Source organism: Bufo gargarizans, chromosome 2 (genome assembly GCF_014858855.1).
Source record: "Bufo gargarizans isolate SCDJY-AF-19 chromosome 2, ASM1485885v1, whole genome shotgun sequence".
In the NCBI taxonomy this organism is placed as follows: domain Eukaryota; kingdom Metazoa; phylum Chordata; class Amphibia; order Anura; family Bufonidae; genus Bufo; species Bufo gargarizans.
This window is the reverse complement of record NC_058081.1, coordinates 68,219,405-68,291,493: the sequence shown is the minus strand read 5'-3', so window position 1 is coordinate 68,291,493 and position 72,089 is coordinate 68,219,405. Positions and strand designations below refer to the sequence as shown.

The following is a 72,089-nucleotide window of genomic DNA, read 5'->3' as shown; positions in this document are numbered from 1 at the left end:
TTTAACCCCTAACAGGTATATTAGACGCTGTTTTGATAACAGCGTCTAATATACCTGCTACCTGGTCCTCTGGTGGTCCCTTTTGTTTGGATCGACCACCAGAGGACACAGGCAGCTCAGTAAAGTAGCACCAAACTACACTACACTACACCCCCCTGTCACTTATTAACCCTTTATGAACCACTGATCACCCCATACAGACTCCCTGATCACCCCCCTGTCATTGATCACCACCCTGTAAGGCTCCATTCAGACGTCCGTATGATTTTTACGGATCCACGGATACATGGATCGGATCCGCAAAACGCATACGGACGTCTGAATGGAGCCTTACAGGGGGGTGATCAATAACAAGGGAGTGATCACCCATATAGACTTCCTGATCACTTCCCTGTCATTGATCACCCCCCTGTAAGGCTCCATTCAGACGTCCGTATGATTTTTACGGATCCACGGATACATGGATCGGATCCACAGAACGCATACGGACGTCTGAATGGAGCCTTACAGGGGGGTGATCAATGACAAGGGGGTGATCACCCATATAGACTTCCTGATCACTTCCCTGTTATTGATCACCCCCCTGTAAGGCTCCATTCAGACGTCCGTATGATTTTTACGGATCCATGGATCGGATCCGCAAAACACATACGGACATCTGAATGGAGCCTTACAGGGGGGGTGATCAATGACGGGGGGGGTGATCACCTCATATACACTCCCTGATCACCCCCTGTCATTGATCACCCCCCTGTAAGGCTCCATTCAGACATCCGTATGTGTTTTGCGGATCCGTTCCATGTATCCGTGGATCTGTAAAAATCATACGGACGTCTGAATGGAGCCTTACAGGGGGGTGATCAATGACAGGAGGGTGATCAGGGAGTCTATATGGGTGATCACCCCCCTGTCATTGATCACCCCCCTGTAAGGCTCCATTCAGACATTTTTTTGGCCCAAGTTAGCGGAAATTTTTTTTTTGTTTGTTTTTTCTTACAAAGTCTCATATTCCACTAACTTGTGTCAAAAAAAAAAAAAATCTCACATGAACTCACCATACCCCTCACGGAATCCAAATGCGTAAAATTTTTTAGACATTTATATTCCGGACTTCTTCTCACGCTTTAGGGCCCCTAAAATGCCAGGGCAGTATAAATACCCCACATGTGACCCCATTTCGGAAAGAAGACACCCCAAGGTATTCCGTGAGGGGCATATTGAGTCCAAGAAAGATTGAAATTTTTGTCCCAAGTTAGCGGAAAGTGAGACTTTGTGAGAAAAAACAAACAAAAAAAAAATTCCGCTAACTTATGCAAAAAAAAATAATTTCTATGAACTCGCCATGCCCATCATTGAATACCTTGGGGTATCTTCTTTCCAAAGTGGGGTCACATGTGGGGTATTTATACTGCCCTGGCTTTTTAGGGGCCCTAAAGCGTGAGAAGAAGTCTGGGATCCAAATGTCTAAAAATGCCCTCCTAAAAGGAATTTGGGCCGCTTTGCGCATCTAGTCTGCAAAAAAGTGTCACACATGTGGTATCGCCATACTCCGGAGAAGTTGGGGAATGTGTTTTGGGGTGTCATTTTACATATACCCATGCTGGGTGAGATAAATATCTTGATCAAATGCCAACTTTGTATAAAAAAATGGGAAAAGTTGTCTTTTGCCGAGATATTTTTCTCACCCAGCATGGGTATATGTAAAATGACACCCCAAAACACATTCCCCAACTTCTCCCGAGTACGGCGATACCAGATGTGTGACACTTTTTTGCAGCCTAGGTGGGCAAAGGGGCCCACATTCCAAAGAGCACCTTTCGGATTTCACCGGTCATTTTTTACAGATTTTGATTGCAAACTTCTTCTCACACATCTGGGCCCCTAGAATGCCAGGGCAGTATAACTACCCCACAAGTGACCCCATTTTGGAAAGAAGACACCCCAAGGTATTTTGTGATGGGCATAGTGAGTTCATGGAAGTTTTTATTTTTTGTCACAAGTTAGTGGAATATGTAAGACTTTGTAAGAAAAAAAAATATTAAATCATCATTTTCCGCTAACTTGTGACAAAAAATAAAAAGTTCTATGAACTCACTATGCCCATCAGCGAATACCTTAGGGTGTCTACTTTCAGAAATGGGGTCATTTGTGGGGTGTTTGTACTGTTTGGGCATTGTAGAACCTCAGGAAACATGACAGGTGCTCAGAAAGTCAGAGCTGCTTCAAAAAGCGGAAATTCACATTTTTGTACCATAGTTTGTAAATGCTATAACTTTTACCCAAACCATTTTTTTTTTTACCCAAACATTTTTTTTTTTATTATCAAAGACATGTAGAACAATAAATTTTGCGAAAAATTTATATATGGATGTCGTTTTTTTTGCAAAATTTTACAACTGAAAGTGAAAAATGTCATTTCTTTGCAAAAAAATCGTTAAATTTTGATTAATAACAAAAAAAGTAAAAATGTCAGCAGCAATGAAATACCACCAAATGAAAGCTCTATTAGTGAGAAGAAAAGGAGGTAAAATTCATTTGGGTGGTAAGTTGCATGACCGAGCAATAAACGGTGAAAGTAGTGTAGTGCAGAAGTGTAAAAAGTGGCCTGGTCATGAAGGGGGTTTCAGCTAGCGGGGTTGAAGTGGTTAAGTAATCATTCTGCCCTTGCTGTAATAAAAATCAGCTCTCGTGCACGGACTTCCTAGTGACCATGTGATGGATTTCTTTATACACAGCAGCCAATCGGGAGGCAGAGTTACAAGGGGAGGGAAAGAGCAGGGGGCTGAGCCAATGATGAGACAGGAGGTGTGTCTCAGATTCCCTGTAGACACTGTAGCTAAGCTGTAGTCACAGATCACAGCTCTGCCCTGATGGAGATGACCTCACAGCAGCTAAGCAGGTCTCAGGAAAAAAAAAAAAAGCAGTCCATCACCCCCTGTAGGTATTGACTTGCAGATCATTTTGAGCTCCTCACTGGACAGTCACTTTAAGAGGAGGTATAAGCAACAGTATGTCAGTCTAGTCAGTTGCCTTTACACCAGCTTGAATTAGAGACAGGCAAAATGGTGTAATGTTCTTCTGAATGGCTTGTGCCCTTTTATCACAGAATGATGAAGTAGCTAATCCTGTTTTTGGAGCCCTTCCAGGATGTTCCTCGCCATGAACAGGAAGCATTGTCTGGCTGAGAGAGCTCTTACACAGATGTGCACCCTATGGAGGTGTGCACCAGATGGCAATGTCCATGTGTGCGGTCTCATGAAGACCCATTATATCCGTCCACATCCTGTAACACCCCCCAGTATAAGCCGCACGGCTCACACTCTCCGGGCGAGTCAGTGACCTCTACATGAACCAGCAGAGACTACATGAATTCAGGCAGGAAAATAATGGGTTCTTTCAGGATAGAATTTGGCCAGGGAGATGTTATCCCAGATTGGTGTCATCTCCCGTATTGCAGTCCATGGGTCTGATTTCTGACTTGAGTGACATCTGGCTGTTTGGATGGCCTCGCATACTGTAGGTAAATTTTCCGATTCGCCCACTGGAAATCAAAATCAGTAAATGAAATGCCAGGGTCAGATGCGCTTCCAGTTGTGATGCATGACACAACTTCATTGTACAGGTCCTTCTAAAAAAATTAGCATATTGTGATAAAGTTCACTATTTTCTGTAATGTACTGATAAACATTAGACTTTCATATATTTTAGATTCATTACACACAACTGAAGTAGTTCAAGCCTTTTATTGTTTTATTATTGATGATTTTGGCATACAGCTCATGAAAACCCAAATTTCCTATCTAAAAAAATTAGCATATTTCATCCGACCAATAAAAGAAAAGTGTTTTTAATACAAAAAAAGTCAACCTTCAAATAATTATGTTCAGTTATGCACTCAATACTTGGTCGGGAATCCTTTTGCAGAAATGACTGCTTCAATGCGGCGTGGCATGGAGGCAATCAGCCTGTGGCACTGCTGAGGTGTTATGGAGGCCCAGGATGCTTCGATAGCGGCCATAAGCTCATCCAGATTGTCGGGTCTTGCGTCTCTCAACTTTCTCTTCCCAATATCCCACAGATTCTCTATGGGGTTCAGGTCAGGAGAGTTGGCAGGCCAATTGAGCACAGTAATACCATGGTCAGTAAACCATTTACCAGTGGTTTTGGCACTGTGAGCAGGTGCCAGGTCGTGCTGAAAAATGAAATCTTCATCTCCATAAAGCTTTTCAGCAGAGGGAAGCATGAAGTGCTCCAAAATCTCCTGATAGCTAGCTGCATTGACCCTGCCCTTGATAAAACACAGTGGACCAACACCAGCAGCTGACATGGCACCCCAGACCATCACTGACTGTGGGTACTTGACACTGGACTTCAGGCATTTTGGCATTTCCCTCTCCCCAGTCTTCCTCCAGACTCTGGCACCTTGATTTCCGAATGACATGCAACAGTCCAGTGCTGCTTCTCTGTAGCCCAGGTCAGGCGCTTCTGCCGCTGTTTCTGGTTCAAAAGTGGCTTGACCTGGGGAATGCGGCACCTGTAGCCCATTTCCTGCACACGCCTGTACACGGCGGCTCTGGATGTTTCTACTCCAGACTCAGTCCACTGCTTCTGCAGGTCCCCCAAGGTCTGGAATCGGTCCTTCTCCACAATCTTCCTCAGGGTCCGGTCACCTCTTCTCGTTGTGCAGCGTTTTCTGCCACACTTTTTCCTTCCCACAGACTTCCCACTGAGGTGCCTTGATACAGCACTCTGGGAACAGCCTATTCATTCAGACACTTCTTTCTGTGTCTTACCCTCTTGCTTGAGGGTGTCAATGATGGCCTTCTGGACAGCAGTCAGGTCGGCAGTCTTACCCATGATTGCGGTTTGGAGTAATGAACCAGGCTGGGAGTTTTTAAAAGCCTCAGGAATCTTTTGCAGGTGTTTAGAGTTATTTAGTTGATTCAGATGATTAGGTTAATAGCTCGTTTAGAGAACCTTTTCATGATATGCTAATTTTTTTAGATAGGAATTTTGGGTTTTCATGAGCTGTATGCCAAAATTATCAATATTAAAACAATAAAAGGCTTGAACTACTTCAGTTGTGTGTAATGAATCTAAAATATATGAAAGTCTAATGTTTATCAGTACATTACAGAAAATAATGAACTTTATCACAATATGCAAATTTTTTTTTGAAGGACCTGTATAAGTCAGTGAAGAGGGACATGTACAGAGCTCAGCCGATGCCACAGTAAGCCATATTGCTTTCTTACACTTGGCTGCCACAGTTATGTCTTCTTCTTGGTACAGTGATTTCAGGTGACCATCCATAATTGCGTTGAAAAGTAGTCTTCTAGGGGGTGGCCTTCTTGAAGAAGATGGACAAAATGCTTATAGGGGTGTTTCGGCATTTACATATTCCTAGGATAGGTCTTCAATATTGAATTGATGATGGCTGACTCTCGCAACCCCTGTCAGGTAGCAGGTGCGCGCTGTAGCAGCCTCTTCCTTGGTCTATGACATTATAACATATATTTAGTCCCTTGAAGCCATAGTTCTCATGTTGGTTACAGTCTCAGTGCGGGCACCCAGCTTGGAGGTTACACTACATCGGTAGCCCTGAGGTTCAAGCATAATGGTGTTCAGGCAGAGGCACAGTCCTTTATTTACAGCCCTTATATACAATCTGTAAATATTCGCAGGGGGACCTGCTGTTTACCTGCAAAACCGCATGGCCATTAGCAATCAGTCTGAAAACCCCCCCAAAAACAATGATTTGTTCTAAAACCATATATCGGCATGGGAGACTCAGAGACTTGAGTCCTCCAGGGAAGTTGGATGTACCATCAGAACAATGGAGTAAGCTTGTTGCTACTTAACCCCTTCCCACAAATGAACATAACTGTGCGTCCAGAATGAGCGTAAGTCAGCGCAATCTGGCGTACAGTTACATCCAAACTGTTAACCAATGCTGTGACAAGAGAAAGTGCCACAGCGCCGGAATCTCTGCTGTCAGCACAGCCTCCGGAGCAGCCTGTAAGGGACCAGTCATAGTACAGACTAACCAGAGCTTAAAGGGGTTCTCCGGGAATTAAGAAAATGAAAATACTTAAATATTACTTTATTATAAATATATTCCCAAAAAACTTTCATTATTTATAATGGCTCGTTTTGTCTGGGGAGCAATCATCAGGGGAAACAAAATGGGCGCTGTCCTATTAGCACACACAAAACCTGTCCTAATAATCACACATGAGGACAAGTTACTTTACAACACTGAGGTAAAGAGCTGCCTCCTCCTCCTCCTCTCTACTTTCAAAGGATTATGATACTGAATACAGATGATAAGAACTTTAGCTGCATCTCTGGGGAATTTAGTTAATGAGGAGACATGAAGTACAGAGAGGATGGACAAGTGCTGCTGCTCATTACCCACACCTCACCCTCCTCTCATGTCTCCTCATCTTCACCATTCCCACAGAGATTCACCTGTATTTAGGATCATAACCCCTTTACAAGTAGAGCAGAGGGGAGGATGAGGCAGCTCTTTAGCTCAGTGTTGTGAAGTAACTTGCCCTGCTGTATGATTAGGACAGGTTTTGTGTGTACTAATAGGATGGCGGCCATTTTATTTCTACTAATGATTGCTCCCCGACATAACAAGCCATTCTATGTAATGAAGGGTATTAGTGAATATATTTATTATTATAAAATAATATTTAAGTATTTTCATATATTTTTTTTATTCCTGGAGAACCCCCTTTAATTCAGTGACAAAAAGGTGCTTATAGGCTCTGATCTTGTGTTTGTGAGGCCTGTACAGGTGCCAACATGCCCTAACCCTGGGTTCACACCTGAGCGTTTCTGAGACGCGCGTTTTACGCGCGTATTTGTCGCGCGTTTTTATGCACGTTTTTTGCAATAGTAAACGCACGTTTGACGTGCGTTTGTGTGATTGACTGCAGTGTTGTCTAATGAGTCTATGGGCCAAAACGCGCGACAAACGCCCCCAAAAAAATCTCAAGAGCTTGTTTATGCGTCGGGCGTTTTACAGCGCGTTCAAACGCGCTGTAAAACGCTCAAGTGTGAACCAGGGCCATAGGGAAGCATTGGTTTTCACGTGTTGAGCGTTTTACAGCGCGTCTGAACGCGCTGTAAAACGCTCAGGTGTGAACTTAGGGTAAATACCGCATATGACAAAACTGTGACTGAGTTGCAATTTTTGGCCCATTTTTTACCTCCCAAAAAAATGGTATAAAAAGTGATCAAAAAGTCATTTGTACCACAGAATGGTACAAATAAAAAATACAGCTTGTCCTACAAAAAATGAGCCCTCACACAGCTTAGCCAACAAAAAATTTGAAAAAAAGTTATTGCTCTTAAAACCATTTGAGCAAATTGCTTTTAAAAAATCCAGATGCCGCTCCTTACCTTCTGAATGCTGGTGTGTCCCCAAAAAGCAAAATTTTATTGAGAAAAATTTATTTTTTTATTTTCAAGCCAAGTGAAATTCTATGAAACACTTGTTGGGTCAAAACGCTCAATACACCACTCGATAAATTCCTTGAGGGTTTTACACTTTTTGGGTTTCAGGGTCTCCTCAAATGTAACATGGCACCCGAAAACTATTCCTGCAAAATCTGCCCTCCAAAAACCATATGGTGCTCTTTCCCTTCCTGCATTGTGCCCATACAGCAGGTTACGACTAGAGATGGCCTTGCGGTTCGCCCAGCGGTCATTTTGCGGCGAAGTTTGCGCGTTCGCGATTCGCCGGACATGCAAACATATGGTGATGTCCGCCAACGCCATATTCTTTTGTACTGCGCCGAACTTTGACCCATGACATACATCAGGTGGGACAGGACAGCCAATTGAGACGTTTCAGCACATGGACACACCCCCACCCTATCAAAGAACCCGATCTGGCAGCCATTTTACATTCTGTAAAAAAAAATACTGATTAAGTGGTCTGATAAAACGGCTTCCACCAAATATTGATTGAGGCCTGCGATACACCTGCTTCCACAAAATACTGATTCAGGGGTGCGATATACCTGCTTCCACAAAATATTGATTGAGGCCTGCGATACACCTGCTTCCACAAAATACTGATTAAGGGGATTGATATACCTGCTTCCACCAAATATTGACTGAGGCCTGCGATACACCTGCTTCCACAAAATATTGACTGAGGCCTGCGATACACCTGCTTCCACAAAATACTGATTGAGGCCGGCGATACACTTGCTTACACAAAATACTAATTAAGGGGTTTGATATACCTGCTTCCACAAAATACTGATTGAGGGTTGCGATATACCTGCTTCCACCAAATTTTAATTAAGGGGTTCTATATACCTGTTACTACAAAATACTGATTAAGGGGATTGATATACCTGCATCCACCAAATACTGATTGAGGCCTGCGATACACCTGCTTCCACAAAATACTGATTGAGGGGTGTAATATACCTGCTTCCACCAAATATTGATTGAAGCCTGCGATACACCTGCTTCTACAAAATACTGCTCTTTTCTAGGGACTTTGGCACAGGGTCATTTTGAAAATGACAGGCAGAGGAAGAGGCAGGCCGTTCCACAGGGGTGGTATGGGTCGGGCAGGTGCACCAGGCCGGAGCCTAAGTGGAAAGTTGGAGAAGGTGCGTGCGATTACGTCAAAGGACGCACCAGAGTTGGTTGAGTGGCTCACTCAGCCTTCTGCTTCTGCCCCCTACTCATCCTCTGTATCTGCACTCTCCTTACTCTCTGCTGTGTGCACCCCCAAAGACACCACCACCACCATAGCCCCTCCACTCGAGTCAAAGGAATTCGTTTCCCATCCATTCCCAGACATTACCGATGCGCAGCCATTCTTGGCATCGGATGAGGAAGAGGAGGTAGCAGTGGCCGCCACGCAGCGGTCTGACGACAGTACCCAGATCAGCCTAAGGAGGGTGGTCCCCGCTGTTGCTGCCTACTCCGAGATCTCTATCGTCAGTGGTGGTGAAGGTGACGATGACGCGTCGATGGACGTCACGTGGGTGCCCATAAGAGAGGAAGAGGAGGGGAGTTCAGAGGGAGAGATGGAGCAAGAGATAGGGAGGAGAAGCAGGCAGAACTCGCAGTGCACAGGAGGCAAAAAGCAGACTGAAAATGTATCTGGAGAGAGCCATCCACCATGCACGGTCACATCTTGCGCTTCCAGGACGTCGGCACATGGCTCTGCAGTGTGGGCTTTTTTTATGTGTCAGCTGTTGACAATAGTGTTGCCATCTGCAGCCTGTGCTGTCACCTAGGGACGACCGCCTTAAGAAGGCACCTAGCCTCCCATCACTGAGCCCAGTGGGAGCAACACCGTCAGAACCCACGCTCCACGTCCTGCCTCTTCTTCTTCTCCTCTCTCCTCCCATTTGTCATCCACTCCACCTTCTAACATGCCATCGTCGCGTTCATCTAGCAGAAGGCAGGCTTCCGTGTCTCAAATGTTCGATCTTAAAAAGTTGATGACGCCGGATAACCCTCTTGCCCAATGGCTGACCGCTGGCTTGTCGGAACAGCTAGCCTGCCAACTACTGCCATAGAAACTGGTGGACTCGGAGGCCTTTAGAAAATTTGTGGCCATTGGCCCACCGCAATGGAAGGTCCCCTGGAGGAAATATTTCTCCCAGAAGGGCATCCCAGAGCTATGTGGCCATGTTCAGTGGCAAGTAAATATATCTCTGGCACACAGTGTTGGTGGCAAGATACATCTGACCACAGACACGAGGTCTAGCTAACACGAGCAGGGAAGGTACATAACTTTTACTGCCCACTGGGTGAACCTTCTGAGCCATCAAGCATGTAACCCGTGGCACCCGTGTGGATTTGGTGTTACCGCCACGGATTGCATGCAGGCCTGCCTCTTCTTCTCCTCCTAATCCATCCTCCGTCTCCTCCTCGGCTGACTCCTCCTTTTCCACTGCTACCGCCTCTTTTGCTGCTCCCCCCAAGCTCCCCAGAACCTATTTGACGTGCCAGGTGAGACGTTGCCATGCTGTGCTGCGGCTGTTGTGCCTGGAAGCCAAGAGCCACACTGGGCCTGCACTCCTTTCAGCTCTGCGGTCACAGGCCGATCAGTGGCTAACCCCACTCAATTTTACAGTTGGTAGTGTGCGACAACGGTGCAAATCTGCTGAGCGCGCTGAAACAAGGCAAAATGACACATATGCGGTGCATGGCACACGTCCAGAACTTAGTCGTGCAGTGATGCGTTGCCAAATACCCCGGGGTCCAGGACGTCTTGCGGCAGGCCAGGAAAATCTCTGGCCATTTTAGAAGATCTTACACGGCCATAGCTTGCCTTGCTGACGTTCAGCGGCGACTCCACCTGCCGGTCAGACGTCTGATTTGTGACAGCCCGACACGCTGGAACTCCACCTTGTATATGCTTGATAGGCTGCTCCAGCAGCAACGTGCAGTTAACGACTACCTGTACGACCTCTGCAGCAGGACAGGTTCTGGGGAGCTTGGTTTCTTTTCACCGCACCAGTGGCTGCTCATGCGCGACGCATGCAGACTTTTGCCGCCATTTGATGAGATCACCAAACTGATCAGTCGCAGCCAGAGTGCCATCAGTGACATCGTACCTTACACCTTCTTTCTGGAGCATGCATTGCGTTGTGTCATTGATCAAGCCGTCAAGGAGCAGGAGCAGGAATATGAGGAAGTCGCAATGCTGAATAAATTCCCAGGGGGGGGGGCTACTCCATCTGAGACAAGTCAGCAGGAGTCTGAAATGGAGTCAGAGGAGGATGGTGGCTGGGGGGAAGAGGAGGAGGAGGAGGAGCAAGAAGAGCAGGCTTTGAGGGGGACTTTAAACTTTTCGGGGATCCCTGGTGTTGTCCGTGGCTGGGGGGAGGAGACCGAGGACAACATTCTCCTGGGCAATGAGCAGGAGCCAGGGCGCTCCACTGCTTCCAATTTAGTGCAAATGGGGGCCTTCATGCTCCAGTGTTTAAAGAGGGACCCCCCGTATAAGGGTCCATTCACACGTCCGTAAGTGTTCGGCAGATCCGCAAATTGCGGATCCGCAAAACACGGACACTGGCAATGTGCATTCCGCAATTCGAGGACCGCACTTCGCCGGCACTATAATAGAAAATGCCTAATCTTGTCTGCAATTTGCGGAAACGGAAGCACGGATGCGGAAGTGTGGATCCGCAAATGCAGATGCGGACAGCACATTCCGGCCCTATTGAAAATTAATGGGTCTGCACCCGTTCCGCAAAATTGTGGAATGCATGCGGACCCATTTTGCAGATGTGTGAATGGACCCTAAAAAGCATAAAGGGCAAGGACCAGTACTAGGTGGCAACGTAGTTAGACCCCCGGTACAAACACAAAATGGCGGACATGTTACCAGCATCACAGAGGGCTGGCAGAATGCAGCATTTCCAGGCCTTGCTGTGAGAAATGCTGCATTCTGTTGTTGCAGGCGCTGGCAGAGGAATTTCCACCCACAGCGAAACAGGTGCGGGTACCAATCCTACTGCGCCTGCAAGAAGAGGGAGGTTTGAAGATGTGTTGGTCACTTTGGATATGAGATCATTCTTGCAGCCAATCCATCAACAGCCGCCCTCCGAATCCAGCCTCAGGGAACGGGGTAGGCAACCTCTGGCTCCCAGCTGTTGTGAAACTACAATTCCCAGCATGCTCTATTCATTTCTATGAGAGTTCTTAGAAGAGCAGAGCAAGTATGCATACTAGGAGTTGTAGTTTCACAACAGCTGGGAGCCGGAGGTTGCCTACCCCTGGCCCCTAGACCGACTGGTGTTCGACTACATTGGGTTAACGGCTGATGTGGACGCTCTGAAAAGCGAGGAACCCATGGACTACTGCGTGTGCAGGCTTGACCTGTGGTGAGAGCTGGCACAATTTTCCATGGAACTCTTGGCTTGCCCCTCGTTGAGTGACCTGTCCCAAAGGATGTTCAGCGCAGCAGGGGGGATCGTGACCGATAAGTGCACTCGCCTAGCTCACGACAGTGTGGACTACCTCACATTTCTAAAAATGAATGAGGCATGGATCTCGGAGGAATTCAACACCTGTGATGACCACGTGTAATTTAATTTCTTCATGCCAGCCCACACATATCCGCCACCACCCAGAACAAAGAATAGTCCTTATCTTATGTATATACAGCGGCATAAAAGGCCTTTTCTGTCAGGTGAATGCCTAATTTATGGAGCTTCTACTCCAGTGGCCTACAGTAAAATTGTTATCCAGTGACCGCCTAATGTACATCCAGCCACATAATCACTTTTCTGTCAGGTGAATAACTAATTTTTGGGGCCTGTACTCCCGTGGCCTAAAACAAAAATTTTCTAGGCTCCAGCAGGGCACATTTTTGAGAGTTTCCCTTTAAGACGCATAAAAATGGCCCCTGATTAAAATACATATTTTTTGTGGGAATTTTTTGCCATTGATCCCCCTCTGGTATGTCACTGTTTATGTTGTGGGACTATTTGTGCACTTCTAGTAGATATTTGGTGGCTACAAATATGACCTGAAGGTTTTTCAGGTTCGCCTGCCTATAAAGTGAATGGGGCCCGCCGCGAACGCGCGGTCCGTGACCATTTGATCGCGAACGCGGGTTCGCGTTACCAAAACGTCCCGGCCGATGTTCGTCCATCACTAGTTACGACCACATATGGGATGTTTCTGTAAACTGCAGAATCAGGGTAATAAATATTAAGATTATTTTTTTTGCTGTTAACCATTGCTGTGTTACCGGAATAAAAAGGATTAAAATGGAAAAATCTGCCAAAATTTTTTATTTCCATTTTCCTTTCATTAGGAAAACAAAGCTTCTAAAATCAATTTTTAATAATTTGAGGGGGTGTAATTTCCAAAATGTCATTCATGGGCAGTTACTATTATTCTATAAGATCCTCAAAGTGACTTCATAACTGGAGTGGTCCTTAAAAAATTTGGTTGGTTTTGGAAATTTTCTTGTAAATTTACTTTTAAACCTTTAAAAAACATTAAAAACATTTTCTAACATAAAAAAACAATAAAATGACTTTTACAAAATTCTGCCAACATAGAATATACATGTGGTGAATGGTAATAACTGTGAGGTATCACTATCTGTCTTAGGCTGGGTTCACACGGGCGTGACGGATTGGCTCAGGATGCGTTTAGGGTGCGTTCAGTGAAACTCGCACTATTTTGCAAGCAAGTTCCGTCAGTTTTGTCTGCAATTGCGTTCAGTTGTTCAGTTTTTTCCGCACGGGTTCAATGCATTTTGAAGCGTTTTTCACGCGCGTGATAAAAAACTGAAGGTTTACAAACAACATCTCTTAGGGCTGTTTCACACGAGCGGATGCTCCGTGCCTCTCTGTGATCTCTTTACTACGAAATCACAATGACAACTTTATCTCACTGTGATTTCGTAGTAAAGAGATCACAGAGAGGCACGCAGCGTTATCAGTCATGTTACTGCTCCGTGCCTCTGCAGTCCGCATCGGGTCTTGGCACTCTTTCACGGAGCGGATGTCACGCACGGCATCCGCTCGTGTGAAACAGCCCTTAGCAACCATCAGTGAAAAACGCATCGCACCCGTACTTGCTTGCGGATGCAATGCGTTTTTCACGCAGCCCCATTCACTTCTATGGGGCCTGTCCTGCGTTACAAACGCAGAATATAGAATATAGAGCATGCTGCGATTTTAAAGCATTGCAGAAGCGATGCGTGAAAAAAAACGCTCATGTACACAGCCCCATTGAATTGAATGGTGCCGGATTCAGTGCGGGTGCAATACGTTCACCTACCGCATTGCACCCGCGCAGAAATCTCGCCCGTGTGAACTCAGCCTTAGGGCTCATGTATACAAATGTATTTTTTGTCCATGTCTATTCTGTTGTTTTTTTTTGCGGCCTGTATGTGGAACCATTTACTTCAATGTGACCTCAAAAAAACGGAAATGACAGGGAAGGGGCAGGGAAGGGGGCGTGGTTATCTTGACTTGAAACAAGGAGGCCGCTGCCCCCTTGACTTCAAGCATGACTAGAGAAGCGCGCTGGAAGGGGATAAAAGAAAGTTTTCTGAGCTTTAGGCCTTCAGGAAGAAAATTATCGTCGGAAACACGCTGCTGGCTACTGTCAGGTACTGCTGGCGGCTTGGGATCGTTTTTGACAGGTTCCCTTTAAAGGGAGTATTACTTGCAGTAGTACCGGAGTAGCACTACAGATAAGGTGTCTAGATTGCTATATTTTAACCCCTTGGATATCGTAGTTTTTTTCGTTTTGCGCTTTCATTTTTCTTCCTTGAGACATAACTTTTTTATTTTTCTGTTCAAATATCCATATATTATTTTATTTTTATATTTATATTATTTTTCTGTTCAAATATCCATATAAGGGATTATTTTTTGCGGGACAAGTTGTAGTTTTTAATGCCACCATTTAATATGGCATACAATGTAGAGGGAAGCAGGAAATAAATTCCAAATGAGGTGGAATTGTTTTATGGGGTTTGTCCCTAAGGTGTTCCCTATGCGGAAGAACTGACCTGTGCCCTTCATTCTCTGGGTCAGTACGATTACAACAATACCACATATGTATAGGTTTTTTATGTCACCATAGTCTGACCCCCATAACTTTTTTTATAGTTATATCTACTGAGCTTTGTAGAGGCTCATTTTTTTCGGGACGATCTGTAGGTTTTTATACCATTTTGGAGTGTGTTTGACTTTTTGATCACATTTTATTAATGAAGCGATGAAAAAATGTCGAATCGTCCATTTTGACTCTTTTTTCAGTACGCCATTTGCCATATTGGAAAAATATTTTTATATCTTAATAGTACGGGCTTTTTCGGACACGATGATGCCCATGATGTTTATATATTTTTGTTATTTATGCATTTATTTTTTATTCAAATTTTTTATATTTTAATATATTTTATATATTTTTTTAATTTATATATTTTTTGACATTTCTTTTTACTTTTTTATAGTTTTGTAGTTCGTATTTGAGGCTACAAGACTTTTTTATTCTCTACCATCATGTTTCTTAGGCCTCCTGCATACGAACATGTGCGCCCCATGGTCGTGCTGCGGACCGCAAATTGCGGGCCGTAATGCACGAACAACGTCCCGTAGGGTTCCATTCCGTGCTTCCGTCCCGCACCATTCCGCATCTCTGGATTTGCGGACCCATTGAAGCTCGTTCCGCAATACGGCAACGGGGAGGCCTTATAGATCAATGATGAGAGCAGAATTGACCATTTTTTATGCTGGCCAAAATAAAAATGGCAGCTCCAATACCCTGAGTCTCTATGGAGAGACCCAAAGTATTGAAACCAATTACCAGCATCCTTATTGGCTGCAGAGAATGCCGGTAAAAAGCCAGTGCTTCTGGGTTTTTGAGCTTTTAAATGCCGTGATCACACTTGCGGGCAATATGTGAGCACCGGCAGTGTGCTCATCACATCACGTATGCGGACCCATTCTCTCCGTGCTGCCGCACCACAAAAAAAATTGAACTTGTTGAATGGGTCTGAATCTATCACGGCAGCCACATGGATAGTGCCGGTGCATTGGGGACCCCAATGCACGGACTAGCCGAGCAACGGCCGTGTACATGAGGCCTTAACAGAATGAGGGGCAAGACAAGTAGGTAGGGGCAAAACAAAGTGACCCCAGCAATACCGTAGCGCAGCACAAAATACTGCCCCAGCAAAACCAGTGCGGCATAAAATATTGCCTTATCACCATACTGAGGAATTCAGGAGGGCACCTGTGGCTGCTGGCCAGGGGTATAAGTACCTGATGCTCCTACATTAATTAATGCTGAGAGCATCAGATCGTTATGTACCTGGACTGCAACCATGAGGACGGCGTATCAGAAGGGACGGGGCCACTGAGGCTTGACACATTTATTACAATTTACACCAAAAAAATTGGGTAAATGATAACGGAGATCTATACCAGTTTCCTTCCGTCATTCTCGAGTGGGGAGCCATGTACACCTCCCAAGGCCAAAAAGTTTCTTTTAGGCCCCTTGTGTCTGGATCTGTTCAGAAAATAAATGATCGTTTTGGAAGCAAGTTCAGTCAGTTTTGTCTGTGATTGCGTTCAGTGGTTCCGTTTTTTCCTGCGCGGGTGCTTTCAGTTTTGATGCGTTTTTCATGCGCGAAAAAAACAAAAGAATTACAAAAATCTCCTAGCAACCATCAGCGAAAATGCTGCATCTGGATGCAATGCGTTTTTCACGGAAGCCCTATTAATTTCTAAGGGACCGGAGCTGCGTGAAAAACGCAGATGATAGAACATGCTGCGATTTTCATCTAACGTATAGATGATGCGTAAAAATCAACGCTTATGTACTCAGACCCATAGGAATAAATGGGTCAGGATTCAGTGCGGGTGCAATGCGTTCAATTCACGCACTGCACCCCGTCCCCTACGGAAAACTTGCTCGTGTCAAAAAGGCCTGATCACTCCATTACACCATGAGCTAAGGACACTTCACATCTACCACTTTGACTGGATTATACAAATTCAGAGACAGTGGAAGGATGGGAATGAAGTTCACCATACAAAAAAAAAATTAAAAAATGTTTTAGCAGAATTAGTTTATTAAAGCGTCTTTATCACATAACTAAAAAATATTTATTGCATTATTAATGATATTGTGACTGAAATAAGATTAACTTCCACAAAGATGCCATTTCTCCTTCCTACAACTAACAAAATGGCGGCAGCAGCCTGCCCGTCTCTATCGCCCTCAAAATCACCATGGTAACGAGCTAAACTACCACATTCTAACCAATGCCTTCTAAACAAGCTTTATTGACAGCCGCCTTTACTACACAGAAAGCCTACAGGTTGCCACGCCCACTCTAGCCTGCCTCTCTGATTGGTTACGGCTTGACACAGTTTTTTTTTCCCCCTCCTGTAACCCCGCCCTTTGTGACTAATGTGGGGAGAGTCACCGAAACCGGAAGCGGTACAGGGAAGCGACAGGCACAGGCGGAAGCCCCGGGATACTGACCGGTGACAGGAGGAGCGGGGAACGAGAAAGGTGTGAACATAACCATTCCGCGAGCTCATTCATATACGTCTGCTTTTTATTGTGCGGTTATTATCGCAGTGTGTGTATTAGTAGGTACACACTGACTGCAGTTTACAGTCAGGCTTATTTATTATTCTGTATAATATGTGTGTGCATTTGTTAGACTCCTGCCCAGGGTGACAGGTATTACGGGCGGTCACAGACCTATGTGTGTTGTATGTCTATAGCGTGTGCTGGGTGGCCGCTCTATGATTTAGTGATGAGCGAAGTATTGAAAAATAACTTTGACAAATTTCGCAAAAAAAAAATTTACTTTGTGATGAATTACAATTTTTTTTTTGGTAAGTAGCGGGTGTGTTTGCGCCGCTCCCCTTCATTGTACCCCTCAGATGCCGCGTTCATAGCTGATTTCTGCATCGGAGAGTAAAAACAGTGTCAAACTGGTAAAAAACGAAATAAATGAAATTACTTACCTCCTCCATTTACTCGCGCCACCATCTTGATCGAAGTACTGGAGCGAAATCTCGCTGGCGTGCTGAGACGTTGACCGCGCACGGGATTTTGTGCGAGATCTTCAATCCAGATGTCGCGAGTAAACGGAGGAGGTAAGTATGATTTTATTTGTTTTTGTTTTGTTTGCGGTTTTTACACCATTTCAGGGAAAAATCGATTCACTACCACGAAGCACGAGGAAATTCGGCTTCGCGGCGAATCGAACTTTCCCTGAAATTTAGATCGAAGTCCACACGACTCTCACAGCACTATTTATCATATACATGTCATGTGATATCTGTCTACTGTATCCGAAAATTACCAGCACAGCGCAGGTGGGCACAGCTCAAGTGAATGTATTGAAATTGCGCTGCAATGTCAACAAAAGCGGGTGAAGAGAAGGCAGCGTTGGTACGAGCACCGCCTCTTCTTCATACAGCGGGGGTCCTGGGAGTCGGACCCCCCCCCCCCCCCCACTGATCTGATATTGATGACCTGTCCTGAGGGACAAACCCTGAGACTGAACCTGCTAATGGGGTTCGGTCAGTGATCACACAGGGTGGCGCCCCCTTTAGTTTGGGTCCTGCAGCAGGTATGTGATGAGGCAGGGTGACATTAATACTGGGTGGCACCTCCCCTTGCTGTGGTACAGGAGGTAATGGTCACACAGATGCTGTGGACGTCCCGAGCTCCTTGGAGGCCTGGTTCAGCCTGGTTGATGGCTGCTGTACATAGGAGATCCGTCCCAGACATCCTGGATGGAGGAGAGATCTGTGACGGATCTGACCGGTGGAGCTGCAGGATACCCTGAAGAGCACCCTGTGTAGTGCGGGCAGTGTGTGGGCAGTGTTATCCTGCTGGGACACCACAGGGGAGATTTATCATTTCCTTTACGCCTGAAAAGTGGTGTTAAAGTCACAGGTGCATCTATCTATCATCCATCTATCATATCAGTTTTACGTCACCTTCTCCACTCTTTCTAAGGGCGGCGTGTGAATCGGCGTCAACAGGTTTTTCTTCATTTACATCAGCTCTGAGCTGTTGTAGATTTGGGCAGACGGACTGCAATAGGATGCGTCTGATTTATGACGAGGCCTGCACCGTCGTAAAAATGGCGCTTCCTCGGATAGCGCAGGGGATTTCAAGACCGGAGACGAAAGCTTTGTTTCTTGATAAATCTCCACTCTAATGTTTTAAGAGCTAGCATTTTATTTTTTTCTGCTAGCTTCATTTTCATGCTTCGTTTATAGACATTTATCGATAGTCTTCTAGGAAAAAAAAAAAGTCTGAAAAGTGTAACTAAAAAACACCACCCTGCAAAAATGCTTGTAAGCAACACCAGAATTTTATGTTTTATTTTATTTATTTTTAGTAGACACAGCAGGGTACTTTCACACTAGCGTTAGAGGATTCCGGCAATCTGCATGCAAACGGATAGCATCTATTTCCGGATCCGGGTGCGGATCCGTCTGACAAATGCATTGAAATACCGGATCTGTCTCTCTGGTGTCATAAGGAAAAATTGATCCAGTATTTATTTTTACAGGTCTGCGCATGCGCAGACTGGGAAACTGGATGCGGTTTTCCGGAACACTTGGTACCGTATCTGGCATTAATACATATTAATGGCGGATCTGGCATTCTGGCACGTGTTCCGGAATTTTGGCTGGAGAAGATACTGCAGCATGCTGCACTATTTTCTCCGGCCAAATACCGTAATAGGGACTGAACGGAAGACATCATGATGGATACTGAATGGAATGCACACAAACGTATTTTCTTTCCGTGTCCGCGGAACATATGCGAACCATATACGGAACCATTCATTTCAATGGGTCCACAAAAAAAATGAAGTTACTCCGTGTGCATTCTGTTTTCGTGTGTTCGTATTTCCGTTCCGCAAAGAATATAGAACATGTCCTATTATTGTCCGCATTTTGGACAAGGATAGGACTGTTCTATTAGGGGCCAGCTGTTCCGTTCTGCAAAATACGGAATGCACACGGACGTCATCAGTATTTTTGCAGATCGTTTTTTTGCGAACCGTTAAATACATACGGTTGTATGCATGAGCCCTAAGGGTGCATTCACACGACCGTATTTTTGGGTCTGCATTCATTTCAATGGGGCAGCAAAAGATGCGGACAGCACAGTGTGCGCTGTCCGCATCCGTAGTTCCGATCCGCGGCCCCGCAAAAAAGATGGAGCATCTACTATTCTTGTCCGCTGACAAGAATAGGTATTTCTGTCATAGGGCCGGCTACGTTCACATGACCAGTATATGCAGTCGTGTGAATGCAGCCTAAGTTAGACACACGGACTGGAGGAGGATGCGCCTAAACAGAGATCTACGACTACTCAGAGCTGCTGTAGATTTTTTGGCTTCATTTGCACCAGAAAATTGGTGTAAATGAAGATAAATTTGTTGGAGCCGCTTGCCATGTCCCCTTCCCGCTCTTACCATGCCCCCTTTAAATAAAGTGGCGAGGATGGCATAAAAATGATAGATGCAACAATTATTTTTTAAAGTCACACTTGCGACTTTTTAATGGCACTTTTCAGGCGCAAGGGAGATGATAAATCTCCCCCCCCTTGTCTCTCCAAAAAAGTTAATAGGACTGGTTCCACAATGTCCTGGACATACTAAAGGATGGTCAATGTTCCCTCCATAAATACCAGATGGGAACGGCCATGGTAACTAATTGTGTCCCACACCATGGTCCAGTGTGTCTCCACACTATGCATGATGGCAGTAGGCGCTCTCCAGGCCTCCTGTGAACTTTGAGGTCACCATCATGGCAAACTATAGTGTTCAGTGATGAAAGCAGGTTCTGCCTTGGGGCTAATGATGGCCACATCAGAGTTCAAAGGAGGGCTGAAGAGTGGCTACTACTATCACGCATAGTGTAGAAATACACACAGGACCAACACCAGGTGTCATGGTGTGGTGGTCTGTTACCTACCATGGCTGTTCCCATCTGGTATTGTTGAGGGAACATTGACCAGACTTTGGTATGTCCAGGACATCGTGGAACCAGTCCTACTGCCTAAAAGATATCCAATAGGATAACGCCTGCCACACACTGCCCACGATTCACAACGTGCTCTTCAGGTTCTCCAGCAGCTTCACTGGCCAACTCCATCACCAGATCTCTTCTTCATGGAGAATGTCTGGGACTGGATGGAGTAACGGATCTCCCATACACAACAGCCAACAACCATCTTGGCTCAACTACAAGTCCAAGATGAAGTGGTGTCTTGTAATGACCACAGGAGGAGATCCAGCATCTGTATGACGTCACCATGGCAGAGTGGCCTCCTGTATCACAGTAAGGGGCGATATGACCCTGTCTCGCCAATTGTCAACTCTGTCCGTGTCAGGTCAATTGCATTAAGTTTCCCAGGTGTTGTTTTTTAATTTTCCACTAGTCTATCTATCTATCCTTATACACTGCTGTCTATGCGGAGCCCTCTGGTTTTAGCTGTACACATGCTGGCTGTATATACTTACCTCCTGTACGTTGTATATCTGGGCGGTATTCAATTTGTTCATTATTTTCTGATGACACGCATTGGGCGAGTGTTACCGCCTGCAGTAAATATTTGTGTAATGAACGAGCCGAGTTCTCCAAATTACCGTATCATCTGTCAGGAAATGTTCTGACCTGTAGTAAACTGCAGCAATACTCCATACACCAGTGTAATGAATGTGACGCTGCGTGTACTAGAATATCACCCATCTGTTTATATAGTACTTGTTCTTCTGAGGATTAACAGTATTTTTCGCCCTATAAGACGTACAGAGCCCGGGGTGCGCTGCATTCACCAGTGAAAAACAGGCGGCACAGGGAGCCATACAAGTCAGTGGGGCTAGTCACACACCCATTAATAAATCTGTGTGCTCAATCCAAGAACCCGGAGACCTACAGCCTCCAGTGTCGGCTACTGCTGAGGACAGCTGATTGTGGCGTTGCTGGGCGTTGGACCCCCACCGATCTCATTTTATATGATATTGATGGCCTATCCTCAGGACAGGTTGTCAGTATCTGATTAGTGGGGGTCCGACTCCTGTCAGCCCCGCCGATCAGCTGTTTGAAGAGACTACAGCACTAAGGTGAGTGCTAAATCATCTTCCTAAGGGCTCGTTCACATGACCGTTGGTGTCCCGTTCCCGTATTGCGGAACGCATTTGCGGATCCGCAATACACGGGCACCGTTCCGTTGTCATTCCGCATCACGGATGTGGACCCATTCATTTCAATGGGTCCGCAAATCTGGAGATGTGGAACGGAAGCACGGAACACTACGGAAACACTCCGGAGTGCTTTCTGGGGTTCTGTTCCGTGCCTCCACACCACAAAAAGATAGAACATGCTCTATCTTTTTGATGAACGGGGGGATCGCGGACCCATTCAAGTGAATGCGTTTGCGATCCCCATGCGCCTCCCTCATGGACTGCAATTCGGACTGCAATTCATGGTTCACAGCACGGGCACGGGACACCAACGGTCGTGTGAACGAGCTCTAAGCCAGTGACATCGATCATGTAGCCTAGGAGTAGCCCAGTCCCATTCAAGTGATCCTGGACTGCAATACTAAGCACAGCCACTATACATTGTACGGCGCTGTGCTTGGTACGTTGCGAGGAGGCCTCATCGCTTACCAGGGCACCGCAGCCTCTTCCGACAGCTGATCAGCGTGGGTGCTGGAAGATGGACCTCCCCACCAATCTGATATTTTCTGACCTATGCTATGGATAGGTAGTCAATATTAAATACCGGGTTAACCCTTTTAATGCAGAGAGCACTGCACAGTGAAACTCCGCTTCTTGTGCACTAGAGCAGAATGTGGCCGAATGAACTTTCATAATCAGACTACTCCTGATAATAAAGTTCCACAAAAGGTATGTTTGTCCTGCTCTCCCAGGCCCCTACCTAGCGCTGTCTGCAGTTTAGCATGATCAAAACTGCTGACAGACTCTCTTTAAGGTGGCCATACATATTAGATTAATTTCGATGGACCCTGCGGATTACAGTGGGTCTGGCCAACCATCTAAGGTGAATGGGAGTGTCCCGACTACCCCAGTGGCAGATCTCATGGAAAGGATGAGGCTGGTTTTGTATTTCTCCTTGCCTGATCCTCTTGTTCTCTGGAGATATTGCACAGCCAAAGGTGCCTAGCAGACGCTCCCCCCCCCCCCCCCCCCTCATGCATGCTCGGCCAAGCATTCATGTATGGAGGGCTTGGAAGGAATATGAACAACAGTGGAGGGCCAGCTTTAGTTTCTGCTTCTAGGAAAGCTGGGTAGCCATCAGTATGACCTGCAGACCTGCTCCCACAGTAGTTGTTGCTGAGCTACCTTAGGCTTCTAACTTCTACAACGGCCATTCAGGACTCAGATTGGCCTGTCATTGGCTCTCTAAGTATATATATTGCATCTGCAAAGTTTCCATCTATAGACATAAATGTACTTCGTCTTCCATTGTTCCCCACAGTCCATTGTTACGAATTGTCCACTACAAAGGAGTCCCAATGCCGCTGGGCCTGGGTCGAAGAAAGAAGGCTTCTCCGCTCATGGAGGAAGACGACGTGGGCGAGCGCACTGCTTTGGGAATATCTCATGCTGGTAGTGTATCTGGCGGCACTATCTCACCACAGATACCTGGCCTTCCACCCCCTGCTCCTGCCCTTCGACCTCGCCTGGTTTTCCATGCACAGCTGGCTCACGGGAGCCCTACCGGAAGGATTGAAGGGTTCAGCAATGTGAAGGAGTTATACGCGAAGATAGCAGAGGCATTTAATATACCCACGAGTGAGGTAAGTACGCGTCTAACGAGGTCTCGAAGAGATTTGTCTCCGTCATTATAGAGAAGCTGGTGGTAATTAGTGTTATTGGAAGAAGATATCATATGGCTTTCCTTTCCTACAACATATCGTGTCATCCTGCTTTGTGATTGTCACCACTCTTTGTGCATTAAATAGCTTGTGTTTACAGTGTAAGCCATCATTCTGCTTTCCGCCAGCGTAATCACAGGGCAGGCAGTGTCTCCACTCACTCCATGAGTGTAACGTGTAATTACGACTTTTCTTGGCTTGTTAAATGACCACCTTTCTGGATAGTGCAGAGGAGGCGCAGTCTGTGTCTTCCCTGCATTCCCCTAGGCAGTAATTGCTGATACTTACCATTAGTCTCCCTCTGGGACTTTCAGGTAATGTTCTGCACGTTGAATACTCACCGCCTGGACATGGACAAGCTTCTTGGGGGTCAGATAGGCCTGGAGGATTTCATCTTTGCTCACATACGTGGCCAGAAAAAGGAGCTCGAGGTGTATAAGTCTGAGGAGTCGCTGGGCCTTACCATCACCGATAACGGCGCCGGTTACGCCTTCATCAAGGTAGTATAGTAAGTCCAAGTTATTCAAGTCTATTGTATGATTTACCCCAGACTTTCTAAACTGTGACCTGTGCTGTATCTCCAGCGTATTAAAGAAGGCAGCATCATACACCGGATGCAGCTCATCAACGTCGGGGACATGATCGAATCCATTAACGGGAAGAATCTAGTGGGCAGCCGCCACTTTGAGGTGGCGCGAACTCTTAAGGAACTGCCCAGAGGGAAAGCCTTCACAGTGAAGCTGTGTGAACCCAGAAAAGCCTTTGGTAAGCTAATGCCTTCCACATTTACCTTTAGAGAAAACAGCCATGGCTTCTCTGGGCAGTACTGGTGATATTGAGATCTGATCTGAAAGGTGCAAAAACATCATATCTTCCATAAATCCATCAGGGGGGTGGGGGTGGGGGGTTTGTATCGCAATCGGATGTACACAGTGAGGTGCAATATGGAGAATGGGAGGTATAGGAAGGACCTCCTGTTAGCAATCCTAATGAGGGCATGGTTCAGAGGTAAGGTCATGTTTCTTCCTATGTTGTTTTGGGGATAAAATTTATATAATATCACAAAAAAGTGAGATCTAGTAGACATTTATTTAAGATATTCAAAGGGATCCTTCTATATTGAGAATTCAATGCAGCCTGCAGACAGCAGTTATAGAGCAGGAGGAGCTGAGCAGTCTGATGCCTAGATTATGGGAAAGCAACTTGTAATTTCTTGCTCTCTATCCCTGCTTGTTTTGTGCTTAGGAGTCCAGTGGGCGGTCCTACTCACTGACAGCTATCTCTTCATCTACACTGTCGGTCACTGAATAGGACCGCCCACTGGACTCCTAAGTATGGAAAGATCAGAGATGTAGATCAGTGAATTACAAGTTATACCGAATCCTGCCCCATAAAACTATACATCATTCTGCTCAGCTCCTCCTGCTCTACAACATGCTGCCTGCTGGTAGGATTGAATTGTCCATTTAAAGTGAAGCTCCACATTTCTTTAAATTTACATTTCCACGTTACATTGCAGTCACTTTTCCCTAAGTAAACTCTTGTTGTATGCTCCAGTCACACCCAACGCTGTACTTTGCAGATTTTTCCATTGCATGGCTTTGTGCTGGTTCAGCTTCTGGTCTGATTTGCTGTTTTATGGCTGACGATTATCTATTCTCGCTGCCGTACGTATCTCTCATTGAAGCACTTACAGGGTGTGTCTCCATTCTGATCCAGCTTTCAGCCGGACTATTGCAGGCAGCTCTGGCTACAAGTATTGCGGACGCCGCTCGATTCTTCTTTGATTTGCCTTGAATGTGGCTTTCAAGGGGTTTTCTGGGATTACAATGTTGATGACCTATCCTCAGAGTAGGCAATCGGTATCAGATCGGCAGGGGTCCGACACTCAGCACCCCGATCAGCATTTCTCGGAGCCCCTGTTGCACTCTAAGCTCCACCCCCATGGCATTGCTAACACTGCTAAGTTGCACCCCCATCTGGGCCCTCTGAGCCCCACTTGGGGGCAGTTCTGCTACTGCTCTACAGTTGAAAAGGGCCCCCATAACCCCCGGGGACCTTGTGCAGCGAAACCAGCTGTATAGGCAGTATGTCCGCCTTTTACTTTAACTTTTTTTTTTTAGTTAACCCCTTGTGGCTAGTAGGGGGGGCACCCTGATCTCTGCTTGGTTACTGTGGTGGTAAAGTCAACCCTGGCCTATTATACCAGCCAGCTAATGTACCTGCTCAGTGAACTGAATCTTCAGCAGTAGCTATGGATCTGACAGAGACCTACTTACATTCATATAACTAATTACTGTATATTCATAGAATTTCCCATCTTTAGTGCTGCTTCACTGATTTCTCGGACATTTTAAGATCGGGTCGTTAAGCTAATTATCCCTGTAATTTTGATTTATTGCATTGCTGCTTTTGGTGCTTTGAGCATAACATGGGTGACGAGAATTATTCATGTTTTGTTTCAGTATGTGTATACGTACGTACGTGTGTATGTGTATATTTGTGTGTGTGTGTATGTATGTGTGTGTGTGTGTGTGTGTGTGTATATATATATATAATGTTAAGAAAGGTCCATAAGGACTGAAACATCCCGTTCTTTCAGTGCTATATTCTGCTGTCCGAATAGCAGGTTTTGGCTGACCTTACTCGGACACGTTTTCTATACAATACATTGAAATACTATGATGGTGTTTGGTGTGGAATTTTCTTCTCAGGATTTGTGGCTGTCATGAGCAGTAATCCCCATGTTCAGGTGTCCTATCCATACGTCTTGCAGAAATGCCGGGCAGGTGGCACTGGCAGGTCCAGATGCTGGATGTGATCCATGAACGTGTTGCTGTGTAACTACAACTCCCATCTCTCTGAGTGATCTCGGGAATAATCAGGCCGGGAAGCTGATTTCATGGGCACTGATGTGGATTGTAACATATTTGAAAAAATACATCTGTCCATCCAGATCCAGAGGAAGGCAAAAACCCCTGTGAGGTAGAAGTCAATTTTTCCTCACTTTAGGGAAAAAAATTCCTTCCCGACTCCAATCAGGCAATCAGAATAACTCCCTGCATCAACGACCCCTCTCTAGAAGCTATAGCCTGTAATATTATTACACTCCAGAAATACATCCAGGCCCCTCTTGAATTCCTTTATTGTACTCATCATCACCACCTCCTCAGGCAGAGAGTTCCATAGTCTCACTGCTCTTACCGTAAAGAATCCTCTTCTATGTTTGTGTACAAACCTTCTTTCCTCCAGACGCAGAGGATGTCCCCTCGTCACAGTCACAGTCCTGGGGATAAACAGATGATGGGAGTGATCTCTGTACTGACCCCTGATATATTTCTACATAGTTATTAGATCTCCCCTCAGTCGTCTTTTTTCCAAAATGAATTACCCTAATGTTGATAATCTTTCAGGGTACTGTAGTTGCCCCATTCCAGTTATTACTTTAGTTGCCCTCCTCTGAACTCTCTCCAGCTCTGCTATGTCTGCCTTGTTCACAGGAGCCCAGAACTGTACAACATATGAATATTATATGTCTGATGCTATTAATTAGATACAGTGATGTTTGTAAGGCTGGTACTGATATATAGCTTCCCTGATGTGACTGGCGGCAGGGCTCCAGATGGCGACCAAAACGGTCGCCAATGCGCCTTAAAATTTGCAGATGGCGACAAGACTTTTTAGTCTTGTCGCCATTTGCGACTGTACCGCCGCGATCCTGCGCAGCCTATGTTCTCTTCAGTAGCACAGCACAGTCAGTGGAGAAGGAAGGAGTCCCTCCCTCTCCACTGTGACACGGCCGCCACTACCACCAATGGGGAGAGAGCAGGGAGGAGGAGGGGAGGAGCTGTCGCCACTGCGCCACCAATGAATGTAAAACATAAGTATAGGCAGCGGTATCACAGACCCGGCCTCAATAACAGGGCATGCGATCTGCGGTAATTAACCCCTCAGGTGCCACAGATCGCATGCCCTGTTATTGAGGCCGGGTGCTGGGTCTGTTATACCGCTGCCGACAGGAGTTAAAGAGGACCTTTCCTGGGTCCAAAGAATATTAACTTATTAGTAGCAGGCTGCATAGAGCGGCGCCCAGGGATCTAAGTGCACTTACTATTAGTCCTGGGCGCCGCTCCATTCACCCGCTGTGGCCCCCGGTAATTTCAACATTCAGAGCAAGGAGGAGGAGACGCCAGTGTCTGTCCTTCCCCCTGACAGCAGCGCTGACCAATCACAGCGCAGAGAGAGGGAGTTGTTTTTTTTCTCCCTCTCTCTGCGCTGTGATTGGTCAGCGCTGCTGTCAGGGAAAAGGACAGACACTGGCGTCTCCTCCTCCTTGCTCTGAATGTTGAAATTACCGAGGCCCACAGCGGGTGAACGGAGCGGCGCCCAGGACTAATAGTAAGTGCACTTAGATCCCTGGGCGCCGCTCTATGCAGCCTGCTACTAATAAGTTAATATTCTTTGGACCCACGAAAGGTCCTTGGTGATGCAGTGCGCCCCCCCCCCCCCCCCCCCCCCATTATCACTGGCCACAATTCCCCCCCCCCACCCCCCCCCCATATTGTTATATGGTGGCCACAGGGTCCCATCCCCTCCATTGGTGGCAGTGGCAGATTACACTGCTGGGGCTCAGATCGTTACCATGGCAGCCAGGATGCTACTGGAGCCCTGGCTGCCATGTTCAGCTCCCTGCTGCTGTGTGCACAGAGCCCAGGGCAGCAGGGAGATGTGTGAGATCCTATTCACCCTGATAGAGCTCTATCAGGGTGAATAGCACAAGGGATGAAAAGATCCAGGTTCTAGTCCTAAGGGAAGAAATGGTTATTAAATAAAAAGTTAAACAAAAAAAAACACCAAAATACTAAAAGTTAAAATGGCCCCCTTCCCAGTTTTACATATAAAATTTACAAATAATAAAGAATTAACATTCTCCTATATGTAGTGCTGGCCACTACTGTGACCTGCGTCTCATCTTCTCAAAGTCCTTTTTTTTTTTTATTATATGCATTTTAAATTTGGCGACTAAAAAATGTAATTTGGCTCCTAAATTTTTTAGTTTAGGAGCCAATGGCTCCTGGTAATTTTTTTTTGTCTGGAGCACTGGGCGGTATGGGCATTGCTATAACAGCCGTTGTCCAGTGGATAATATTATGGGAGTAAGGGCTCATTCAGTCGAGAGATGTAAAACTTGTTCATGTTCTGTCCTCTAAAAACCTACAACTTTCCATCAGTTTTGAATCTGTTTCTCCCACAACTATAATCCTCTGGTCCATTTTCTTTTCAAAAGGGCGGGGGAGCCCGTTTCAGTCCTGACACCCCTAGTGTCTGCTCGCGCCTGTACTCGGTGATGTGACTGTATAGCACAGTATTCGCTCATCCGATAAGTGGCAGTAATTATGTGTAAAGTGCACAGATAAGGCGCGTGCGCTCCAACAGCTTCTCTGTGTAATCGACAGCACGTATTTACCGTCTTGTTCCTTCTCAGATATGATTGGTCAGCGCTCCAGCTCATCCACTGCCAGCGCTGGGGTATCCACAGGTAGAGGAACGTTACGCCTCAGAGCCAAGGGCCCACCGACCGTGGAGCAGCTGCTGAGAGAGGTGGGGTCTGTGTACTGAAGTATGTGGTGGAGGGATTGGTGATGAGTGTAGGTAAATGTTATGTGTGTAATATAGGGGGGGATAGACCTCTCTGATACATATCCTTTCCCCGTGTCCAGGTTTCCGTCATTGAGGAGAAAGCCATACAGAAAGTGGACGATCTGCTGGAGAGTTATATGGGGATCAGAGACAGTGATTTGGGTGAGTGTATTAACCGTGTGCTTGTTAAACTGATGATGTAACTGCTGATTGCTAAGAGAAGAAGAGGTGAAGTCCACCTAAAATGCTCAGAAATAAAGGGCTGTTCCATAAATGGTTAGAAACCATTGAGCACAGCGGATCGGCAGGGGTCGTTGGGACTTGGACCTCCACAGATGTGATAATGATGACCTATCCTGAGGATGTCATCATTATCTTTTCCTGGATAACCCCTTTAAAGAGGAGCTGCCACCTCTCCTGACATGTCTGTGTTAGTAACCACTTCTTATGGCTCTATGTTGTGCTATTCCTTTATTAGTCCTGCTAGAAGTTATGAATGAATTACTAGCAGTTTGCAATGAGTGTCCAGGTGAATGTACCAGTTAAGGGTGTGTCCCTGCACCGTCTGACTCTGGCAGTACCGATTGGACAATGTCAGACTGTGCAGGGACACCCCCCAGCTGGTAACACCCATCTGGACTTTTATTGCAGAGGGCTGCTAATTCATTCATAAATTCTAGACGGTATATTAAAGGAATGGCACAACATAGAGTCCAGAATGCTTATTACACGGGAGATGCAAGTAGTTAATAAAACAGACCTGTCAGGAGAGGTGACGGCTCCTCTTCAAATTATAGCCATGGACTAATGTAGCAGAGCTGAGGTGCAGTAATACGAAGCATAAACCATATGTTATAAAATACAAATTTGACTAATTTAATTTCCGATCAAGCTATCCGTGTGTGAGTCGTGCAGCAGTGAACTATGTATGGATGATGAGAGCAGGTATCTGGCAGGGTTGGAGCACGAGTTGGTAGTAAATGGTCCCTGATGGGTAAACCGTCAGCTCTATAGGGCAGCTGTACAGTTCAGCTCCGTATTATTACCACCTCATTTTTTTTGTTTTTTTCCCCCTGATCCAACATTTATCTAATTTAGTGTAATTGGATGAGTGGATATGAAATCTGTGCCAGATATTCTGCAGTAATCTGACCTTTCTTTACCCTCTCCTGCAGCTGGCACCATGGTGGAGCTGGGCATGGATAAACAGAACCCTGACGACTTCTCCCAGGCCTTGGACCGCACGCTAGGGGACTTCGCTTTCCCAGATGAGTTTGTCTTTGATGTCTGGGGTGCTATAGGCGATGCCAAGGCTGGACGCTACTAAGTTACCTGAACCCCTGCACCACCCCTGGGGTGTATCCGCTGCTTCCCATCTACATCTGTGTCTAGTCCCAGGAAGTGCAAGGACACTGGTGAGAGGAATCTTCTAAGGGCTAAACCACTGCTGTCAAGATCCTGGTCATAGTATGTCGCTCTCTCTCCTGCTATTTACATCACCATCCGGAAGTGCTCCTCACGCTTGTCGAGACTGTCCGGAGGAGCCTGGCACTGATTCATCTCCTAGGTGACAAATGGGCATGAACATTAATTCACATTTTTCAGATGCAAACCCATTGCAGGATGTACTGAGCTAGACAGGAGGTGGCGAGGACAATGCTGCACCCCACAACCTCCAGAGTAACACTCCACTACATTCCTTGGATGGATCGGAGAATATCTAGTGAATTGAGATTTAGCTAAGCTAATGGGGTAGTTGGAATCCTTCCCCTCTAAAAGAGGACATCTCACAGGGAGAACGCATACCGATTCCACCCGTACAGGACACTTTTCTAACGTTAAAGTCTATAACTACTAAAAGAGCTGTATGTTACAGACCCTCTGTATTCATAAGAAGCTGGGAGTTATCGCCACCCAGTGGCAGACTGGCAGAATTGCAATAATGGCTGCCATGCTTCTTGATGGATCGGAGGGGTCATTGAGCTAGATAATTTATGTCGTCATCTCACAAGTCTATTTTCTGTGTTCCCTATTATGACTGTAAGAGAAGAGAAAAGCAGAATTTATTAAAGATTTTATACGTAGGAACTTGCGCTTTCTTGTTTAGGTTGGTAAGAATAGTTCCAGTATACAGAAATTAGGATGTTATGTGGTGATCTATCCAACCGATTTACCAAAATTATAAAGGTAAGAACTTGGCGACGCTACCTGCGTATAGAGGAGAACCTCATCCCCCGTGCCGATCTGTATACAGCAGGGTTAGCTCCTTCTTTTCCTGGTCATATACCCTGAGTGCACAAAGCTTCCATCTCGTGCCACATGTTTCCAGTGTATTGATATGGCTTTTACTGGGCGCACGTCCATGCCATCGCGGTATGATGTGTTAGCTAACATATTATTTAGACTATAGGGGGCACCATGCTATAACATGGTATTTTTAAGACTTGCACCGGCAGACAGGGCATGTACCTCCCATGTAACACCATGTCGAGAGCACTGAAGGGTTTAATTACTCCTTGGTGTTCTAACGTTGAAGCAATGGTTACCACTTGGTGGCCTGGGGTAGCAAACATGTTAAAGGGATATTCACACCTCATACATTGGTGGCATATCGCCAAGATATGCCACTAATAGATAGGTGCAGAGCCCACCTCTGGGACACGATCCTATATTCAGAACAGTACCCCAAAGTGAACACAGGGCTACAGCGCATGCGCGGCCACACTTCATTTCTATGGGAGTGCTGAAAATAGCCGAGCGCAATCCCATAGAGGTGAATGGAGCGGTGACTGCTCTTGCGTGGTGCACTTTCCATTCTGTTCTATGGGAGATCCGGAAACAGTCAACATGGCTATTTTTGGAACTCCCATAGAAATGAATGGAGAGCACGCAGTGCGTTCTCCTTTACTTTCGGGGGCGCGTTCTGGAGATAAGTGCAGGTCCCAGAGGTGGGACTAGCACCTACCTGACACTGGTGGAATATCCTAGCAATATGTCACCAATGTTTGAGATAATAAAACCCCTTTAAGGGTACATGCACACAGCAGTGTCGTTTATGTAAAGTTTTTTGTGTGGTTTTTGCTTCATTTCCACACCAATTTCTTAGGGATTTTGGCGTAGATTTCTGCACAAACAGTTGACATGCTGTCGGTCAGATTTCCACATCATGTACATGAGATCTGGAAAATCTCATCTACTTAGCCTTTTTCCGTATTACGCAGTGGATTTTTCATGTGGAAAATCCTTGCGTTATACGCACCGTGTGCACATGCTCTAAAGGTGTTGTATAAGAGTAGAAAATGTCTGCTCTTTGCCCCAAAACAGCACCGTTCCGGTCTATGAGCTGTGTCTGGTATTACTGCTCAGCCTGGCTGAGAGTGGTGCTGTTTTTGATGGTAAACAGCCATCTATTTCTACTATCACTCACCTCTCCAGACTTGCAATGTGCACTTTGCATTCAGCCTCCCTTCCCGCCGTGCACCTTCATGGAACTTTTTCAAGAGGAAGGGATAAAAAGGAAAATTAAATCATGTAAAACGTGTATGATCGTAAAAGAGTAAACGACCATGGAAGATCATCTGCCGTCCGCAGTTATGGAGCAGTCTGGTTCACATGCATCTGCAGTGCAGGATCAGAATACAGTGGCAACTACTGGTGGCATAAGACATGACAGTGGTTTGGGACCCCCATCAATCACTAGAATGGGGTCCCAAGCCCCCTAATTCCAGAACTGAGCGGTAGACACATGTTCAGCCTATTCAGTGTCTATGGGACTGATGGAGACAGCCGTATTTGTGGGATGTCTTCCTTTAAAGAGGACCTTTCCCTACACTTGGCATTTCTAATAAATTATTGTTTTCCCCATGAAATAACAATTCTGGGGTGTCTTAAAGCTCTGTTATGTCATTCCTCTGTTATTCCTTCTAAAAATGTTGTAATAAATTAACAGCTGGTTGTTACCAGTTGGGGGGTGTCCTTAAAGGGGTTTTCTCATCTAAGACAATGGAGGCATACTGTATCTCTTAGATATGCCCCCATTTTCTCATAGGTGGGACCCACACCTATATCGGGAAGGGAGCCCCGCAAAGTGGTGGCTGGAGGACTCTGGTCCAGCCACCACCACGCGCTCTCCCCGTAGAAGTGAATGGGAGCGCACTGCGCATGATCGGCCTCATCTCCCATTCACTTCTATGGGCCCGACTGAAATAGCCGCGACAGCGCTCAGCTATTTTCGGTGGCCCCATAGAAAATGAATGAAGGTCAGCTGCACATGAGCAGTGCGCCCTCCACCACTTTCTGGGCTTCGTTCTCGATATAGGTGGGAACCACACCTATCAGACAATGGGGGCATATCCTAGCACAGTGATGGCTAGCCTCCGGCACTACAGCCGTGGTGAAACTAAGACTCCCAGCATGCACCATTCATTTCTATGTATTTCTGAGAACAGCCAAGCAAGTGTGCAATTTGGGAAATGTAGTTTTACCACAGCCGGAGTGCCGGAGGTTAGCCTTCACAGTCCTAGATGTATCTGAGATGAGACAACCCCTAGTCTGACACTGTCCAATCAGTGCTGCCAGTATTGGGCTGTGCAGGGACACCCCCCATTAACAGATTTAAGAGTGATGCCCAGTTGTCAATTCATTCATACTTTTCTAGAAAGAATAGTGGAGGAACAGCGAAGTCTAGAGTCCTTAGAATAGATGCTCCAGAATGATTACAGGGGGATGACAGTAGTGACTAGAACAGACATGTCAAGAGAGGCGACGGCTCCTTTTTAAGCCGCGTATAGATGTGTGAGTTACGCTCCATGGATTTTTGCTGGGGCTTTTAACACTTTAAATTGGGCTGAATTTCTTCCTGAGGGTTCTCTAGTGAATTATGTATGTTTATAGAACTGTCCAATAATCCAGAATATCTGTTAATCCTTCGCTTAATGCCGGATTGAAAGGAATTTTGCAAAAATTGAACTTTGCATTGTGAAAGGGTAAATGAAAAATGTATCTCGCCCGTCTCTTGACCAGTGATAATTTATTTTTTACTATCTGGTTGTCACTTTGTTTATACATTTCCAGGATGAATAACAGAGGAACAGCACAACGCAGAAATGATGCCCCAAAATGATTGTTATTTCATGCAAGTATTCACTAAAGCAGTCAGGTCTGGAGAGGCGCGACGGCTCCTCTTCAGCTGCAATTATTAAGCCTATTGCCCCCCCTTCCCATTTATATAGGGATCGGGTTTTGTGCACAAATATCTCATCTTCATTATTAATTCATGTCCCTCCGGTGCGAATTTCTAAAGAGTAATCACCACAGAGCTATTAACACCCATATTTACAGGAAGGAGGTGGCTGCGGGATGTATGGATGCTTGCGGTGACGATGATGGTGTGCTCAGGGCTGCGTCCTGGCTGGGGGATATGTATGGAGCCTATGGTGGATGGCCTGGCCCGGGATTGACAGTGACCTCCGCATGGATCGGGCCTGGATTCTGGCTAATGTCTGCGTGTTTCTATATGTATGTAGTGTATGTGATGTGTTTGGAGACGTGTTGTGTGTGGGAATTTGTCAGCTGCCTCTGTGAGAAGATTAGCAGTTCCCTAAACATTCGAGAGCCTTTAAGTCTCCAGAGACCCGCAGAACGTCGCTCTGTTAACCCCACCCTTGCTAGCGACTTGCATTTTGGTTGCCTGCACTATGTCAGAGCTCTTGGGAAGGAGAGTGACTATAAAGACGTGGGTCACCTCTTGTGTCATTGACATACCGCTCCTCTCAGATGCACAGCACATCATGAAGTGAGAGGCCTTGAAGCATCAAAGGCTGTTACTGTAACTCCTAATGCTCCCAGCTGCTTCGGCCGTTCCTGCAGACAGCATGCATCCATCACAGGGTCCTGCCGTTTATCCGCTCTGATGCTATAGAATGTATGTGAAATACGACTTAGTGGCTCATTGAGTCGTTCACTTTTGTCAAGTTAGTCTTAGTACCAGTGAGTCAATATCGAGCACCTCCCAACCAGTAGAAGTCATGGCCGCGTACTCACAGAACAAACTTAAAGGGGTATTCCAATTATAGACGAGGGAAGATTAAGTGGCCCAACGGTGCTGGGCTGTTCCTGAAGCTTGGCCCTCACGATTAAAAAAAGTATACTGAACAGTATACCCCCAGCCCTAGTGCTAAAAACAGATTCAGATTAACATTACAATCAGCACTACCAAACATACAGGAGAATACAGCACTACGTGCCTTCAGGGATGTCTCCTCTGATGTAGACGTTCTCTTTCCTTATCTTCTCCATTGGGAGCAGACTGCCATGATGACATTTAGCCACTACTTGTCCCTGCCACATGGACATCTTAGATTTTTCACTTTCCCATAATTTTACACTTCCTGTATCCCCAATAGTGTTATCCTGCTGCTACCCCCAATACTGTGCCCACTGTGCTCCCCAATATCCCTGAATACTATACTGAAGAAATAATAGTGCCATACAGATAGTCCCCCACGTAGTAACAGTGCTTCCCAAAGTCCACCCTATGGGATCCTGTAGTTTTTATTGATACCATTTTGGAGTGTATGCCTTTTTAATCACTTTTTATTCAACTTTTGTGGAGAAGTGAAGCAATGAAAAAACGTAGAATCGGCCATTTTGAAAACATTTTCTTCATTACGGTGGCACAACATTCCTGGACAAAGTGCCTTCAGATGCCATGATCACAACTGACCATGCATCTGAGGGGTTAAATGTCTGCAATTGGCATTATTGCCAATCGCAGACATTAGCCCCAGGTGTCTACAGCATCCGGTCAGAAAGGGAATAATGCCTGGATGTTCAAGTGAATCGGACTAAGCTGCAACATGAAACACAGCCATAGATGAGAGTGATGCTGCTTCTATTTTCTAGAGTGCTGCAAAACCAAGTTGCAGTCTTACCAAGCAAGATACGATGATGGAGACTCCTTTTGGAGGTGGAAACTGCATGTATTCAGACATTTATGGCATATCCTATGGATATGTCATAAACAATAATGAATTACAATAGGGCAATTTGGGCAGCCACCTGGGGCCTGAGGCCCAAAATGCCCATAAATGTTCTTGGGCATCTCTAGGCTAAAACATCCAGGGCTTGGGCCCAGAATGTTTTACCCTGTGCCCCGCGTTTAAATACTGCAGCTGGGGCTGGGTGTGGGAGACGATGGCTCCCATCCCTGCTGCTCACTCTCATAGGCCACTATGCCTAAAGCCTAGGAGGCAGTAGAATGGCGCCGGTGGTCACATAGTGATTTCGTCATTGCTTCTGCCTGGGCCAGGATGCAGGCAAATAAGAGCTGCATCACATATTTCGGGAGCGAGGAGAGTATTTTGATTATTTTGTCACTACGTCTGAGGGCAATATAGCTACTGGGGCACTACAAGGAGGCATTTTAAATACACAGGGCTTTACAGGGGGCATTATAGCTACTGAGGGCACTATATGGGGGCATTATGAATACTAGGAGCATATTATAACGTCAGGGGCACTATAGGGGGACACTATAGCTACTGGAAGCACTATAGGTGGCTGGGTAACTACTGGAGTTGCTATATGGGGCATTATTACTACTGTGGCCACTATAGAGGTGCTTTATTACTACTGGGGGCTCTATAGAAATGTCTTATAAAGGGGCTTTATTACTATTAGGAGCACTGTAGGGGGAGTTTATTACTACTAGGGGCACTATGGGGACATTATTACTACTGAGGGTACTGTGGAGGGCAATTATTATTGGGCAGAATATGGAGGGCACTACTACTAATGAGGGGACTCTCAGGAGCATTGACTCTGTTAGGGGCATGATTACTAATAAGGGCTCACTGGGAGAGAACTACTATAGGCTGTATATGGAGAGAGTCAGTCCCTAGTTACTATTGCTAGGCTTGGGCTGGCACCACCCCTTCCTCTGCAGGAATCAGTCTTATGTAGACAGTAAGTGTGTAAGCAGCTAGGAGAAGAGCTGATAGGGAAACTTCCTGCCCTGTGGATTACAAAAGCAGCAGAGTGACAGCATATGTTCCAACCTTTGAGGGAAGGGTTACCGAGTTCAGCAGCCATTCAAGGAGGATTGCAGTGTATGGGTCAGAGAAGGTAAATGCCTGCACCGTGGCTATAGACTTCTCTGCATGTGGTGGGAGCAAATAAACTTCAAGTTCCCCATCATACAAAAAAAAAAAACTGACTGGCCATCTGTAGAGACTGTACTATATTAGTGGGACTGAGAGAAACAAGTTGTACCCCTTGGTCGATTTGGGAAGACTATGGCAGAATATAAAAAACAGACTCAGCCCCCACCTCCCATACACAGCCTGAGGAAACGTCATATGCCACCTGTAAAGACTGTGCTTCAGTGCCTGTGTGAGCTATCTATTCAATTGTCTCAGTGACGTACAGTGAACTTGTGATACTAAAACCTGGCCTCATCACCTGCATCCATGGGCAGATCTCATAGGGCCCCATAGCAAAACTTTGTTTGGGCCCCCTGCACCTAGTTTCCCAGTGTATTTGTATCAGTCACTCCCACGCAATGCAAAACATGTGCAACAGCCCACATTTCTCACAAATTTCTGTTTTGTTATTTAAATCAAGTTAAAGAAATTTTAATTAAATAATAAAAGTTGCCTTTGGCCTCACCCAGAACTCCCCTGCATAACGGAAACAGGGCGGATCCGTTTTGCAGCCCATATACTTCTATCATAACGGAATGCCTCTAAAGGCATTCCGTTATAGAATTGCGTTATGGTCCGTGGTAACGGAATCCATAACACAATTCACCTTTAACCAACAAACGAAGTGTGAACGAATTTCAAAATATAAAATCCGCTCATCTCTACTTCAAATATAGGATGATCAGTGTAGTTACACCAGAAAACTGGCAGAAATACAGAAAACTGCAGCCACCACTAGGGGGAGCTTAGTGCATAGGAATTAATACAACTACCATGGAAGCTGTAATAATCTCTTTGATTTGAGCTCCCCCTAGTGGCGGCTGTACTGAAATGCAATGTTTTCACAAGGGGAAGAGAAGTGCAAGTTCTGTGAGGCCCCCATCCTTCCCTGGGCCCCACAGCAGTGGCTGGTCTGCCAGGTATTGCAGGTATGAACTATTGGAATGTTTTGTTGACTCCTGCCTTAAACCAGAAAATGTATCTATACCAAGGGCACCTCAATCAACAACAGACAGGAGGGAACATCAAAGTCAGGGAGGGAAGAAGAGGTGCGTCCTTCGCATCACAGCACAGCTCAAGGAGCAGTGGAGCAAGAGCCTCCACTTTGAGTACCACTACTCTCAACCTCTCCGCCACCCCTGGGGCACCCTGAATTGACACTACATCCCCATATGATAACATGGGGGAAGTATTTACATTATGTAGTATATTTTCTGGTAGATTTTTTTCTACCACAACCATCCCAGAGCTCAGCTTCTCTCCATTGATCATATCTTTCTCTCAGGCAGTACAGAAATCACTCAACAGATTACCTTTAAGGCCATTAATTTGTATTCCCAGACCAGGGGCGGATTGGGAACTAAAAGTGGTACTGGAAAAGAAATGTAAAAGTGTCCCCATGTTGTAGGTAGGTTCAAACTGACAGAAGGCAGGGTAACATTATTAGGCACGGCCAGCAATACCATAGTTCAGAGCAATATACTGCCCCAGCCGAACCAAATACCACAGTGCAGCACAAAATACTGCCCCCTGCTGCACAGAATTCAACTGCATCACCGTCCTGAGGACATAAATACAGTTGAATTCAGGAGGACACCTTCGGCTGTTGGCCAGGTGTGTAGGAGAGAATCAGATCATTACGCACCTGGGCTTTGGTGGCCCACCTAGGGATTGCCACACCGGGAGATTTCCCTATAGAGTCTATGGCCAATCCGTCCCTGTCCCAGACTGTAAAGCTTTCATAATCAGGTACAACATTTGTGCTTTAGTACTACACCACAGTGTCTTACTACAAGGATCTGCAGAAACATCTCCACATGGAATTTTACAGCCATTTGTGTTGCCATAATACCCATTTTCCAGTAGTGGACTTATGATATAAGTACTTAGCCCTTTTCCTGTAAACCCTCCACACATCTATACTCCAGTCATCCTCTACACCATAGACTAATAATTTCCACTACGTCTACACATCCCTTCAGACCTCCAACACAACTCTCTCCTAATCTCCACCATATCCACTATCCCATTGCTGGCCGTATCCTAATGTCCTCTGTATGGGGTTCACACCTCTGGCACTGCTGTCTTAGCACAGCTAGAGCTGCAAAGAATGAAATTTTCCAGGGTCCTGGAATTGGGGAATCTCCAGGGATTTGCTGCCTTATTAGGAGCGGCACCCTCCGTGCAGAACACTGTGTGTGTCTGAGGGGTGGGGGTTATATTTGATATCATGTAAAAGGCCAGAAGTCTTGATAAACAGAAATATCTGCCAGAAGACAGAAGCAAGAACTAGGCAGATAGCGACGGAAACCAAGAGATCAAGACACTGACAGACCTACCTATGTTCTATAATTTTGTGCGGATGTGTATTCCTCCATGTTCACGTGATGACCACTGGTGATGGGCATCAGAGATACCTGCAGTAGGACCTGTTGTAATGGGATCTTTACTAGGGGAACACATAAGATTTTTGTCTCTATAATAATTCACAAGAAGATGACTTTAACTATTTTCTTTCAAGGTCTTTACTCATGGAGCATTGTACACGGTGTTTATCACCACCTTATAAGTTTAAGGTCCCTCATATTTCTTGAATATTCCTCAGGTCAATTCTAATCTCATGACTTTCTCTATTTTGCTACTCGCTGTTTTCTGATTTCTGACCCTTTATTCTCTCACATTCTCTTCTTCTGGTCCCTTCAGAAAGAGGAGGAGGCACCATCCAGGGGAGGATGAGGGAAGCATTAGAGAACACTGCAAGTGAGATAGGGAGGTGGAAGTATAGACGACAGACTGAGCTCTGAGACATCACAGAGATCAAGTTCATGAAGAGAAGAAGACACGAGAAGTAAGGGATGTGTTGACATTAAGAAGACATTGACCAGAACGGGCCACGACTAAAACCCAGGAGGACACTGTATTGTACTATTTGGCAGTGTGAAGTGAGATAATCAGACATCATGGACTGTGGGTAAAGCAGAGACACACCCCGGGATTGTCTCACTCCAAGATACCCCACACCGGGGTGAGTATCAAAGTGTTGGGGGGTGGTTCAAGATGTCATAGGAACTGTATGTGTTTCTATATTATATTCAGATTAGCAGTTTTCTATAATTAATTGTGATTACTTTTAGCCTTTCATATTATTTATCTGCTGTACTGGTACATTGTAGGGGTGGTATTTAACTATTAATACAAATACTAACTTTAATTTCCCTTTTGTTTTTCTCATCCATCCCACCTACCATCCCTCTTGTTGTACTCATATGGCCAACTTGGTCATCTTCTTCGTCAGTCTTTCTATTATTTATAACATTTTCTATCATCATAGAAAAACTAAACCTTCTTCTCCTCTGATGTATCCACCACTACACTCCAATTCCTCCCTTCCCCTTGTGTTCTCCTCCTCTCCTCCAACTTCTTCCTTCTACTCCACTCCACCATCATCTAATCCTTCTGCATCTACCCCACTTCTTCCATCCCTCTCCATGGCTATTGGGGCATTATCGAATGCCCTAGGCCTTTGGATCCTGGCACGAGCCTACTCTCACTCCCGAAGACTACGACGATCAAGGGCACAGTTTCTACTCTTGGCATCAGGGCTCCTTTTGACAGACCTGGCGGGACATCTTATAACTGGATCCTTTGTCCTGTGGCTATATTCTAATGGAGTCTTACCAGTGGTTGGATGTCAGTTTCTTGGGGGTTGCATGGTATTTTTTGGACTTTCACCATTACTTCTTGGGCTTCTTATGGCACTTGAGCGTTGCATTGGCCTTACAAAACCACTGTGGCATTCTGCTGTTGTTACCCAAACCCGAGCTCGGATTGGCCTAGGTGTAGCTTGGGCTGTAGCTCTTCTGATGTCTACTCTACCGCTCCTTGGTTATGGTACATATGGGCTTCAACCTTCAGGAACCTGGTGTTTTCTACAGGGGCCTCCAGGATTTTGCCTGCTGTTCTCTGGGCTTGGTCTTGGATCATTGGTGGCAGCATTGGTGTGTAATTTAATAGTTGGAGTTACGTTACTTCGGGCTCGACTCTTACGAGCCTCAGGGGAGGATCGCAGAAGAAGGCGTCAAGGTGCCCATTCCCATGACCTGGAAATGATGGTTCAACTGTTGGCAATTACCATTGTTTCTTGTGTTTGCTGGAGTCCACTACTGGTAAGGACCTTTATGTATCTTATGTACTCTGCATTCTAATGTATTAGACCTTTATTATCTCATCCCTCCCCCATATAACAACTGCTCTCTTGAATACAACTTATAAGAACAGATAGCTATCACTGTAAAAGTTGGAAAGGCAGGTTCTACCAACGCAAGATATATCTAAATGTAGCAGAGCCGCGTTTGTCACTTAACACAGCTTCTCATGCGATTACGATAGAACTGCAAGTAAATCTACTGAATCATGTTAATTTAGTGAGTTACTTCAATGGCATAAAAAATCAGCTCACTGACAAATTTGGCCCTGCTACATCTGTGCATACAATGACGCTGAAGGAATGCATTGAGAAATATTCTAAATACATGTGCGCCACTGCAGTACAAAGATCCCCCCCCCCACAATAACACTGCAGCACCTCAGAATGAGATATCAAAGGGGTCCGTTGGTCCATATCTTATAAGAAGAAATGGACACAGATGACATTGAAGGACAAAAACTGAGCAAGCGCAGAAATTCATACCATACAACAATAACACATGGCAAGCGTGCCATTCACAAAGAGAACTGAAGGGGTTTTATCCACAGCATGCAACATTGATGGTAGGAAGACAAGGTTGTCCTGATCAAGGTGACTGGCGGCTGCCCACAGGAGGAGACCAAGTGGAGCTCAGCTTTGTATAGTCTGACTGTCCGTCATACTACTTTCCATATGTCTCCAGAACAGAAGTTGCATGCAACCATGGGGACACATAGGTTTGCATAGGAGCTGTATACACAACATTGTAGAATTATTAATCAATTTGCAAACCTATTCAACTATTGTTCACTAAGAGACATGATATATATATATATAGAGAGAGAGAGAGAGAGAGAGACTGGCACTGTTAATGTGGACAATGTTATATATAAATATATATATATATATATAGAGAGAGAGAGAGAGAGACTGGCACTGTTATATCGGCAAGGTGATATATAAGGAGACTGACACTTTTATATGGGCAAGATTATTTATATATACGGAGACTGGCACTTCTTTATTAAAAATGTTATATATATGGAGACTGGTACTGCTAATTAGACAAGGTTATATACAGAGGGACTGGCACTATGGCATGCCTAGGGTTTTATATAAAGAGAATGGCACTGCATGCACAAGGTTTTCTATATACAGAAGGACTGCTACTGCTGCATGGACAAGGTAATACATAAAGGGACGGGCACTGTTGCATATATAGGATACTATGCACAGATACTTGTGTAGGTGGAAAGTGACACCTACGTAGTAGGGACAGAACGTACTGTTATTGGCAAAGTAGGACAAAGACTTGCAGAGCTGTCATGAAAAGTGTAACAAGCAGTGATCCTGGCACCAGTATGTCTGAAGAAGAAGCAGTTTGCAATGCTGAAGACATAAAATATATGTAGATTCTTGTCTGTTCGGTGATCTGGTGCCATCGTTACTAGGTGTTGCTCATTATTTTATCTTTTATGTTGTTTCTTAGCATCATTCATCCGTCTCTCCACCTCACTCTTCTGGTTTCCCTCATCCTCTGTCCTCACCCCATACATGTTCCTTTCCCTGCTGTCTCTGCACTTTGTCCATCTGAGTTTCTCATTCCTGCATGATCACATGGTGGATAGGGGTAAAAAAGACTTAAGTTCAGTCATTTATTCTAATAATTCATGTTCTACATTCTCAGGAATGTGGGAGAAGGAAAATCCAGCGCTATACCATAATAAATTATATTTTCTTGCTGAGGTTTCCCCATTAACTCTATATGTAACTTTTTTCCATGGTGACTGAACATACAGTATGTTTGTCTTGCATAATAGAACTATATTTAGCAGAATTCCCATCTCTCAGGAGGCTGTGACTCAAAGCTCAGGTACATGTCCTTCAACCAAGTCAACCAAGTCCACAAACTAACCCACAGTCCATCTACTTGACCTAACTCCAGCCGTACACAATGGTGTCTAACATACAACGTGATTTAGGGCACTGGTTCCCAACCGCTCTGCCAAATGTTGGAAATTGTAATTTCATCTCAAGGAACTCCTTCTCCTGCCATTATCTCAAAAAGCTCAATGTGTGGTGGATAAAATCATAGAATTCTTAGCCAGATGTATGTTCTGGGGACAGTGGTCAACTACTTTACCTGCCAATATTTCAGAAATCTAATGGGTCCACTTTTCCCTCCCTACAGGACATGTGATGCTCTTGCTAATGTGCCCTTCCATGGAACCCTACAGGTTCTGTGGAGCCTTAGGGTTCCCGGAAACCCTGGTAAAGACACACATATCCACACACATATCCTGTGGAGCCATTAGACCCACTCCATCCAGTATCCACATAATTATTTTGGCCCCAAGTGGTATGCTTGGCGCCCTGCTCTACACTAGTAGAAGGAATCAGGCAGAGTTTTAACTTAAAGTTTGCATAATGGCTGTGCTTGTTTTTACAATTATAGCTGTGAAGGAACAGTTATATTTTGGCTCCCCTACTGTCTCTATTAGCCTAATTATTCCTCCCTTCAGATGCACAGCTAGATGCATTTCTCTAACAAGTAGGGGGCATATCCTACTGTGGAATCTTCCAGCACTGTGCTCCTGTGACGTACTTTTCCTTACTTCCCACTCTGGTTGTTTTCAGCTCCCGAGGTCACAGAACAGATAAAAAGGGGTAAATCACACTTACAGACATGTAGGCTCCTGTTATCTTCAGAAGCTGTGTAGAAGCAGTTCTTTTATCAGGCTCAGGATCTCAGCTAGCTCTGACATGCCCCCATTTCCTTTCAGCCATCTTTTGTGTACTGCAACTTAGGTGGAAGTGAGCCCCCTAGTGGCCATGACCTTACAGCTTTTTTCAGGTGCACGCAGGCAGATTTTTTAAATGAAGTGATTTAGAAAGTTGCTAGTTACACCATTATCTATTAAATGAAATTAAATTGTGTGAAAGCCCAGGGACTCTTTGAACAAGCCATTTTTTACTGGTCTCTTGTGGGAAAACAAGCTTGCTGCTTACAACAGTCTTTTGTCAGTCAGCAGGCTTAGCCCTCATGCACATGGCCATATTTTGCATCTGTTTCTGATCTGCATTTTTTGCAGATTGCACAATGCTGCATTAATTTCTATTATTCAGTCAAAAAAAAAAAAAAAAACAGCACACACATGTCATCCGTGTGCTGTCTGCATCTGTGTGTCCGTTCTGCAAATTATATAACATGTCCCATTCTTGCCTGTATTGTGGACAAGAATAGTCATTTCAAGTAATGGGAGTGAGAAATATGCGTATTGAAAATAGGAGGTGTCCGTATTTTGCGGATCCATGGTTTGCAGACAGCAATATGGGCACAGTCATGTGCATGAGGGCTTATTGGTTACAGTCTTTCAATGAGGGCACAGTCTTAGGCTGGGTTCACACGGGCGTGTCCGGATTAGGTCCGGATGCGTCCCGGTGTATTGCGGCAAACCCGCGCGATTAGGTACGCAATTGCAGTCAGTTTTGACTGCGATTGCGTTCCGATGTTAAGTTTTGCACGCGCGTGATAAAAAACTGACTGTGGTACCCAGACCCGAACCTCTTCACAGAAGTTCAGGTTTGGGTTCGGTGTTGTGTAGATGTTATTATTTTCCCTTATAACATGGTTATAATGGAAAATAATAGCATTCTGAATAAAGAATGCTTAGTAGGTGATCAATTGAGGGTTAAATTTTTTTTAAAAAAATAACTCACCTTCTCCTCTCCACCGTGGTGGTCCATCACCACGGTGATGGACCATGTGATTGGAGCATGTGATCTGACGTCACCACAGGTCCTAGCCGGTAATTCATCATTAAAGAAGTAAAGAAGAGACCGGGAACTACGCGATCAAGAGGAGTAGGTGAGTTAATATTTTTTTTTTTTAACCCTCAATTGATCACCTACTAAGCATTCTGTATTCTGAATGCTATTATTTTCCCTTATAACCATGTTATAAGGGAAAATAATACAGTGAATAGACTGTCACCTAGCAACCATGCGTGAAAATCGCACCGCATCCGCACTTGCTTGCGGATGCTTGCGGTTTTCACTCAGCCCCATTCACTTCTATGGGGCCTGTCCTGCATAAAAAAAACGCAAAATATAGAGCATGCTGTGATTTTCAAGCATTGCAGAATTGATGCGTGAAAAAAAACGGATTCAGTGCGGGTGCAATGCGTTCACCTCTCGCATTGCACCCGCGCGGAAATCTCGCCCGTGTGAACTCAGCCTTAGGGGTAACAGGTTGATTAGGCACACTATCTCTTTAACCCTAAGGCCCCTTTCACACGGGCGAGTATTCCACGCGGATGCGATGCGTGAGTTGAACGCATTGCACCCGCACTGAATACCGACCCATTCATTTCTATGGGGCTGTTCACATGAGCGGTGATTTTCACGCATCACTTATGCGTTGCGTGAAAATCGCAGCATGCTCCATAGAAGGCCCCATAGAACGCAGGCCCCATAGAAGTGAATGGGGTTGCGTGAAAATCGCATGCATCCGCAAGCAAGTGCGGATGCGGTGCGATTTTCACGCACGGTTGCTAGGAGACGATCGGGATGGAGACCCGATCATTATTATTTTCCCTTATAACATGGTTATAAGGGAAAATAATAGCATTCTGAATACATGCATAGTAAAATAACGCTGGAGGGCATCTCCTTCTGTCTTGATCATAGCTTTGTGTAGCAACAAGGACCTGTGGTGACGTCACAGTCATCACATGGTCCATCACATGATCTTTTACCATGGTGATGGATCATGTGATGACTGGAGTGACGTCACCACAGGTCCTTGTTGCTACACAAAGCTAAGATGAAGACAGAAGGAGATGCCGGCTACGCGAGCAAGTGGACTAAGGTGAGTTAAATAATTTGTTATTATTTTTAACCCCTCCAGCGCTATTTTACTATGCATTCTGTATTCAGAATGCTATTATTTTCCCTTACAACCATGTTATAAGGGAAAATAATACAATCTACAGAACACCGATCCCAAGCCCGAACTTCTGTCAAGAAGTTCTGGTTTTGGTACCAAACACGCGCAATTTTTCTCACGCGAGTGCAAAACGCATTACAATATTTTGCACTTGCGCTGAAAAATCGCGGGTGTTCCCGGAATGCACATGTGAAAGGGGACTTAGTCTTTAAACATGGCACCTGCTTGCGCATCCAGCGGGCGCCGTAGCTAGCGGGTCTCTGCTGTTTGAAATAGTAGAGGACTACGGCTCATGTCTGTGACCAGCAACAATGCATTTAAGCCTTTAGATGCCATGATCAAGTGGGTTACGACCAGTTCCCCCATGCAGCGATCGGGAAGCCAGTCATTAATTCTAATACGCTGAGTCTCTCCGAAGAGATCCAGCATATTAGAGCTGCAGTTCCTATGTTGACCAGCAGGTGGCAGGCCAACATAGGGTAACAGCAATTGGAGCTTATACCGTAGTTCTATAGAATCACAGTATAAGCCATAAATGATTAAAATATTTAACCCATACAGTGAATGGCGTAACGGAAAAAAATATCAAAATGGACAATGTGCAATTTTTTTATCGCTTGTCTTACCCCAAAAAATTGAATAAAATGTGATCAAAATGTCACACACACAGTCCAAAATGGTATGGCCCCCACACAGCACGGTAGACATAACTATAAAAAAAAGTTATGGGGGTCAGAAAAGAATATGGCAATGCAAAAAAAAAGTTTTTTTTTTCAGTATTAAAACACAAAAAAAAACTACACATATGTGGTATCGTTGTAATCACACTGACCTAGAGAATAAAGGGCACAGGTCAGTTTTTCTGCATAGAGAATGCCGTAGGGACAGAAGTGTGGCGTAATTGCATTTTTTTTCCAATTCCACCTCATTTTAAAAAAATTTCTTCCACTTCCCACTACATTGTATGTCATATTAAATGGTGGCATTAGAAAGTACAACTTGTCCCGCAAGAAAACAAGCTGTCATAAGGCTATGTGAACGGAAAAATAAAAAAGTTATGACTTCGGGAAGACAAGGAAGAAAAATGAAAATGCAGAAATGAAAAAAAAAAGAGGTTAAATGGCAACAGACAAATATATCTCAGTCCCTCTAAAAGGCAACAACTCACTCTCCTAATGGCTTGCCCTGTACCTGAACCCCCTGGTGATAACCTTCTGGATTTAGGCCTCATGCACACGACCGTTGTGTGCATCCGTGGCCGTTGTGCCGTTTTCCGTTTTTTTTCGTGGACCCATTGACTTTCAATGGGTCCGTGGAAAAATCGGAAAATGCACCGTTTTGCAGCCGAGGCCGTGATCCGTGTATCCTGTCCGTCAAAAAAATATGACCTGTCCTATTTTTTTGACGGACAACGGTTCACGGACCCATTCAAGTCAATGGGTCCGTGAAAGAACACGGATGCACACAAGATTGGCATCCGTGTCCGTGATCCGTGGCCGTAGGTTGCTTTCATACAGACGGATCCGAAGATCCGTCTGCATAAAAGCTTTTTCTGATCTAAGTTTTCACTTCGTGAAAACTCATTTCCGACAGTATATTCTAACACAGAAGCGTTCCCATGGTGATGGGGACGCTTCTAGTTAGAATACACTGCAAACTTTGTACAAGACTGCCCCCTGCTGCCTGGCACCACCCGATCTCTTACAGGGGGATATGATAGCACAATTAACCCCTTCAGGTGCGGCACCTAAAGGGGTTAATTGTACTATCATATTCCCCTGTAAGAGATCAGGGCTGCCAGGCAGCAGGGGGCAGACCCCCCCCTCCCCAGTTTGAATATCGTTGGTGGCACAGCTACTGCAGCCCTGGTTGCCATGGTTACTTAGCAATAGTACAACAGTAGAAGATTCATACTTACCTGCTTGCTGCTGCGATGTCTGTGACCGGCCGGGAGCTCCTCCTACTGGTAAGTGACAGTTCTTTAGCAATGCGCCGCACAGACCTTTCACTTACCAGTAGGTGGAGCTCCCGGACGGTCACAGACATCGCAGCAGCAAGCAGGTAAGTATGAATCTTCTACTGTTGTACTATTGCTAAGTAACCATGGCAACCAGGGCTGCAGTAGCTTCATGGTTGCCATGGTTACCGATCGGAGCCCCAGCGATTAAACTGGGACTCCGATCGGAACTCCGCTGCCACCAATGATGGGGGGGGGGGGGAATGGGAGGCCGCACACTGCCACCAATGGTTGTTACTACTATAGAGAGAGGGGGGCCGATGGTGGGCGCACACTGTGCCACCAACGATTTTTAACAATAGAGGGAGGAAGGGGGGGGCCCGATTGGGCGCACACTGTGCCACCAACGATATTCAAACTGGGGAGGGGGGGGGTCTGCCCCCTGCTGCCTGGCAGCCCTGATCTCTTACAGGGGGATATGATAGTACAATTAACCCCTTCAGGTGCGGCACCTGAGGAGTTAATTGTGCTGATCACAGCCCCCTGTAAGAGATCGGGTGCTGCCAGGCAGCAGGGGGCAGTCATGTACACTGTTTTTCAGTATATTCTAACCTGAAGCGTCCCCATCACCATGGGAACGCCTCTGTGTTAGAATATACTGTCGGAAATGAGTTTCACGATGTAGCTCATATCCGACAGTATATTATAACGTAGAGGCGTTCCCATGGTGATGGGGACGCTTCAAGTTATGTTCGGGTGTCCGCCTGGCCGTGCGGAGGCAAGCGGATCCGTCCAGACTTATAATGTAAGTCAATGGGGACAGATCCGTTTGAAGATGACACACTGTGGCTCAATTTTCAAACGGATCCGTCCCCCATTGACTTTCAATGTAAAGTCTGGACGGATCCGTCTGAGGCTATTTTCACACTTAGAAATGTTTTAACAATATAATGCAGACGGATCCGCTCTGAACGGAGCCACCGTCTGCATTATGAACACAAGTGTGAAAGTAAAGGGACTCCTGACTTTACATTGAAAGTCAATGGGGACGGATCCGTTTGCAATTGCACCATATTGTGTCAACGTCAAATGGATCCGTCCCCATTGACTTGCATTGTAATTCAGGACGGATCCGTTTGGCTCCGCACGGCCAGGCGGACGCCAAAACGACATTTTTTTCATGTCCGTGGATCCTCCAAAAATCAAGGAAGACCCACGGATGAAAAAACGGTCACGGATCACGGACCCACGGACCCCGTTTTTGCGGGCCGTGAAAAAAAACGGTCGTGTGCATGAGGCCTTAGTCTAATCAGAGTGGCAGCAATGTGGAGGGTTGTATCTGCAGTTATCACCACAGCTGTATCTTCACATGGCAAAGTAGTGTACAATCTGCAACAGGCACTCCCAGGTTATGATATGTCCATCCTCACAACCACTGCACAAACTCTCCTTATTAGGCCTCATGCACACAACAGTATTTTTTTGTGGTCCGCAAAAAGGGGTTCCGTTGTTCCGTTATCCGTGTCGTTTTTGTTTCCGTGTGTCAAGTTTTCCATGCAAATGATAGGAAAAAACTGATGCGGACGCGGATGACAATCTTGTGTGCCTCCGCGTTTTTTCACAGATCCATTGACTTGAATGGGTCCGCGAACCGTTTTCCGTGAAAAAAATAGGTTATATTTTTTTGACGGACTGAAACCACGGATCACGGACGCGGATAACAAACGGTGCATTAGCTGAGTTTTCAACTGTCCCATTGAAAGTCAATGGGTCCGCAGAAAATCACGAAAAACGGAACAACGGACACGGAATGAAATAACGGTCGTGTGCATGAGGCCTTAGTGTGATGCCCTTTTTCACAACGCATGGTGTTGCTTAGAGGTGTCAGACTGGCTGGTCTTAATCACAGGCCTATTATACAGGCTGTGGCTTCTTCCAGGATGCTGCTGTGTGGCTCTATCTATGACCTGAAGTGTTGTACCCTCCTTATAACCAATCATGTTAAGAAAAATGGCGGCACTGTTTCAGATAAACACACGGTTTGGGTGCACGTCCCAAGGGGAATAGGCTTCTTACCCCAATGAACATATCCGGAAAAACTAGCGGCACTCCAATAGATAAAAGTAAGTGAACCTTTTATTCACCCAGGTGGTGCAACGTTTCAGCTCTAAACTTGAGCCTTTTTCAAGCAAAAATACAACTCAAACATAAGTTGTTGCTTGAGTTGTATTTTTGCTTGAAAAAGGCTCAAGTTTAGAGCCAAAACGTTGCACCACCTGGGTGAATAAAAGGTTCACTTACTTTTATCTATTGGAGTGCCGCTCGTTTTTCCGGATATATATATATATATATATATATATATATATAAAAAAAGAAAACAATGGCGGCACCGGAATACAAAAAGGGTGCTATGTCCAGGGATGTAGCAGCTTACCCCATCAATAGGAAACGAAAAAAGGACAGCACTCCAAATAAAAGTGATGATGATTTAATCACCCATGTGCAGGCAACGTTTCAGCTCATACAAGAGCCTTTGTCAAGCAATGAACACCTCATCAACCTGCAGCATCATTCTTGCCTGTGAAAAAAAGAAGAAAAAGAATGATGCTGCAGGTTGATGAGGTGAAGCGTACCCGATGTGTTCCACAATTGCCCACATGTCTTGAAACATTGTCCATGTTTTATAGCTTGGATGCATTTTTTCTTATTTAATGCATTATGTTGTTCATTGTGTGTCCTTTATGATTGTGTGTCCATTGGGAACTATGGGCCCTTCTGTGACATACCTGCAGCAATGTTGCGGGTTTTGTTCCAGTTGGTGCCTTCTTGAATTGGGCTGCATCTTTAGTATGCATCCCTTTTCTTGTTCACCATGGGCACACTAACAGGTAAACGGCATTATTTCCGTTTAGCGCTATTCTGTTCAGTATCAGGCTGGCGCACACACATTGGTGAATAACTATATATTGCTTAATAATATTGTTTCTTTATTTCTTTGCGCATATTTTCGCCACACGATTATCATATGTACAATTTGGTTCATTATTTGCGCCTCTTTGTTTACATCTGAGGTTTTGTACCATTTCCAAGATGGCCGACGCAGCTCTTTACCTATATGCGCATGCTCGGGCTGCGTCATCTGCGGAAGTTACATCTTGCTGTTCACATGACTTGGCGCGTGCGCACTGGATCCATCTGAACGCCGTAATGGCGATACATGGCGTGTGTGACATGGTTGGCAACACAGGGTAGGCTATCGCTCCTCCTCTTTTTTGCAGCATCGTTCAGTCTTTCCCACTTAATATATACTATATACACCTGATATGTATTTTCCAATCTATTTATCTTTATACAGTTTTGTGCGATTATGCATTTATTGTATGATGTATTGGACATAATATTGATTGGTCACTGTATCTACCTTGTCTCACAATTTTGTGTATTTTTTCTATATATTATTGATGCACTATTTGCACTTTATTGTTAATTGATTACTTTGTGATGTCATAGGGGTTGGCCTATATATGCCCCTTCTTTTACTGTGTTCATTGCTTGACAAAGGCTCTTGTATGAGCTGAAACGTTGCCTGCACATGGGTGATTAAATCATCATCACTTTTATTTGGAGTGCTGTCCTTTTTTCGTTTCCTATATATATATATATATATATATATACACAGTGAGGAACAGAAGTATTTGAACACCCTGTGATTTTGCAAATTCTCCCACTTAGAAATCATGGAGGGGTCTGAAATTCACATTGTAGGTGCATTCCCACTCTGAGAGACAGAATAAAAATTAAAAAAAATCAGGAAATCACATTGCATTGTATGATTTTTAAAGAATGTATTTGTCTTGCACTGCTGAACATAAGTATTTGAACACCTGAGAAAATCAGTGTTAATATTTGGTACAGAAGCTTTTGTTTGCAATTACAGAGGTCAAACGCTTCCTGTAGTTCTTGACCAGGTTTGCACACACTGCAACAGGGATTTTGGCCCACTCGCTGAGCAACACAGAGTTTCAGCTCCCTCCAAAGATGTTCTATTGGACTTAGGTCTGGAGACGCCAGAACCTTGATATGCTTCTTACGGAGCCACTCCTTGGTTATCCTGGCTGTGTGCTTCGGGTCGTTGTCATGTTGGAAGACTCAGCCACGACCCATCTTCAATGCACTGACTGAGGGAAGGAGGTTGTTGTTCAAAATTTCACAATAAATTGCCCCATTCATCCTCTCCTTAATACAGTGCATTCGTCCTGTCCCCTTCACATAAAAGTACCCCCAAAGCATGATGTTACCACCACCATGCTTCACAGTAGGGATGGTGTTCTTGGGATGCAACTAGTAACATAGTACATAAGCCCGAAAAAAGACATTTGTCCATCCAGTTCGGCCTGTTATCCTGCAAGTTGATCCAGAGGAAGGCAAAAAAAAAACAAACTGTGAGGTAGAAGCCAATTTTTCTCACTTTAGGGGAATAAAAAATTCTGAATAACTCCCTGGATCAATGACCCCTCTCTTGTAGCTATAGCCTGTAATATTATTACTCTCCAGAAATACATCCAGGCCCCTCTTGAATTCCTTTATTGTACTCACCATCACCACCTCCTCAGGCAGAGAGTTCCATAGTCTCACTGCTCTTACCGTAAAGAATCCTCTTCTATGTTTGTGTACAAACCTTCTTTCCTCCAGACGCAGAGGATGTCCCCTCGTCACAGTCACAGTCCTGGGGATAAATAGATGATGGGATAGATGTCTGTACTGACCCCTGATATATTTATACATATTAATTACATCTCCCCTCAGTCGTCTTTTTGATAATCTTTCAGGGTACTGTAGTTGCCCCATTCCAGTTATTACTTTAGTTGCCCTCCTCTGAATCCTCTCCAGCTCTGCTATGTCCGCCTTGTTCACAGGAGCCCAGAACTGTACACAGTACTCCATGTGTGGTCTGACTAGCGATTTGTAAAGTGGTAGGACTATGTTCTTATCACGGGCATCTATGCCCCTTCTGATGCAACCCATTATTTTATTGGCCTTGGCAGCCGCTGCCTGACACTGGTTTTTGCAGCTTAGTTTGCTGTTTATTAAAATTCCTAGATCCTTTTCCATGTCAGTGTTACTGAGTGTTTTCCCATTTAGTATGTACGGGTGACTTGCATTATTCCTTCCCATGTGCATAACTTTACATTTGTCAGTGTTAAACCTCATCTGCCACTTATCTGCCCAAGCCTCCAATCTATCCAGATCCCTCTGTAGTAGTATAGTGTCCTCTTCAGTGTTAATTACTTTACACAGTTTAGTGTCATCTGCGAAAATTGATACTTTACTATGCAAGCCTTCTACAAGACCATTCATAAATATATTGAAGAGAATAGGGCCCAATATTGACCCCTGAGGTACCCCACTAGTGACAGTGACCCAATCTGAGTGTGTACCATTAATACCCACCCTCTGTTTTCTATCACTGAGCCAGTTACTTACCCACTTACAGACGTTTTCTCCCAGTCCGAGCATTCTCATTTTATATACTAACCTTTTATGTGGTACAGTGTCAAATGCTTTGAAGAAGTCCAGATATACGACATCCATTGATTCGCCGCTGTCAAGTCTAGAACTTACCTCCTCATACAAACTGATTAAATTAGTCTGACATGACCGATCCCTCACAAAGCCATGCTGATATGGCGTCATTTGCTTATTTCTGTTGAGATGCTCTAAGATAGCATCTCTCAGAAAACCTTCAAACAGTTTACCCACAACAGATGTTAAACTTACCGGCCTATAGTTTCCGGGGTCTGTGTTTGGACCCTTTTTGAATATTGGCACCACATTTGCCATGAGCCAATCCTGTGGGACATTCCCTGTCAGTATAAAGTCCGCAAATATCAGAAATAAGGGTCTGGCTATGACATTACTTAATTCTCTTAGGATACGGGGTGTATGCCATCCGGTCCTGGCGATTTGTCTATTTTAATATTTTTAAGTCGCTGATGTACTTCTTCCTGGGTCAGACAGGACACTTTTAATGGGGAATTTATTTTTACATTCGGCATGTCATCTGGCAGTTTATTTTCCTCAGTGAATACATTGGAGAAAAAAATATTTAACAGCTTTGCTTTCTCCTCGTCGCTCTCTGCGACTTCCCCCTCATTACTCTTTAAAGGGCCGACACCTTCAGATTTATACTTTTTAACATTTATATAATTGAAGAACATTTTAGGGTTAGTTTTACTCTCTTTGGCAATTAATCTCTCGGTCTCTAGTTTGGCCGCTTTTATTTGTTTTTTACATGTTCTATTTTTTTCCTTATAGTTTTTCAGTGCTTCCGTGCTACCTTCCTGTTTTAGTGTTTTATATGCTTTCTTTTTGTCATTTATTGCTTTCTTTACAGTTCTATTTATCCACATTGGTTTCTTCTTGTTCCTTAACCTTTTATTCCCATAAGGTATGTACCTCTCACAATGAGATTTTAGGATGCTTTTAAAGATATCCCATTTTGTGGCTGTATTTTTTATTTTTGAGGACTTTGTCCCAGTTAGTTAGGCCTATGGCCTCTCTTAGTTGGCTAAATTTAGCTTTTTTGAGGGTATTTTTGTTCCTCCCTGTATAAACGCTATTTTGAATGATAATTGGAAGGTTATTAGTTTATGGTCACTATTTTCCAGGTGTCCCCCAACCTGCACATCTGTTGTTCTGTCAGGCCTATTGGTTAATACTAAGTCCAGTATGGCCGTCCCTCTAGTTGGGTCCTGAACCAGTTGGGAAAGGTAATTGTGTTTGGTTATTGCCAAGAACCTGTTTCCTTTATGAGATGTACAGCTTTCAGTTTCCCAGTCTATATCTGGGTAGTTGAAGTCCCCCATAATAACCACCTCATTATGATTTGCCGCCTCATCTATCTCGTTTAGTAGTTGATTTTCTGTGGACTCTGGTATATTAGGTGGTTTATAGTAAACTCCTGATAGTAATTCATTGTTGTTTTTAGCTCCATATATCTCTACCCACAGTGACTCCACATGTTCATGTCCCTCACTTCTATCTTCACGGAGTGTGGGCTTTAGACAGGACATGTGACAAGCGGTCATAGGACCAAAAAAATCCCTGTCGGGGTCTCTAACTGATATTAAAAATATATCTTTATTAATTATTACTTAAAAATAGTGAAACACAAATTCTAATAAGGGAATATGATTTAAAACTGTCAGATTACGGTAGAGATAGTTTATATGTATTTGTCTCCTGTAATAAACTATCTGCTGCTGCTAGAGTTAGCAACCGCTGTATGATAGTTATATGGAGTATATGCTGATCTGTATTCCTGTGGGGCTATTTTGTACAGGAATATCCTCAATGCAGGGAATTCAATGGAATGTAGTCATATGTGACCAATTGGACCAGGAGTGCATATACCTAACACTATATGTTTAACCCCTCATTGGTGGGCCAGTTGGGATAGATAACTTTTTATTTCATGTAGATTGTGCTGAAACACTCAGTGCACCGTGTTCATACCCAGTAACCACTTATTTAGTGGACTGTTTGTCTCAACCCTTCAGACGCAGCAATGTTGAGCTATCGCTCATTGTCTTAGAGGAGGTTATATATTGTTGCTGAGACTGGCAATATTGTACACCAGTCAGCACGACCTCTCTCTCATATGTGCTGGCAGTTGATTTGTTATCACAGTAGCTGAGTGCTATAAGTCACTGTTTATATACAATTCCCTCTGGAGTACACATGTTGTTGCGATGCAGCCATGCTGAGACTTGCTAAATTATAACATAGCGCCTAGGCAGGCACCCGCTGGCTGGTCTGAAAAATCCTATATTCCCCTGCTATTGCTGTCTCCGTAAACTGTCTAAAACCTATGCGCTAACCTCTGGCACCCCTCCCGACATGTTTCGCCACTGCTGTGGCTTCGTCAGGGAAAGTGGGGTCCTGACAGGACTTTACATAAAGGCAGACCCCTCCCCCTCTCCGGTTTTGACAATCCTTTCTAACAGACTGTAACCTTGTACATTAACTGCCCAGTCATAGCTATCATCCAGCCATGTCTCAGTTATTCCCACTATGTCATAGTCCTCCTCACACATCACTAATTCCAGTTCACCAGTTTTATTAGTCAGGCTTCTGGCATTAGTATACATACATTTAAGATGTTTATGTATACTTTTTACCCTACACCTTTCCTTCTGAACTGTTCTAGTCCCTCCTTCCATTCTTCCCCCAGTTCCATTACCTCGTCCCAGGTCTCTATCTGCATCTTCCCCTCCTATAATGTAATTACCCTCCCCCCCAGTCCCTAGTTTAAACACTCCTCCAACCTTCTAGCCATCTTCTCCCCCAAAACAACTGCCTTTTCCCCATTGAGGTGCAGCCCGTCCCTACGATAGAGCCTGTAGCTGATAGAGAAGTCGGCCCGGTTCTCCAGGAACCCAAACCCATCCATCCTACACCAATTCTTGAGCCACTTGTTAATCTCCCTAATCTCCGGCTGCCTTTCTTGTGTGGCTCGTGGTACAGGTAGTATTTCGGAAAATACTACCTTAGAGGTCCTTGCCCTCAGCTTTTGACCTAAATCCCTGAAATCATTTTTAAGGACTCTCCACCTACCTCTAACTTTGTCATTGGTTCCGATATGGACCATGACCGCTGGATCGTCTCCAGCCCCTCCCAGTAATCTGTCAACCCGATCCGCAATGTGTCGAACTCTAGCGCCAGGAAGACAACACACCGTTCGACGATCACGGTCTTTGTGACAGATTTCCCTATCTGTTCCCCTAATAATGGAGTCTCCCACTACCAGCACCTGTCTGGCCTGCCCTGCTCTCCTGGTCCCCTGCTTACCGGAGCTGGCATTCCCCTGACTGGCAGAGGAAGTGTCCGGCTGCAGCAGTGCCGTCCCTGGACTGACATCCCCCTTATCTGCCAAACGTGCAAACTTGTCGGGGTGTGTCAGATCAGGGCTAGCCTCCCTGGCACTCTTCCCTCTACCCCGCTTTCTAACTGTTACCCAGCTAGCTACCTCACTTTCCTCAGCCTCCTCTCTGTCACCCTCCCCCTCATCTACCCCAAAGACTGCTTGCTCGGTGAGAAGAAAACTCTTTTGCAAATTGTCAATGCCTCTCAGTGTTGCAACTTGCCCGTTTAGAGACTCGATTAGCGATTCCAAACGGGTAATTTGCTCACATCTTGAACAAAGATATACACCCTTGAACTCCTGTTCCAGGACTGCATACATCATGCAAGATGTGCACTGGACTGCGTTGTCAATTGTGCAACACATACTGAATGGGGATTACAACAGTAAAAAAGTAATTAGACCCTGTCTGCTGTAGTTGAAGGACTACCTAGAATTAAGCCAACAACACACAAGGAAATTCTATCCAGCCTTAGTTTCCTGCTCCTTGTCTAGAACGCCTTTTCTTTAACTCCACTTAATAAGAAGCCCACTTAGTAGAGCAAGCCTCAGGAAGAGCAAGCTCTGGAGAGTTCAGTGGTTCAATTTATAGCACCTGGTTGCCCAGGCCACTCCCCTTAATCAAGGGCCAGGCCACTCCCCTTCCTCCAAACACGACGAGTGAAGTTTAGACCAAAAAGTTCTACTTTGGTCTCATCTGACAACATGACTTTCCCCCATGCCTCCTCTGGATCATCCAGATGGTCATTGGCAAACTTCAGATGGGCCTGGACATGTGATGACTTGAGCAGGGGAACCTTCTGTGCAATGCATGATTTGAAACCATGACGGCGTTGTGTGTTCTACCGACAGTGACCTTTGAAACTGTGGTCCCAGCTCTCTTCATGTCATTGACCAGCTCCTCCCTTGTAGTTCTGGGCTGATTTCTCACCTTACTTATCATCAGTGATACCCCACGAGGTGAGATCTTGCATGGAGCCCCAGTCCGAGGGAGACTGACAGTCATCTTTAGCCTCTTCCATTTTCCAGCAATTGCTCCAAAAGTTGATCTATTTTCACCAAGCTGATTGGTAATTGCCCCGTAGCCCTTTCAGCCCTGTGGAGGTCCACAATTTTCTCTCTGGTGTCTTTTGACAGTAGTTGGCGTCTGACTGACTGTGGGGTGGACAGGGGTCTTTAAAGAGCTCAGAGAGGTGCTACTAAGTTAGATTAATGAGTGGAGTAGAGGTGGACTTTTTAAAGGCGCAGTAACAGGTCTTTGAGAGCCAGAATTCTTGCTGTTTCTCAGGTGTTGAAATACTTATGTTCAGCAGTGCAAGACAAATAAATTCTTTCAAAATCATACAATGTGATTTCCTTATTTATTTATTTACTTTTTTATTCTGTCTCAGAGTGGGAATGCACCTACAATGTGAATTTCAGACCCCTCCATGATTTCTAAGTGGGAGAACCTGCAAAATCACAGGGTGTTCAAAAACTTCTGTTCCTCACTGTACAGTATATTTATATATTACTCCTTTATAGAATAAAAAAATCATACCATTTTCTAATATACCCAATTCTGCTAACATACCTTACTTTATCGGTGCAGGTGACCCCTTATCTGCACAGCAATGTTAGAAAATTGTGTCATTTATTTTTCTATAAAAAAATACCCTGATGAAAAAAACATACTTCGGGGAGGAATCACATCGGCGTTTTCAATTCTGTTATAGTTTTCCGTTATAACATGCTTATAATGGAAAATAAGGGAATTGTGAGACAAAATTCAAAATGGAAATCATCGGAATTTAAAACGCCAATTTGAACCGCCCCCCCCCCGCTCACTGCCACTACATTGACCATGTAGTGTTACATGTGACCCTGTCCTTCAGGAATTTTACATGACAGGGACCTAGAATGTTGGCAGGGAGATGATGAGTGTTTTTTTTCTTTTTTTTATAATAGGTACAGCAGGCTGGGCTTGAAATTTAAAAAAAGGTGTCAAGTATGAATTGTAAATGTGTGTGTTGTAGGCAGCACTAAGCTAATGCTGACATCTATGCCTAATTGTATTATTACTGTTGGAAAATATGTGTGGGTACAAAGATCTTTTGGGACGCGTGACTTGATTTGCATAAGGTGCTTAAATATGTAGTGTGAGCTTTTGGAAGTAAAGATAAATAGTGTTCTGCAGACCTCATGGTCAGTAACAGACAGAGGTGGAAGAGTAAGCGGTGATGCTTCTTCTAGAAGCAAAACCAGCATTAATACAGCAAGTAACTAGCTAGATAGTGAAGGTGATTTGTACTAGTAATAAAGGTACTTCAAGGATTTGCTAGTGCATCTGAAGCTGAATATCACGGAGGAGTTGAGGCTGGAACTGATGGGTAGAAAGAAGCCACCTAGTCCATGCATCCTGGAAGTCGCTAAGGCCTCTATAACAGGCCAGTCTGTAACCAAGACCAGCCTGCCCGCCACCTGTAAGACCAGCCTGCCCGCCACCTGTAAGCAACACTGTGTGTCATATGGATGGGCATACCACAACAGAAGAGAGTGTACATTATTTAGTCATTGTGATGAAAAGCCATATGCAAAAGCCTGGGTGTAATGCAAAGAAGCGACTATGAGTTGCTGCCTCTAAAAGGAGCTGTGTTATATTTGCTTGTTGCCCCTTAAAGAGACAGTGTACTTAATTACCTAAGCCTGTGTCCTCATCAGTAGACCCTAACTGCTAAGCCTGTTATCTGTCAAAAGACTGTAACCATTAAGCTTGTTGCCTTATGACAGACCAGTAAAAATGCTCTTTGTTCTTTTTCTTATTTCTTTGTCCTGCTCACTGAGAAGGTCGCACATGCTCTGTTTCATTGTTCAACTGCCTCCTGAGTAAATATATTATTTACATAATAAAAAATTAAAGTTTTAAGTAAAAAAAAAGCTCCCCTTTCCCATAATTAAAGGGGTTATCCCATGAATAATGTAAAAAATTTAAATCAGACATCATATAGTACATGAAACCCTCTTTCTAACAAAGCTAGAACCAGCGCTGTACCTCACATGGATCCAGAGATCTCCTCATTCATTGCTCTGCTAGATTTATATCAAGTTGGCAGCTCAAGGGGAGTTTTTTTTTCTGCTGCAGGTCAGGAGGCGTGTCCATTCTGATTCAGCTTTTGCCCTATCACAACTCAGGAGGCAGTTGAACAATGAAACTGAGCATGTGCGACCTTCTCAGTGAGCACGACAAAGAAATAAGAAAAAGAACAAAGAGCAGGTGGTGCTATACAGATACATGTATTGAATAACTCAGTACTATACAAAATGTTTTATTACATGCAATTACAAAAGTATTCAGATACAGGAGCTGGTTTAAAAATTGTATAATATTTTTCGCGAGACAACCCCTTTTATTCATATAAAATTGTAAAAAATAGGAAAAAAAGAAAAAATAGACATATTAGGTATTACCGCGTCCATATACCATAGTTTGGCTCTATAAAATATCACATGACCCAACCCATCAGGTAAATGCCGTAAAAAAAACCTGTGCCAAAACAGACTTTTGTTTGGTCAACTTGCCTCACAAAAAGTGTAATACCAAGCGCTCAAAAAGTTGCATGTACTCCAAAATAGTACCAATCAAACCATCATCTTATCCTGCAAAAAATGACCCCTACATAAGACAGTCACCGTAAAAATAAAAAAAATATGGCTTTTTGAGAAAATGGCAACACAAAAACAACATTTTTCTTTTCAAAAATGCTTTTACCGTGTAGCACTCAAAACAAAAATAAAAAAATAAACATATGAGGCATATTTGCGTCAGATTAATGTAAAAAAATTAAAATACAAACTTGCCAAAACAGCCATTTTTAGTCATCTCTCCACCTTGCCTCACAAAGAGTGTAATATCAAATGATCAAGAGGTCATATGTACCCCAAAATAGTAGCAATGAAAATGTCACCTCATCCAACAAAAAATGAGCCAACTCATAAGACAGTTGCCTGAAAAGTAAAAAAAAAATATGGCTCTCAGAAAATGGCAACACAAAAACAAGATTTTTTCAAAAATGGAAACAAGAGGGGAGAGCAGCACTCATGGGTAGGACCGCTGTCAGAAAAGGGTGAGTTCAATGGTTACAGATGCTCACCTGATGGAGTTGCGCTGGGAGTGCAGTATCCACGCATGTATGTAGAATACTAAATCCATGTGCTGCCAGGCTTCCCCCTACAGTCACAGGATGTCCGCAGTCAGGAACAGTTAGCGAGGGACAGGATCGGAGGTGACGCAGCTAGCTTACAGAAAATATGGAGGTTTAGCAGTATTCTTTAGTAATAACTTTCTCTTTTAGGTTACGCGTTCAGATTTCTCATTCAGATCTGCTCTTGGTCTGAAACGAGGTCTGTTTGGCCCTGAAACGCGTAACCTGAAAGAGAAACTTATTAAAATGAATAAACCATCGTATCTTTGGTAACCGAGCTGCGCCACCGCCAATCCCATTCTTCTCTAAACTGTTCTTTTCAAAAATGCTTTTACTGTGTAAAACTTTACAAAAATAAGAAAATAGACATATTAGGTATTGCTACGTCCAACAACCTGCTCTATAAAAATGTCACCTACCCTGTCAGGTGAAAGCTGTAAAAAACAAAACTAAACAAAAAAAACTGTGCAGGAACAGTCCTTTTTTGCCACCTCACCGTACAAAATGCATAATATTGGGGTGCTTTTTTTCTGTTACGTCTTGTGAAAATGAAAGATTTGGGGCTAAAGCAACATTTTATTGGGTGGAAGAACGTTTTTACAGCCAAGTGTTTCTAAATTCCGTAAAACGCCTGTGGGGTCAAAGTGCTCAGTACACCCCTTACTAAATTCCTTGAGGGATGTAGTTTCCAAAATGGGGTCACTTTTTGGGAGTTTCCACTGTAGGTGTATCTCAGGGTCTCTTCAAATACAACATGGCACCCAAAAACCATTTCAACTAAATCTGCCCTCCAAAAACCATATGGCACTCCTTCCATTCTCACCACTGCCATGTGCCCATAGAGCAGTTTACGACCACATATGGGGTGTTTCTGTAAACTGCAGAATCAAGGTAATAAATACTGAGGTTTATTTTGCTGTTAACCCCTGCTGTGTTGCAATTACTGAATTGGTGCTTAATAAAACGGTTTTGGAAATTTTCTTGAAAATTTGAAAAATTGCTTCTACAATTCTAAGCCTTCTAATGTGCTAAAAAAATAAAATGACACTTACAAAATGATGCTATCATAAAGTAGACATATGGAAAATGTAAAGTACTAACTATTTTATTATGTATTATTATCAGTCTTAAAGGGAACCTGTCATCAACTTTATGCTGACCTCACTGAGGGCAGCATTAAATAGTGACAGACATGATGATTTCCGCAGTGTGTCACTGATGAGCTAAAAGTAAGTGGTTGCTGAGAATCAGCATCATAATCATTGCAGCCCGGGCCTGGAAAAGAGTCAAATCTACCTGAGAAGAGTCATGGTTATCCATAATCTCCTGCTCTCTCACCCACCTGCTGATGATTGGCAGTTCACTCCTAGAGATAAAGGGGGAAAACTAGGTAGAAGCCTGTCAGTCATCAGCAGGTGGCAGGAGACAGGAATCCATGGGTAACCAGGACTCTTCTCAGGTGGCCGGGACTCTTTTCCAGGCCCAGTCTGCAATGTTTGTGATGTTGGTTCTCAGCAACGACTTACTTTTAACTTTTAAATGACAGACCGCTGAAATCAACTCACCTGTCTCTACTCTATGATGCCTTTAGTATTGGAAGTTGATAAAGTTGATAAAAGGTTCCCTTTAAAGGTAGAGAAATTCAAATTTAGAAAATTGTGAATTTTTCCAAATTGTCTGTAAATGTTGATTTTTTTTATACATAAAGTAAAAATATATTGACCCAAATTTACAGCTAACATGAAGTGCAATGTGTCACCAAGAAGCAATCTCAGAATCAGTTAGATCAGGCATGCTTAACCTGCGGCCCTCCAGCTGTTGCAAAACTACAACTCCCAGGATGCCCTAACAGCCTACAGCTGTCAGCCTACAGCAGGGCATTGTGGGAGTTTTAGTTTTACAACAGCTGGAGGGCCGCAGGTTGAGCATGTCTGGGTTAGATAAATAAAACCATTCCAAGGTTATTACCACATAAATTGACACGTTTCAGATTTGCAAAAATAGGCCTGTGCAGGTAAAAAATTGGCCTGGGGTAGATGGCGTTTAAGGGGTTGTGCCACCATTAAATATTATTTTCATATAATTGAACAGGAAAAACTCACAAGTTGTGAGATATTCTCTTTTTATTTTCATTTTAATGGTGCCCCCTGGTGTTTAATTTGTATAGAAATGTGCGTGTCCATCTACTGAGGTGGTCGCACATGCTCAGTTCCATTCTTCAACTGCCACCAGTCATATCTAACCAATAGAGGTGCAGTAGAAAAGCCACATCCCTCAGCCTGTAGACAATCTAGCAGAGCAATTGGAGCAATGAATGTGGAGATCTCTGGATCCATGTGAGGTACAGGGCTGGTTCTAGTTATGTTAGAAAGAGATTGTCATGTACTGCATGATGTCTGATTTAAATTTTTTGCATCAGTCATGGGATAACCCCTATAACCTGTGTCCACCTGATTTCTTCACCATCCTAGAGTGCGGAGCAAAGCATGCCACTCAGGGACAAATGCAATTCTTTCTGTAAGGTCTGACCCCTTTACAGACATGTTGTAGGTCCTCTTGGCCGACCCCTTCAGGGGCTTCTCTGGTCTGTGTACTCTTCTGCGCCACAATGATATATAGTAAATATTTTAAAATAATTTCCAAAAATATTTTGCCAATGAACCAGTGTATGCAAGCCTGATGTACATGGAGAGCCACGTTACTGGCGCCTCATCAGGAAATAATCGCTGTAGTTTACTGTATTTCTGGTAATGATGTTCAATAAATACAGACCAAAGTCTCTGGGGCCGTGAATTTCTGATGAGAGTTGAATATGACGTAGAGTATAGATAAAGAGCAGTAACTCTGTGCAGATGGTCAACTCTTGGAAATTAGGGACAGCTGGTGACTAGACTATAGCCATATTGGTGGTTTGGCGCCATTGTTACACTTTTTACCATCTGTGCTTGTTTTGATTCATTTGTCTCATATCTGTCATTATTCTGAGACTTGGGGAAGTTTGGTAACTTAAAGTAGCACTCCCACAAAAATGTTTATTCTCTGACCTGTTAGACAGGTGCATGATGTTATCTGTAGTGAAGGTAATCTTCTCACCAGTGACTGTATTTGTGAGTTATAACCTCCCTTCTGATCCTCAGCTGCATCATGTGACCAGCACTCTGATCTTCAACTGACACAGGACAGGAAGTCAGTTACTTCTCTATTCATTCCTATGAGACTGACATTGAGGCTTCCATAGGAATACATAGAGAAACTGACTTCCTGTCCACACATAAGATGCTGTGCTGTTTGGAAAGTCAGAGTGCTGGTCACATGACACAGCTGAGGATCAGAAGGGAGAGGATAACTCACAAATGCAGTCCATGGCAAGAAGATTACCTTCACTACAGTTTAAAACGTGCACCTTTCTAACAAGTCAGAGAATAACATTTTTGTGGGAGTGCTTCTTTAAAGGGGTTGTTTCACGAAAAATATTCTACATTTTTCAAACCCGCACTTAGATCTGAATACTTTTGTAATTGCATGTAATTCAAAATTTACTAAAGCCACTGAGTTGTTCACCGAAATCTGTCTATATAGCGCCACCTGCTGTTTGCTATTTTTTAAATTTCTCTGTCCTTTTCACTGAGACGGAAGCACATGCTCAGTTCCATCCTTCAACTGCAACCAGCTGCAGTGGAAAGGACCCCCCCCCCCCCCCCCTAAGTTGTCAGCTTAAAATAAATCTAGCAGAGCAATTGGAGCAATGAAATAGGAGATTTCTGGATCCATGTGAGGTACAGGGCTGGTTCTAAGTTTAGTAGAAAGAGATTGTCATGTACTATATAGTATTAGATTTTCTTATAATATTGGATTTACCTTAATCATAACCCCTTTAAAGGCAACCTGTCATGTGGGTATTTGATTATAATCTAACTAATTATATACAATCATTAACTACTAAAAAGTATCTTAGATGTATTCACTTACTGGTGTGACAGATGGTTACCTCATAATATACACACAAAGATGCCGCATGCTAATGAGCTGATTCGAGTCCAGCGTGATGTCATTGAGTCCAGCGTATATTTAATTCAGAGCTATAGCCACTCCCCTGCCCACCTGCTGCTGATTCATATAGAAAATAACTGTCACTCAGCATCAGGTGGGCGGGGAGAGTCAGGAGCTCATGAATATTTAGGACTCATCATTATCAGCTGGAGCTTTTCAATACAAGATGTTGGCAGATTGACTGGGTCAATTAAAGAAAGTGACCCAGCATTTTGCTAAGCGAATCAGTCACTTATTTATGTTGCCCTTAGTTAGGACACCATAAAACTGGTGACAGGTTCCTTTTAAGTATTTTTTTGTTTTTGTAATTCCTTTGTGATGTCTCATAACAGCTGATCGCCACGGGTCTGACTCCAAATAACCCCAACAAACATACCTATGACCCCATGATGCTCATATGACCTTCTAGGGTTTATGGGCAGGGGATGGCCCGATGTGATGTTCCTCGGAGGAGGAGTTTATTCACTCGTGGCCATTGATTCCATCCCTTGTGTATGAATGAAAGTATAAGAAAGGCACAGGAGGCCCATGGACTGTTGGAGTACCATACACAAGGCATACTGATAGGAGAGGCGAGAGGGAAGAGGGGAGGTTTGCACACTCATTTTCAGCTCCTGTGACCAGGTGACAAAATACCATTCTCCACAGCCTCCACAATGGCTACCTGTAGCTAAATCTACTTCCAGTGTAGTAGCAGTAGCACACATCTGGAGCCGAGAGCTCTACTATGGAGACAGCAGAACCATGCATGAGCACAAATGTTTTCTATATCTGTATCAGTCAGACATCTGTCCACGTCCTACGTGTCTTCAGCTTTCTTCCTTTGCACTCATACTATTTCTTTCATATTCTTATACATTTAATTCCAAAGCTTTCCCGATTCTCCAGAAAAAGGCTGAATGGTCTCCAGGTTCAATGTCATAGCCCACATAAGAGGGGCCACACTTCTCCTGACAAGTCTGCTTAAGTAACTACAGGGTGAGTCAAAAGTCTCAGGACACCCTTTTATTTCAGAAACGAAAAGGAAAATGAAATATCTGAATACCCCAGCAAGTAGCGGGTGAAGAGACCTATCTTTTAGGCTATGTTTGGAACATGGTTTGAAGAGAAGAGCGAAGTTTTGAAAAATTCAATTTTGGCAACTTTGCCAAAGTTCGCCAAGAAATTTGATTTGTTCTGAGAGAATTTTTATTAATCACTATAAATCAGTTATTCCCAGGCCACTCTGGGTATGGCCACATGGAGCAGCCATGCTGCGGTAAAGAACTGGGTGGCCAATTAGCCCGCAGCTGCCTTTCATTTAATAATGAAGACTGCACTGTATAGTCCTTCTTCATTGTTAATGTCCGTGCAGCACCTTTAAACAGGGGCTGTTGCTGGTATGGGGGGGCTGGTTAGGTGGGGGGCGATATGCATATTATTGCTGTTTTGGTCTGTAATCTCCTGCAGGTTATTTGACAGTAAACACTGAATATAAACCCTTTCAAGCCTGGTTTTCGTTTTGCTCTCCCTGCTCAGATCTCAGAGGTGGATTAATTTGTCTGTTCACATAGCCATATGAGGGCTTGTTTTTTTTTAGTTCTTTTATTTTTATTTTGGGAAAGGGGGTGGTGATTAGAATTTTTATGTTTTTTTTTTTTTTAACTTTTTTTTTTTTTTAACTTTTTTTTTTTTTTTTACCCTTTTTTTAATAGTTCCCATAGGGAACTATAACATGCAGTCACCTGATTGCTATTATCATAGACTTCAATGCACTTGCATTGGAATCTATGATGATTTTAGTACTTTCCTATGGAGCCCTATTACAGGCAAGAGCTCCATAGGAAATACTATGCAGCAGCCTCCTGTCATTCATAAAGACAGGGGCTGCTGCATACAAGCTCCGGCTCCTCTGATCGCCACACGGGAAAGCCGGAGCACAACAGAACTTTCGCTTTCGGTTTTAAAGCGTGCTTTCGGTTTTAAAGCGATGTCCGTGATCTGCATTACTGCCGGTTGTGGACATTCGCCGCAGGTGTCTGCTAAAAAAAGCTGGAGGCCACCTGTGGCTATGGCGCCCGCAGCGGGCAGGAGCGGGCACCATCTCTAAACACGCCCGATAATGTACATGTTCGTCATCGAGCGTGAAGGGGTTATTCAGCTCTGGAATACCCACTTCTCCAACTCCAGCGCTCTCCTGCCCTACAGGTGGGAGCCCTTCTTCTGCCATCTGCTTTTCCTCCTTTTCCACATCATCTAATAATGATGAGAATATGTCATCAGGAACATCCAGCTTCTCATCTCTCTGCATCTTGATGACTTTTCTAGGACATGGAGACTTTGAAGGATGATTTGGAAGAAGTAAAGCCAGCAATAGATGAGGACGGTCATTATTAAGATCTGGCCCCTCTAAGGAGTGCAGACTGGATGGTATTGGTTGGCACGCTGGGCAATTGAATAATAAAGGCTTCCATCTTATTGGTATAGAATGACATTTACGGTTGATGTAGGAATAAGTAAATGTAGGAAGAAATAAATGAAACTGACACAGAATAAGTCTCCCTGCACTGTCCCTGCAGTCTCCCTGCACTGTCTCTTCCCTCTCCCTGCAGTCTCCCTGGACTCCTCCTGCACTCTTTCTCCAATATTCTTCTATTAATCATTTTCAGCAACACTGTCCCTAGCGCATGAGCGCTTGCCACTTCTCTCCCTATGCTCAGTTCTCAGAACAGTGACGGAGACCATGCGGGATGAGGGTTTTATAGGTTCGTGACATCACAGGGGATGACTATCTGCAGATTGGCTGGCTGCAAGGCATTATGGGTGCTCTTGTGTTCCCTCGCCTGTCTCCTCTACACTTAGTTTCGTGCAGCCACTATTTTAGGAAAACCTGATTCGTTACCACGAAGCTGTAGGAAATTCAGATTCTTTTCTAATCAAAGTTTTCCTAAACCTTGGGCTAAATTCCACTTTGAATGCTCAACACTAATGACCGCCATCTTGCGAGCCGCTTTATTGGATCAAGGGCAGATTTTGCCAATGGGAAGGGGATCATGCAGCATATCAAAGAAGACCAGAATGTTCTCAGAAATTGATTGCCACAATCAGATTTGAAATATCTTATGTGGTTCGAAAGTTATCAACACAGAAAGTTCAAAACTTCAAAGTTCAAACTTCTGTGTTCAGCACCAGGGGCAACACATTGAACACATCAAATAGCTGTGCATCACAGGGAACGTTCCCGGTTGTTGTTGCAAGTTTCTGTGTTGATAACTTTTGAACCATAAGAGACATTGCAAATCTGATTGCGGAAATTGATTTCTGAGAAAATTCTAGTCTTTGTTATGCTACATGAACCCTTTCCTTTTCAAAAAATTTGCCTTTGATCCAGTATGGCGGCTTCCACTATGGCGGCTTTCAAGATAGCGTCCATGTTCCAGACATAGCCTTCTTGTTGGGGTATTCAGATATTTCCTTTTCCCTTTCATTTCTGAAATAAAAGGGTGTCCTGTGATTTTTGACTCACCCTGTACTAGCATTCCGCATGTAATAATAATTCTCGAACATCTATTCTTATAACTCTAAGTTGTACTATTTCTTTATTATTCCTGCTGGACGTTATGAATGAATTACTAGCAGTATGGAAAGAAGGTCCAGATGGGTGTTATCCGCTGGGGGTATTCCCCTGCACAGTTTGACACTGGTAGCACTGAATGGATAGTGTCAGACTATGCAGGGTCACAACCCCTGCTGGTAACACCCAGCTGGACCTTTATTGCAAACTGCTAATTATAAGTTATAGAAGGAATAATAAAGGAATGGAGCATCATAAAGTCAGAAGAATAGATGATCCAAAATTGTCATTTCACGGGGGGTGCAAGTAGTTGATAAAGCAGGTCCTGTTGAATCTGATCGGTGCATTCTAATCTCTTTCCCCCTCCTCTTATCCGCAGGTCTCTGTGGTGATGCTGCAGACTGGCGCACCTCTCCCTCGGCCCAACTGGTTGCTGTTCACGGTACGCTTAGCTTCATGCAATCAGATCTTGGATCCTTGGATCTACATTCTCCTCCGGCGGGCGGTTCTGCGACGTCTCTGCTGCATTTTTGTGAGAGTTTCACACGTGCGCGGTGAGAAGCCCATTCGTTGGGATCCAAGGGACTTTCAAAGCTCGGGCCGCAGTGAAATCAGCCAATTATAGGTGCTATGCATGAAAATAATGTACAGACATAATTCAGGAATTTTTGGGGGGAGAAAACATATGGACCACTACCTATACCGGATATAATGGACCCTGTGTTTGCATGGTTGACACAGAAGAATCCAAGAGGCTAGGATGTAGGTCACTAGTGAACATGTGCATGAAATGAGGACTGCTGCTGGGTAATATTGAGAAGAAGACTGTAGTAAGTGCCCTCCTGAACTCATAGATGCTGGCAGGTAACAGCTCTGCACGACTACTGTCTACAGATGGGGACAATTCATACAAGAGAGAAATCACAGTGACTGTTTAACCTCACTTCTTCCTCCTGTATAATAGTAATAAAAATAGACATGCACTCTCAGTTTATTTGGTTGGTGTATGATGGAGCTACCTTCACTGAATTGCCTCAAAGAGGACTTTTCTCTGCATTGTGCTGTTCCTCTGTTATTCATCCTGTAAATGTGTGAATTGGGCTAGTGCTACACACATTTGTCAACTAAAATGTAGATCACAATATTGTTTTGTGACATCACATCTAATCTTCATCTTTGTTGACATCTAATCATTATCTACAGTATATGTGGACATCACATCTAATCATTGTCTGCGTAGACATCACATCTAATCATTATCTATATGGACATCTCATCTAATCATTATCTACAGTATATGTGGACCTCACATCTAATCATTGTCTGTGTGGACATCACATCTAATCATTGTCTACGTGGACATCACATCTAATCATTATCTACAGTTAGGTCCATAAATATTGGGACATCGACACAATTCTAAAATTTTTGGCTCCATACACCACCACAATGGATTTGAAATGAAACGAACAAGATGTGCTTTAACTGCAGACTGTCAGTTTTAATTTGAGGGTATTAACATCCAAATCAGGTGAACGGTGCAGGAATTACAACAGTTTGCATATGTGCCTCCCACTTGTTAAGGGACCAAAAGTAATGGGACAATTGGCTTCTCAGCTGTTCCATGGCCAGGTGTGTGTTATTCCCTCATTATCCCAATTACAATGAGCAGATAAAAGGTCCAGAGTTCATTTCAAGTCTGCTATTTGCATTTGGAATCTGTTGCTGTCAACTGTCAAGATGAAATCCAAAGAGCTGTCACTATCAGTGAAGGAAGCCATCATTAGGCTGAAAAAACAAAACAAACCCATCAGAGAGATAGCAAAAACATTAAGCGTGGTCAAAACAACTGTTTGGCACATTCTTAAAAAGAAGGAACGCACCAGTGAGCTCAGCAACACCAAAAGACCCGGAAAACCACAGAAAACAACTGTGATGGATGACCGAAGAATTATTTCCCTGGTGAAGAAAACACCCTTCACAAAAGTTGGCCAGATCAAGATCTCCAGGAGGTAGGTGTATGTGTGTCAAAGTCAACAATCAAGAGAAGACTTCACTAGAGTGAATACAGAGGGTTCACCACAAGATGTAGGGTTCACCACACGATGTAAACCATTGGTGAGCCTCAAAAACAGGAAGGCCAGATTAGAGTTTGCCAAACGACATCTAAAAAAGCCTTCACAGTTCTGGAACAACATCCTATGGACAGATGAGACCAAGATCAACTTGTACCAGAGTGATGGGAAAAGAAGAGTATGGAGAAGGAACGGAACTGCACATGATCCTAAGCATACCACCTCATCAGTGAAGCATGGTGGTGGTAGTGTCATGGCGTGGGCATGTATGGCTGCCAATGGAACTGGTTCTCTTGTATTTATTGATGATGTGACTGCTGACAAAAGCAACAGGATGAATTCTGAAGTGTTTTGGGCAATATTATCTGCTCATATTCAGCCAAAAGCTTCAGAACTCATCAGACGGCGCTTCACAGTGCAGATGGACAATGACCCAAAGCATACTGCAAAAGCAACCAAAGAGTTTTTTAATAGAAATAAGTAGAATGTTATGCAATGGCCAAGTCAATCACCTGACCTGAATCCGATTGAGCATGCATTTCACTTGCTGAAGACAAAAATGAAGGGAAAATGCCCCAAGAACAAGCAGGAACTGAAGACAGTTGCAGTAGAGGCCTGGCAGAGCATCACCAGGGATGAAACCCAGCGTCTGGTGATGTCTATGTGTTCCAGACTTCGGGCTGTAATTGACTGCAAAGGATTTGCAACCAAGTATTAAAAAGTGAAAGTTTGATTTATGATTATTATTCAGTCCCATTACTTTTGGTCCCTTAACAAGTGGGAGGCACATATGCAAAACGTTGTAATTCCTGCACCGTTCACCTGATTTGGATATAAATACCCTCAAATTTAAGCTGACAGTCTGCAGGTAAAGCACATCTTGTTTGTTTCATTTCAAATCCATTGTGGTGGTGTATAGAGCTGAAAATGTTAGAATTGTGTCGATGT

At 44.3% G+C, this 72,089-nt stretch overlaps 2 protein-coding genes across 2 annotated transcripts; both read left to right on the top strand.

Annotated features, from left to right (window-relative positions):
• Positions 1-16,955: 16,955 nt before the first annotated feature.
• LOC122927356 (PDZ domain-containing protein GIPC1-like) lies at positions 16,956-31,147 on the top strand. The gene is made up of 7 exons (XM_044279128.1): positions 16,956-17,049; positions 23,028-23,349; positions 23,742-23,927; positions 24,012-24,192; positions 28,913-29,028; positions 29,148-29,229; positions 30,243-31,147. Exons 2-7 carry the CDS (start codon positions 23,065-23,067, stop codon positions 30,392-30,394), a joined length of 1,002 nt encoding a protein of 333 aa, XP_044135063.1. The 5' UTR covers positions 16,956-17,049; positions 23,028-23,064; the 3' UTR covers positions 30,395-31,147.
• Positions 31,148-40,061: 8,914 nt separating this feature from the next.
• Positions 40,062-69,691, top strand: LOC122929444 (prostaglandin E2 receptor EP1 subtype-like). Its single transcript, XM_044283009.1, has 3 exons — positions 40,062-40,293; positions 40,564-41,434; positions 69,446-69,691. Exons 2-3 carry the CDS (start codon positions 40,625-40,627, stop codon positions 69,689-69,691), a joined length of 1,056 nt encoding a protein of 351 aa, XP_044138944.1. The 5' UTR covers positions 40,062-40,293; positions 40,564-40,624.
• Positions 69,692-72,089: the final 2,398 nt, after the last annotated feature.

Bases quoted from the DNA above. Each gene is read 5' to 3' on its own strand.
- LOC122927356 (XM_044279128.1), top strand. From the start codon at position 23,065: ATGCCGCTGGGCCTGGGTCGAAGAAAGAAGGCTTCTCCGCTCATGGAG. The intron at 24,193-28,912 runs GTAAGCTAATGC...GTTCCTTCTCAG, and splicing joins TGAACCCAGAAAAGCCTTTG to ATATGATTGGTCAGCGCTCC. The intron at 29,029-29,147 runs GTGGGGTCTGTG...CCCCGTGTCCAG, and splicing joins TGGAGCAGCTGCTGAGAGAG to GTTTCCGTCATTGAGGAGAA.
- LOC122929444 (XM_044283009.1), top strand. From the start codon at position 40,625: ATGTATCCACCACTACACTCCAATTCCTCCCTTCCCCTTGTGTTCTCC. The intron at 41,435-69,445 runs GTAAGGACCTTT...TCTTATCCGCAG, and splicing joins TTTGCTGGAGTCCACTACTG to GTCTCTGTGGTGATGCTGCA.